Source organism: Hordeum vulgare, chromosome 4H (genome assembly GCF_904849725.1).
Source record: "Hordeum vulgare subsp. vulgare chromosome 4H, MorexV3_pseudomolecules_assembly, whole genome shotgun sequence".
NCBI lineage: Eukaryota > Viridiplantae > Streptophyta > Magnoliopsida > Poales > Poaceae > Hordeum > Hordeum vulgare.
In genome coordinates this window covers 39,756,536-39,828,624 of record NC_058521.1, presented here as the reverse complement: position 1 = coordinate 39,828,624, position 72,089 = coordinate 39,756,536, and positions in this window count along the sequence as shown.

Sequence of the window (72,089 nt, the reverse complement as noted above, 5' to 3'; positions counted from 1 at the left end):
AGGCCTTGGTCCAAATAAGACTGGCATCGTTAACCACGGGGACAGCCACGTCTCCGAGGGCCTCAGGGCAAAATGTGCACGGTTCTTCATTCGGCCAACAACCTCCAAGCAATAACCAAACCAGTGATCCATGGCTTTATGCTAGATCTCAAGTTGAGAAACCTAAGTACAATCCTGGAGGAAAACCTCCTTTGCTTGATGACAATTCCGATTTTGCTTTTTGGAGAGTTGGTATGCAGGATCATCTTAGGTACGCCAATGATGAGATGTTGGACATCCTCGAGCATGGCTACCATCCTGTAGATCCAAGGTGCCTCACTCCCAGAGAAACTTATGACAAGCATCTCAACGACACTGCGATCATGTGCGTAAGAAAAGGAATGAATGACAAGCAACGAAGACCTTACATACACATCACAAGCGCCAAGGAACTGTGGGATAGCATTATAAGGACCAAGACCGGTACCTCCACTCTTCGGCTTGCTCAATATGAAATTGCCAAGGGGCAATTGCAGAACTTCTGTATGGAAAAGGGTGAATCTCCCAAGCAACTAGTAGAACGGCTCATGACTCTCGCCGCAGACATTGAGTCCTGTGACTGTGACAAGACGCAAGATGGTTTCAACCTGACCAAGAGATTTCTTGTGGACAAGTTACTTCGTGCTCTTGCTCCGTACCACCATCAAATGGTATGGGACATAAGGCAGCACCATGGGTTCAAAGAAATGACCCCAGATGACATCATATCCACTTTCCAATTATTTGAAGAGTCAAAGGCAAATGCAACAAAGCACCTTGCCATGCATGGCACTTCTACATCAAAGATCAATCTTGCTTTGAAAGCCAAGCATGAATGTGACGAAGAAGAAAGTGAAGAAGAAGAGGGTGATGAAGAGTGAGAAGATGTTCATGATGCTGACTCTGATGAAAGCCCATCTTATGAGGACATTGCTCTCTTTGTAAAGAAGTTCAGTGCAGGAAAATCAAGGGAAGATTCCCAAAGAAGAAAGTAAGAAAATACTATAACTGTGAGGAAACCAACCACTTCTCCAATGACTGCCCTTATGAGAAGAGAGAAGATAAACCAAGGTTTCCGAAGACCTTTGTAAAGAAGAAATTGCCAAACCCTATGAACTCCAAGTTCAAGAGGAGAGATGGAAGAGCAATGGTTGTAGAAGAAGAATCGGATCCAGAAGACGTTGGTGGGGTTGCCGGAGTAGCTCAGGATACATAAAACACCTTGAGGCTCGTCAAAAAAGTGGCGATGTTGTTCACTACAACTATATGAAAGACTACAAGGGCAACGCCCACAAGTGTTTGATGGCAAAGACTGCCATAGAAGATGAGGAAGACCAAAGCTCCCATGATAAGGTTAAGGTAACTCCACGGTTAAACTCCTTGAGTCTAGCTTCTACCTCATCTGATGAGTACCTTGATGCGGAAGATCACTATGAGGACAATGACATAGATCATCCTATGTTTGCCAAAATAAACAAATTTATGTGCTCTCTTAAAGGAAATAAGCTCACTATGTTTCACATACTTATGGAAATGGTGAGTAAGCACACCAATACCATCAAGGAACTTGAAACCCTCGTCACTAAGGAGAAGGAAAGGAATGAAATCCTTGAGTAGAAAGTCCTGTATGAGGAAGCACACAATGATGCATTATGCTCAAACGTTGGTGAAAACCTTGATAAACATGCTAACGATCTTGCCTCCTTGAAAAAGGATGAATCTGTGTGCAAAGAGTTATTAAATGATAAAAACCGACTTGTGAATTCTCATGCTTCTCTTTCTAAGGACGGTGAGCGCCTATCCTTGTCTCTCAAGGACAAGGAAGAGAAACACACTGTTCTTACAAAGAGCTTTGAGGCACTCAAGGTTACTTATCTTGACACTCTAGCTAAGGCTTACTCCTCACCTATTATTAATGTTGATACCTGCACTGCTAACTCTAGTAGTGAACTGGCATCTATTCTTGAGGAAAACTGTTCGCTAAAGGCACAACTAGATAGAGGTCTCATGACATGTGCACAAGGACAAAAGACTCTCAATGAGATCTTAAGTCAACACAATGAAGTCTTTGCCAAGGAAGGGCTTGGGTTCAATCCAAGCACCGCCAAGAAAAGTGTATCTCCTCTCAAGTGCACCACCCCGCTTAAAGAAATATTTTTACGAGAGGAACACAAGGAGAAAGGTAAGGTTGTGAGTGGGTCGGCCACCAGGGGTTTGCCCACTCTCAACAAGACAACTGAGTTCATGCCTCCATCCTATGTACTTCGCAAATCAAAGGAAGGAGAGGTTTATGCTAAATTCGTTGGTCCCCGTAATGCATTCCGGTTTTATACTATTGGGTCCCTAAGACTCTTGTAACTAATGTGAGAGGCCCCATGACGAAATGGGTACCTCAAACCAAGTCTTAATTCATGTACATGCTGTTTTCTCCGGAGGAGTCAAATGGGTGATCGACAGTGGATGCACCAATCATATAACCGGAGATAGTAACTTGCTATATGACTTCATGCAAGCCATTCGACCATACATGAGCATTGTATTCGGAGGAGGGTCGAAAGGGCAGGTAATTGGGTTGGGCAAGGTGGCAATCACTAATGACATGACTCTTGCAAATGTCATGCTTGTCCAATCTCTTCAATATCATTTGCTTTCAGTTCGCCAATTGGCTTCCGTTGGTTATGACACACTATTTGGACTAACGGATGTGAAAGTCTTTAAGAGAGACACTCTCAAAGTGGCCTTTGTTGGAGAGTTGGATGGCAACCTTTACACGGTTGATTTCTCGAAAGAGAGCACTTTCCATACAACTTGTCTGATGGCCAAGGCTGACATGGGATGGCTGTGGCATCGCCGGCTCGCCCATGTCGGCATGAGAAATCTTCAAAATCTCTTAAAAGGCAGTCACATCCTTGGACTAACTAATGTATCTTTTAAGAAAGATCGTGTGTGCAGTGCATGCATAGCTGGGAAGCAACATCAATCAAAACACCCACCCAAGAATATTGTATCCACCTCAAGGCCTTTAGAGCTCCTTCATGGGCAAGTCTTGGTGGGAAAAAGTATGGACTAGTCATTGTTGATGATTAGTCAAGATACACATGGGTATTCTTTCTCAAGTCCAAGGACGAGACGAAGATCACCTTCATTGAGTTTGCCAAACAAGTCCAGCGCAAGTTGACAAGGCCATCAAGGCAATAAGAAGTGATAATGGCTCCGAGTTCAAGAACTACACCCTAGAAGAATTTCTTAGTGATGAGGGAATTGAACATCAGTACTTCGCACCTTACACCCCTCAGCAAAATGGTGTAGCAGAGAGGAAGAACCGGACACTTGTGGAAATGGCAAGGTCCATGTTAGATGAATACAAGTCACCACATAGTTTTTGGGCTGAGGCTGTCAACACAGCATGCCATGCATCAAACTGGCTTTTCCTTCGACCAATATTGGAAAGGACTCCATATGAGCTCCTAACCGGGAACAAGCCCAATGTCAAGTACTTTCGTGTATTTGGATGCAAGTGCTTCATCCTCAACAAACGGGACCGGTTAGGAAAATTTCAATCCAAAACAACTGAAGGGATTTTTGTTGGCTATGGATCAAACTCTCACGCCTACAGAATCTACAACGAATGCACTGGATGTGTTATAGAAACCTGTGACGTGACGTTTGATGAATTTAACCGCTCCCATGGGGAGGAAGTTGATCTAAGTGATGCAGGTGAAGAAGATTCCTCACAAGATATCCCGAACATGGGTGTAGGTGCACTTCTTCCCATGGAACAAAAACCCCATGATGATGATGAAGATGATGAGAGTATTTCTCATCCTCAAGACAGTTCACTGCCCGTACCTCCACAAGATACTAGCACACTTATCATGCCAGTTGTTCAGGATCAAGTGGGAGAACATGTCTCTCACCCTGACCGCACTCAAGAACAAGTTGACTTTCAAGAGCTAGACCAAAGTATGGATATGGTTGATGATGAACCTCAACAGGTGCAATGCAAAGAGGAATATCTTCCACCGCACATTAATGATCCATATGTTGAGGATGTTGATGATGGAAACAAAGTCGAACCTCGTGAAACCCTGACCTCCATCATGCCACGTGTGGCCGGTCGTGTTGATATTGATCAAATCCTCACCGGCGTGTCGGAAGGTAGAGTGACCCGTAAACAATTAACAAACTTTTGTGCTCACTTTTCGTTTGTCTCTAGTACTGTGCCACACAGGGTTCAGGATACATTGTGTGACAATGACTGGCTCCTTGCTATGCAAGAAGAGTTAAACAGCTTTACACGGAATGAAGTATGGTCATTGGTAGAACGACCAACTGAGGAACACAATGTCATTGGAACTAAATGGATCTTCAAGAACAAGGAATATGAGAATGGGACTGTCCTCCGCAACAAGGCAAGGTTAGTAGCATAGGGGTACTCCCAAGTTGAAGGTTTGGACTTTGGTGAGACTTTCATCCCTGTTGCTCGTCTTGAATCCATTCACATTCTATTGGCCTATGCTGCTTTCAATGGTTATACTTTGCATCAAATGGATGTGAAAAGTGCTTTCCTTAACGGTCCTCTACAAGAAGAGGTATATGTATCACAACCACCTGGGTTTGTTGACCCCCATCACAAAGACCATGTGTACAAACTTCACAAGGCTCTGTATGGCCTCAAACAAGCACCCCGTGCTTGGTACGATCATCTTAAGAAGTTCTTACTCAATGATGGCTTTGTGAGAGGGGTGATCGATCCCATTGTTTTTACTAAGAGGGAAAATGGTGATTTGATCTTATGCCAAATCTATGTAGATGACATCATTTTTTGTTCTCCTAACATCCATTTATGCAAGAAGTTTGCGGCCTCCATGACCAAGAACTTTGAGATGTCACTCAACACGGACTTGAAGTTCTTTCTTGGGTTTCAAATACAACAATTTCAAGAAGGAATTTTCTTGTCTCAAACTAAATACCTCAAGGACATTCTAGAAAAATTTGATATGAGAAATGCTAAACCAATGAAGACACCCATGGCCACATATGTTGTTCTAAATGAAGACACCAACGGTATTCCTTTTGACCCATCTACTTACCGCTCTATGATTGGTTCGTTACTTTATCTTTGTGCATCTAGACCGGACATCATGTTAAGTGTAGGCATATGTGCTAGATTTCAAGCTTCCCCTAGGGAAAGCAATCATACGGCGGTTAAGCATATTCTTAGATACCTTGTTCACACCCCAAAGTTAGGCCTATGGTACCCTAAGGATGCAAAGTTCGATCTTATTGGGTACTCTGATGTGGATTGGGCTGGTGACAAAGTGGGACGGAAATCCACTTCCGGTGCATGTCAGTTTCTTGGACGTTCCTTGGTAAGTTGGTCCTCGAAAAAGCAGAATTGTGTTTTTCTCTCCACGGTCGAGGCCGAATATATTGCAGCCGCAAGCTGTGCGACCCAACTGCTATGGATGAGGCAAACCTTAAAGGATTATGGCATCACGTATCGACACGTGCCTCTTCTCTGTGATAATGAAAGTGCCATCAAGATCTCCGAGAACCCCATTGATCACACTCGCACAAAACATATCGATATTAGGTATCATTTCTTGAGAGACCATGTGCAAAAGGGTGACATTGATATTGCTCATGTGGGTACTGACATGCAGCTCGCTGACATTTTCACCAAGCCACTTTGCGTAGCAAGATTCTGTCAACTTAGGCGTGAACTTGGTATCTTCGAGCTTGATAACATAACTTGAAATCCTTTACACATGCACACACTCACATTATTTTCTTGTCATGATGTCGGCATGCATTTAGGGGGAGTCACTAGCACTCACATCATAATTTTTGTTTTAACCCTATAATATGCATAAATCAACTACCTTCCACAAGTAGTATATATAATTCTTGTAGGCAACACTGTTGGGTGTTCCTTGTGATAAACCATGTCAAATCACCTCATCATCCAGATCCCAGAAATTGCCTCTTCCTACTTCTCTCTCGGTCGTCCGACGAGTCTCGGACGTCCGACGGCTAAACACACTCCGGACGTCCGGCACATGTCGGTCGTCCGACGACTGATGCTCTCCGGACGTCCGACGCCCGTCGGACGTCCGACACATCGGGAGCCTCTATAAATAGAGGGGCGCGGGATGGGCCTTGCCCTAACACCCACGCGCCCCCTTTCTCACAGCCGCCTCCACAGCCCCCACCAGCTGCCTGAGGAGCTCGACCTCGCCGCCACAGGACCCTGCCCCGCGTTCTGGCTGATCTCCTCCATGGGATCCGTCTTCCATTACTCTCCTCTCTCGATCTGCAGGTATCCTCTCGGTCTCTCTCATGATTGTTTCGCCTTTCTCACTAGTTCATGTGTTCGTTCATTGTTTTGACCGTGACCGTTCCCCATTGGGTTTCCAATCGTGTAGGCCTTTTTCCATCATGCCCAAGATTAAGCACACTGCCCGGAAGAACTCTGCTGGCTCATCTGCTCGTGCCCCTCCTGGCACGGGGTCGGATGACTCCGATGTACCACACTGTCCCTTCAAACGGCTCGCCCGGCGTCCTCCTCCATAGCCCCACTCCTCATCTGATGGCTCTGACTTCGAGGATGAGCTTGCAGCTGAGGGCACATGCTGAATATGTTGCCGTTCGGAATACTATGCCGAAGCCGGGGACTCGCAGGCCTTCATATATGCCACCGCCGCCTCCTGAACAACCCGAAGGTGATGCTCGTCGCATCTCCCTTGAACCTCCTCCTGCTTTAGGTCGTGAAGTCAAGGACTTCACCAAGGTTCCTAAGTCTTCCTACTTTACATTCCGCCGCGATGTTAACCAATTTTCTGTTGAACGTGACTCTCTGGACTCACGTTTCCACACACACGTCCAAGCAGACATCTTTTCTACTGTTATCTTTCCTAAGGGTCTCTCAGTAGATCATTATATTGATCTTGAGCATATTCGCACTCACCCGGCGAAATACCCGGGTGCCATTGAGCTCATTGAGTCATCGGGGCTTGCTGCCCCCTTTGCTTTTCGGTGCGATTTTAACAGTGGCGCTATTCATCAATTTTATGCCACGTGTTTCTTTGGCCCAAACAACACTGTTCGCTGGATGACTTCTGATGTTGAGTTCACAACCTCTTATGCTGAGTTTGTTGCCGCACTCAGTTTCCCCGACTCCGGCACCAAAATCCATAAGAATGATCCTAACCATGCACATAAGCCCGTTGAGGCATGTGGCCTTCTCCTCAAACCACTTCGTGAACTTGATGCAGACGAACAGATGAAGGATCTTAACCAAGTATCCATCTGGCGCTCTCCCTTCTTTATCATTTTTCAGTGTCTTATCCGCACCATCTATCCCAAGATGGGTGAGAGGGGAACCTGCAGCGGCTACTGTATTGATATCATGTCACATTTACAAGAGTTCCCCAAGCGCAAGATTAATGTGCCTCACTTTCTCTGGCATGAGATTCGGCTCGCTAGTCTTCAATACAAGCGAGCCTTCCCTCATGCCCCCTTCACCCAGGCCTTTATTCACCATGTTGCTGAATTCACTGTTGCTCCCACTCACACGCATCACAAGTGGGCCATTCCCAATCACATGGCGGATGACTATGCTCCTAAAAAAACCTCATCCACCTCCACTCACCGCACTGCTGCCCGGTCAGCAACCCCTTCATCCAGCTCAGCTCCTCTCGATCACTTTGCCAAATTCATTGGCAAGGCACATTCTGCCATGATGAAGGCTTTCTCTTTCCAGTGCGGTCAAATTCATGACGTGGTTTCTCGCCTCGTCTCCTCCAAGAATGCCCTCAAGGCTCGTCTGAGAGACTCGGGCGCTCTTGATGTGAGTGATGATGAGGATCTTCCTGCTGCTCCTCCTTCTGACTTTGGCTTCCCATCTGGTCCTGAATGGGCTGATTTTCTTGACGAGGCTGGTGGCAGTGGCTTGCCTGAGGATGAGGATGATGGTGCTGATGATCTCTGAGCATGGTTGATGCTTTTGGTGCCTCCCATTTTGGTACTTGATGCCAAAGGGGGAGTAATGTATCCTAGTTTTAGTCTTTGGAGATTTAGTTTTTGAACTCAATTTGCATGTTTGAATAATGTAATGACTGTGATGCACTATGTATGGCTACCTATGAATGTCGTGATTGCTATGATATCATCGTGTGTTATTATGTTTTGCTCTATTACTCCATATGATGATCGGTTGTCATATGATGATCTATTATCTCTACTAAGTTACATGATATCTTCGATACACACATTAAGGGGGAGCTCCGTTATTTTTACTGTGCACATACTAAGGGGGAGCTCCGTACTAAACCTCTCCAAAGCTAAAATGTATGTTAAATATTTTGAGAGCTATGTATATGTTGTCATCAACTACCAAAAAGGGGGAGATTGAAAGTGCAGTCATGCCCTTAATCGAGTTTTGGTGTTAATGACAACACATACATAGGAAACTAATCTTATGTGTTGAGTGTATCTCAGGATGGCAAGTACTCTTAGTAGATCGACAATTATGTGCCAAGGTGGCCTGAGAAGATCGGGACTTATATGTCAAGAAGGCTCGGGATTGAGAAAAGATGATGTAGCCTATCCTTTAAATTTACTATTCTTGAGTATAGGGATCCTGCACTATTAAGAGGGGATCATAGGTTTTGCGATGAACTTGCTCATACTACATCTCTACTTTTCTGCTCATACCACATCTCCACTGCTCTGCTTTTATCTCAAAACAGAACCAATGCCTCGGACATCCGGCTTCCTCCGGACGTCCGAGGGCCGGACGCCTGACCAATTCGGAAATCCGGAACCTTATACCAGAGAAATCCAGAGTCAAATAACTCGGACTTCTGGCTTTCTCCGGACGTCCGAGGGCCGGACGCCCAACCACTTCGGAAATCCAAAACCTTATACCAGAGAAATCCAGAGTCAAATAACTCGGACTTCCGGCTCCCTTCGGATATCCGAGGGCCGGACGCCCGACCACTTCAGAAAACCGGAACCTTGCACCAGAGAAATCCAGAGTCAAATAACTCGGACTTTCGGCCTCCCCCTGTCGTCCGGTCCCTGTTCATCTATACAGTGGTTCCTGATATATATACATCCCTCGGATGGCCGACCCCTGTCAGATGTCCGACCCCTTGTGGGTGTCCGGACATCCGAGAACTGCCGGATGTCCGACCATTGTCAGACTTAAGTGACCCCAACGGTTACTTTAGACTCCGCACTATATATACCCCCTCCCACTTCGTGAGTGGTTGACCAACACAACAAGAACACTTACGAATACACCTTCTTCCTTACTCACTCTTGCCTCCACCCAAACTTAGATCCCAAGAGCATTTGTGAGCCCCTTTGAGTGTTGTCCCAATCAAAAGATAGATCGTCTCCTTCTCCTCCTCCCCACCAAAGCGATTTGTGATTTATGCAAGTTTTGAGCAATCCCCGTGATCTTGTTACTCTTGGAGGTTGGAGACTCCTAGGCGGTAGGAGTCTTCGGAGAGGAATCAAACCATTGTGATTACCCCCCCGAAAAGTTTGTGAGGGTTTGGAAGCCACCTCAAGGCTTACCACTAGTGGTCGAGAAATGCCTTCGTGGTGTTGTCTCAAAGGGAGAATAGGGTTAGCCTTCGTGGCGTTGGTGTGCCTTCGTGGTAACATCCGCCCCTCTAACGGTGACGTAGCTTCCCTCCAAGGAAATGAACACCGGGATACATCCTCGTCTCTCTTGGAGTTTCGGTTATCCTTAACCCTAACTCTCTACTTGTGTTAATCCTTATTACGTACTTGCATTTGGTTATATTTTACCGGTTGCCTTACTTTATTCTAAATAGCTTACTCCTTGTCTTTGCAATTATTAGGCTCACGCTCATATTCCGCATCATTGCCTAAAATTGCTAAGTAACTATTAAAATTTGGAACTGTACCTATTCACCCCCTCTAGGTCCATCTCAATCCTTTTCACCATGGTGGGATGGGCGTCTAGCCCCTATGGGCCTCTGCGCCTGAATTTAGGAGGTGAGAGGAATCCGACCAGGAGGAGGACTCCTCCTAGCGCCTCGACCAAACCCAATTGGAGGAGGAGGACTCCTCCTCTTGGGGCCAACCCTATGTATTTTCTCTAGGGTGCCACCCCTTCCCTCCCTCCTATATATATTGGAGAGGGGAGAAGGCAGCCGCACCCAAGCCACGGCGCAACTCTCTCTCCCTCCTCTAGTTCGTTCCACCCTAGATTGATTCGGTAGCGCACGGTGCATCCCTGCCGGATCACCTCCACTAACACCGCCGCCATGTTGTCATGCTATCAGAGAACTCGTCTACTTCTCTGCCCCCTCTTGCTGGATCGAGAAGGTGGAGACCTTAATCGAGATGTACGTGTGCTGAACGCGGAGGTGCCGTCCGTTCGACATTAGATCGTGATTGGATCGCAGGACGACTTGCGATTTGGATCGTGAAGACGTTCGACTACATCAACCACGTTTCCTAATCCTTCACGCTCAGCGATCTACAAGGGTATGTGGATCCAATCTCCCCTGTCGTAGATGGTCATCACCATGGATAGAACCTATATGCGTGTAGGATTTTTTTTGTTTCCCATGCTATATTCCCCAACACCTCCCTCATCACCCCATTCACAGCCTAGTGCTATGTCACCATGTCGTTCGGCTTGAAGAACGCATGCGCCACCTTCCAGCGCTGCATGTAGAAGTGTCTCCCCCAATTCGGCACGAACGTGCACGTCTATGTCGACGACATCATCGTCAAATCCAAGAAGCACTTCAGCCTCCTCGATGATCTCCGGGAGACCTTCGCCAAACTACACGAGTACAAGGTCCGGATCAACCTAGAGAAGTGCGTCTTCGGTGTGCCAGGCGGCCATCTCGTGGGTTTCTTCGTGTCGGCACGTGGCATCAAAGCTAACTTGGAGAAGATCAAGGATATCGAGTGGATGCACAAGCCGATGAATCTTCGCGGCGTCCAGAAGTTTGCCGGCTGCGTGGCCTCGCTTAGCCAGTTCGTCAGCCGGCTCAGCAAGAAGGCGATGCCCCTCTACCAGCTCATGAAGAAGACGACCAAGTTCGAGTGGTCCGACAAGGCGGACGAGGCCTTCCACGACCTCAAGCACGCCCTCTCAAGCGTGCCCATCTTAGCCGCGCAAACGAAAAAGAGCCCATGCTCGCATACATCGCGGCAACCACGTTAGTAGTCAACATTGTTCTTGTGGTGGAACGGCCTGAGGAGGGAAGGCGCTGCCAGTTCAGTGTCCATTCTACTATTCGAGCAGGGTCCTCTCCGCCTCCAAGCAAAACTACCCCCACTACTAGAAGATGTGCTACGGCATATACTTCGCCGCCAAGAAGTTGAAGCAATACTTCCAGGAGCACACCATCACCATGGTGAGCACGACTCCGCTTCCACAGATCATGGGAAACCGGGACACCATCGGTCGGATTGCCAAGTGGACCATTGCCATGGCCGACCACGACATCCAATACGAGCCGCACACTACCATGAAGTCCCAGACGGTGGCTGACTTCCTTGTTGACTCGGCCGATACCCAGTTCACGTCGCCGCCTCCGGACTCCTCGCATTGGTGGATGCACTTCGATGTCTCCAAGATGCGAACCGGCTTGGGCGCCAGCATCGTCTTGTCGTACCTGAAAGGGGATCAACTCAACTACGCCCTCCAAATCCACTTCACCGCCTCCAACAACATGGACGAGGGTGAGGCGCTCGTCCACGACCTTCGACTCGCCAAGGAAATTGGCGTCCGATGAATCCTCTGCTTCAGTGACTTAGATCACGTGGTGGAGCTGGTCTCTGGTGAATGGGACGACAGGGACGCCAACATGGCCAGATACCGCTTCCTCGTTCAACATATCACTGGCTCCTTCAAGGGTTGTGAGTTCCATCACGTCCCTCGAGCGGAGAAAGAGGCGTCAGATGCGCTGGCGAAAATCGGCTCGACCCGGCAGACACTCCGAGCCGGCGTCTCCCTCGAGCAACTGCACAAGCCGTCGATCAAACCATCTCCGGAGTCGACATCCATCTTCGTGCCCGCGGATCCATCCGGTTTCGCCTCGGGCTCGGGGGCTCCCCTGGCTTCGCCCATGGTGCCTGCTCCGGACGAGCCTGTGGCGGCCGGCTCCGGACACGTAGCCGTCATGACGGTGGAAGACGCGCCCGCCTTTGCCACGGTCCAGGGGCCTGACGGTTTCGCCTCGGGGACTCTGACTCCCCCGGTTCCTCTACTCGAGTCGGCTCTAGCTCCAGTCTCAGGCCCGACTTGGGCTCAACCCATCCTCTCCTACCTCATGCGTGGCGAGCTTCCTCCGGACGAAACCGAAGCCCGGCAGATCCAACGCCGGTCCATCGCCTATGCCATCGTAAATCGTGAGTTGGTTCATCGGAGAGCAATTGGCGTCTTTTAGCGTTGTGTTGAATCAGAGAAAGGACAAGAGATCCTTAGAGACATCCACCAGGCCGAGTGTGGACACCATGCCGCCTCGAGAACCCTGGTGGCCAAGGCCTTTCGTCATGGGTTCTACTAGCCAACGACCCTGGAAGAAGCAAAGCAGCTTGTCGATGAGTGCTAAGGGTGCCAGTGCTTCAGCACACAGAGCCACCTATCGGCTACGGCCCTCAAGACCATCCCTTACTCATGGCATTTCTCCGTCTGGGGTCTTGACATGGTGGGACCATTCAAGACCGCTCGAGGTGGCATGACGCACCTCCTGGTAGCCGTCGACAAGTTCACAAAGTGGATCGAGACCCATGAAGAAGATGGACGATGCCACGACCGTCCGATCCATCAAGGAAATCACCGTTCACTACGGCGTCCCCCACAACATCATGACCGACAACGGCACCAACATCGTCAAAGGCGTGATGGCACTTTTCTGCTCCAAGGAAGACATCCGGCTCGATCTTGCATCAGTGGCCCACCCGCAGTCAAATGTCCATGCGGAAAGAGAAAACGGATAGATCCTGGTCCCGTCGGCTGGCTGCTGGATCTAAGAGGTGTCGGCCTTCTTGTGCAGCCTCCGCACCACGCCCAACCGGTCAACCAGTTTCATTCTGTTCTTCCTCGTGTACGGGTCTGAGGCGGTCATCCCCATGGACATCGAGTTCGACTCGCCTCACGTCACCTTGTACATGGAGACGGACGCAAGAGAAGCAAGAGAAGACGATGTCGACCTGCTCGAGGAGGCACGCAACCTGGCCTTGAGCTCGACGACCATATACCAAGAGAAGCTTCGCCACTACCACAACAAGCGTATCAGGCCCCTTTCCTTCTGCGAAGGTGACTTGGTACTCAGGTGAATCTAATTACCCAGCGGCCAGCACAAGCTATCCTCCCCATGTGAGGGGCTTTTCATCATCAGCAAGACGTTGCACAACAACGCATACTATCTGATAGACACCCAGAAGACGTAGAAGCGCAAGAGAGACGCCTCCGGCGAGGAGTCAGAGTGTCCATGGAACGCAACACTCCTTCGTCCGTTCTACTACTAGGAAAGAAAGAACCAGTGTACGTATGTGCCCCTACCCTTTTGGGCTTAATGAATGCAGCAGGTGCCCAAGCCGACATTTGGGGCATACCTTTTTGATTCCCTCAAAACATGTTGTTTCTTGAGCAAGCTCCCCGGTCCAACTCCTCGGATCCGGTGGCTCGCTGACCGGCCCAAGCCTTCTCTCCATTCGTAGCCGGTCAAGTAGTGTGGGCCGAGAAAAAAACACTTACCACCCTGCCTAGCTATAGACCGGCTCCCCGCTGTCCGGCTAGCGGGACCCTGGGACAGAAAGCTTGCCGCACACAAACTCTAACTACAAAGGAGGAGCCGGCTCTGGCTAGTCCAACCCTCCACGGTTATGTTTAGCCGGCCTCTGCCGCACTCGTCTTAAGTCCACGGGTTCCCACGGCTCCAGAAATCCACGAACAACCCTCCCAAAGGTAGATACCCCGTCCCAGTCATAGACTGGCTCCCGCCTGTCCGGTGCTACCTCTTGAACTTGCGTTGGTTTTCCCTTAAAGAGGAAAGGGTGATGCAATGAAGCAGATAACTATTTCCCTCAGTTTGTTGAGAACCAATGTATCAATCCAGTAGGAGGAAGAAGCAAGGCTCCAATAGTAGTACCTACACAAATAATCAAACACTTGCACCCAATGCTATAAAGGGGTTGTCAATCCCGTCAAAGTTATTTGCAAGGATGAGATCTCGTAGAGATAGATATAAAATATTGCGGAAACAAAAGTAAATAAATTGCAGGAATATATTTTTGGTATTTTTGGTTAGATCTGAAAATATGATATGGAAAATAGACCCAGGGGCCATAGGTTTCACTAGAGGCTTCTCTCATAAAGGAGAATAATATGATGGGTGAACAAATTATTGTCGAGCAATTGAAAGAAAATCGAATAATTATGAAGATATCTAAGGCAATGATTATGCATATAGGCATCACGTCCGTGTCAAGTAGACCGAAACGATTCTGCATCTACTAATATTACTCCACCCATCTAGAGTATTAAGTTCATCAAGAACAAAGTAACGCATTAAGTAGGATGACATGATGTACCCGGATAAACTCAAGCAATATGATGAAAACCCCATCTTTTTATCCTCGATGGCAACAATACAATACGTGCCTCGCTACCCGTACTGTCACTAGGTGAGGACGCCGCAAGATTAAACCCAAAACTAAGCACTTCTCCCATTGCAAAAATTACCAATCTAGTTGGCCAAACCAAACCAATAATTCGAACAGACTTGCAAAGATATGAAATCATGCATATAAGAATTCATAAAAGACTCAAATAGTATAGATAATCTGAACATAAACTCACAATTCATCGGATCTCGACAAACACACCGCAAAAGATTATTACATCGGATAGATCTCCATGAAGATCATGAAGAACATGGTATTGAAGATCAAAGAGAGAGAAGAAGCCATCTAGCTACTATCTATGGACCCATAGGTCTATGGTGAACTACTCACACATGATCCGAGGGGCAATCGAGTTGATGTAGATGCCCTCAGTGATCTATTCCCTCTCTGGCGGATTACCGAGAAAGGCTCCTAGATTGGATCTCTCAGGAACAGAGGCTCCGACGACGTAAAAGTATTTTCCTGTCTCCTTTTTGGCGATACGGGAATATTTGGGAATTTATAGGCCAAGAATTAGGGTTAGGAGACCTGCAGGGGGCCCACAAGCTAGGGGCGCGCCCTGCAGGCTTGTGGCCTCCCGACAAGTGCCTTGCCCCCTACTCCAAGTTTGTTGCATGTCTTCTCGTCCAAGAAAAATCTTTCCGGAGATTTTGTTCCGTTTGGACTGTGTTTAATATTCCTTATCTGCAATATTCAAAAATGTGGAAAAACGAAAACTGGCACTAGGCTCTAGACTAATAGGTTAGTCCCAAAAATAATATAAAAGAACATATAAATGCATATAAAACATCCAAAACATATAATATAATAGCATGGAACAATCAAAAACTATAGATACGTTGGAGACGTATCATCCGGCTGGCGGGGCGGAAGCCAGAGAGGGCAAGGCTTTGGGTAGCCGGAAACCAAAGGAACGGAACACTAAAAACGAGTCGACACGCACAATTTTTTTGAACAAACTTCAAAGCTTGCATATATCACCCAAAAGCATAAAAGGGCCACGGCCATAAGTTCATTACATCACACTCCTAGTGGGTGGAACTACGAAGTAACTAAATGCAGGAAAAGGAAAAACTCTAGCCGGTGCCGGCTCCACCCTTTGCTCAGGCGTCGCCCACAACAATCGAGGCGGACGCCCCGTCATCGACCCCAGCACGTCCCGCGACAGCCGAGGTGGACGCCCCGTCTCCAGCTCCGACGCCTCCCGCATCGTCCATCGCGCCCGTGTCCTCCTCCAGCAAGGGCGTCATCGCTAGAGTCGATACCCTCGAGGTCCGTCTCGTTGGCGCTGCCTTCGGGGTCAATAAGGGCCAGCCAGTACCGGGCCTCTGAAATCGCGCTGTCGTCGGCTCTCTGCTCCGGGACGTACTCGTCCCGTAGGGCAAACAATGCAAGATCACTGACCCGCATGAGCAGCTTGCCCTCGACCCCCGCCAACTCTGCTTCCGTGCCGGCACTTTGAGACGCAAGCAGGCCCAGGTCCAAGTCCGAGTACCATGACTTGGCAACCCGGAGTGCCATATATGCGCCGAGTCATGCTGCCGAGGTGCGTCGGGCGGTCACCCGCGTGCTCCCAGTCTCCATCCACCACGATAGCCGACTCATGGACTCCGGCTCCACCCTACCCAGCCAGAGGGTGCGGACCACGACCAGCCCGGCCTCCTGGAGCCGCTCTAGGGCTTGCTCCAGCTCCTTTAGGCGGGCCTTGGCGGCAATCCCAACCTCATCCATGGTCCACCAGGCAAACGCCACGATGTGGACGCCCGCATGCCGCTGCTCCTCGTGATGGGCCACTACAATCGCCTTCGCTGCACCTTGCATCCCCAGGAAGAGATATCGGGGAGGAAAACAGACGGGCGGTGTAAGAAAAGAAATAAAGTGGGCCAGGCCCAAATTGGCAGAAGAAGAACAAATCAAGAGGATGAAGACTTACTCGAGTGGAGCGTGTCCACCTCATGCGCCTCCTCATCAAGCTCCCGCTCCCTTGTCGCAAACGCCTTGACCTGGTTGGCGAGCTCGGCCTGTGCAACCTGCGCTGTCTCGACTGCCTCCGCCAGCCGGTCTTCCTTGGCCTTCAGGGCCTCGTGGTGAGCTGTCTCCCGCTGCTTCAGCTCCCCGCAGTGAACTGTGTCCAGTCGGTCCAGCTCTGCGGTGGGCTACATCCTGCTACTCCAGGGCCTCCCGGTGAGCCGTGTCTCGCTGCTGCAGCTCTGCGTGGTGGGCCGTCTCATGGTCCTTCTTCTCCGCCTGGAGAAGATACGCCTCCTGGCATAGCCAGACGCACTCCTCCTCCACGGCGTCCTGCTGTTGGCCGGCTTGGGCCAGCCGGCTCCAAAGATCGACAAACTGGCTCTCCGCCTCCTTGTACCGGCCCAGCAACGCATCGTGGGCGGTCACTCGATGGTCATGATAGTCCTGCAAAGAAAAAGAAAGAATTTGCCGCAGGTAAGTCTCGACCCTGCTTATTTCCAGTCGGCCCGACTCTCACGGGCTACACCCAGTGGGTGCGCTGGCGCGCCCCCACATAAAGAAAAAGAAATAACTCGCCGTGAATAAGACTCGACCTATCCGATTCCTAGCCGGCCCGACTCTCGGGGGTTACACCCAGTGGGTGCGCTGGCGTGCCCCCACTAAAGGAAAAAGAAAAATTTTGAAGAAGAAAGAACAAAGGGGCAAAAAGCTTACCCCGACTGACTGTTCGAGGTAGAGCAACTGCTCCCGTATTGCCTTGGCCACCTGCACCACATGGTTGCGACATTCGGCGAACTCCGCGATCAGCGTGGGGACCCTGCTAACTAGTGTGCCGGGGACTCCTCTTCCGTGGTTCCCGCCGGCTGCGACCCAGGTCTCCATCGACCAGTTCCCTGTGCTGGAGCCGGCTTCGGTTGCGACCGGGCCGCGTGCTGACATGACAATGGTATGATGTCTACGCACGCTTCTATTCTTGTAGACTATGTTGGGCCTCCAAGCGCAAAGGTTTGTAGGACAACAACAATTTCCGTCATGTGGATGACCTAAGGTTTATCGAACTGAGGGAAGTAGAGGTTGAAGATGGTCTATCTCAAGCAACCCTGCAATTAAGATACAAGAAGTCTCTTGTGTCCCCAACACACCTAATACAATTGTCAGTTGTATATGTGCACTAGTTCGGTGAAGAGATGTTAAAAGGCAAGTGATATGGATGGTAAAACAAGGTATTGTAAATCTGAAATAAAAATGGCAGCAAGGTAGCAAGTGACAAAAGTGAGCATAAACGGTGTAACAATGGTGAGAAACAAGGCCTAGGCTTCATACTTTCACTAGTGGCAACTCACATGATATTTCCACTAAAACATGCAATGGAGACGTTCTCGGAGGTCATTCCTTTGTGATCAAGAGAGGACGAGAATTATGTGGGGCTACAAAAGCACACCTCAGAGTTTATAGTTCTATCCTTAGATTTCCCAATGTCACTGCGGCCATCCAAAGAGAGTACCACAATCACCACAATGTATCTCAAGGATAGTCAAAGACAAGCACCAAGAGACTATCAATCTTCAGTCAATTCACAAAAGAGGAAATCACTCATGAAAATATTCTTCTAATCCATGTCCAATAGACCACTATCACCATGGTCTGGGGGATTATACTAGATAAGATCAAGTGAGTACATCAATCCAATACATAGAAGAAGGGGAAACATCAGGGGATCACCCAAGATTAACATAGCCCATGATCACATCATGAGAGAGAGAATTAACCACATAGCTACTGTAGAAGACCTCAACCCCGAGGAGGAACTACTCTCGCTTCATGGAGGGAGGAAGCAATGTCGACGGAGATGAATCCGGGGGCACTTCCCCGTCCCGGCACTGTGCCGACATAGGAATTTTGGTCCCCCAAAACTTGTTGGCGATGGCGGCGGAGATCGGAATTGCTTCTGGAGAAAAGGGTTCCGGAATCAGCGTTTCCTCCAAAGGGGTAAAAATAGGATCCAAGGTAGGGCACCAGAGGAGGTGGGCCCCACCTAGGCAACCTGTGGGCACGGTCAGGGGCCAGGCCGCGTAGGGAGGCCGCCTAGGCAAGCCCTGTCTCCCCTCTGGCCCACTTTTGGTGATCTCGAAGCTTCCATCACGCTGATTTTTATATATTTTTCTCGGGATTTTTGAGACTTTGTAAATTGGGGTAAAAGTCCGTGCAAAAAAAGACATTAGCAGACAGAAACTGGCACTGGGTGCACTGAGTTGGTAGGTTAGTCCAAATATGTGTAAAAAGATATAAAAGTGTAGCAACACATATAACAATGTCACCCAAAAGATCATGGAACAAGCAGAAATTATAGATACGTATGGGACGTATCATGGTCCCAGCTCCCAAAGACGTGCCCCTGACTGGCTCCTTCGACGAGTCTGGCTAGCGGGGATCCTTCAGGATGGGGACCTCACCTTTGGAGGCTTCGCCTCCCGCCTTTACGGCCAGATCGCTGGTGGCATCCGCCTTGCTGCTCAGAGCCTCCATCCCTCGAGGCGGGACCTCGACCTCCAACGCAGCTTTGGGCGCCTCCGGTGTAACCTTGGGCCCCTGCTCGGGCCCCTTGGCGGCAACCGCCGCACTCGCATCCGTCCACGCCACCTCGTCGGCCCATGCGTCTGCCTCCCGCTACTGCACGGGGTTGTGCATCCTCTTAGACCGCTTCTCCCTGGCCGACGGCTCCTTTGCGGAGTCATCCATCCGATCCTCTCCGGCCGCCTCCTCCCACGAACGGCACTCCTACTCAATCAGCGCCCTTTGCGCCAATTACATCTTGGCCCACGCGACGCACTCCTTCTCGGTGCCCCCTTCGCCCTTCGTCATCGCCGACCGGGTCGACTTTGCCAAGGTGCCCGGGGCCCTGCTCGTTATCCTCCGATGAGCATGAACTCTCACGAAGAAAAGAAGATAAAGGGGAACGGGCTGGTCCAAGGGCTTACCGGGTGTTGATGGGAACCGACCGCCTGGAAGGCCCTGTCGGGAAGACCTGATGCTTATTCACACCGCCTCCGCAGCCGCCTGCCAGAGGTCCACCGGCTGCTCGCTTAGGAGCCGGTCGAGAACCCATCGGCTGCTTGCCCCGCTTCTTCGTGTCTGCCTCGTCTCCGACGGATCCGCGGCCGGCTCGGCGCACCCGTCTCCTCGGCATGCTGGCGTCGTACTCCGACGCCTCCATATCCTTTGTGGTGGCTACATCGCATGACTTTGGTGACTCGGTATGGTCATCAGACCAACCCAGCAAAACGGACTTCAAAAAACTCACCAGCCGGCTTGGATCCCTTCGACTCCGCTGCGACATCTCCCGACGCCTCGCCTCCAGCGCGGGCCATCTCCCTCGGCTCCACCTCGTCCGCGTCCTGGATCTCCTTGTGGTGTGGCTCCGACACGTCATTCGCTGGCCGGCTATAAATTTGCAACCGAGAGAACAACTATCACCGCAACCGGCATTAGGCACAAGAGCGCGACATGAACAACACAAGAAAGAAAAATCGGTGTGTCGCTTACCATCGGAGCCGGATGCTCCTGATCATAGGGGGCCTTGCCCCAGCGCCATTCCTCTTCGTCCATCTGGGCGGCGGAGATCAAGTTCATCTGCCTCGCCACATGCTGCGACCGCAACTCCTTCATCGATAGCTGGCACGGGTCATGCCGGCCGCTGATACGTCTCCAACCCAGTGACAGAAGGGTTCATACTTGCTATTTTGAGAGAAGCCTCTAGTGAACATTATGGCCCCGAGGGTCTACTCGACACCATATTTTCAGCCTTACACTTTTTACTTCGTTGCACTTTCCGCCTTGAGATCTCACTTTGCAAACAATCTTGAAGGGATTGACAACCCCTTTGAAGCGTTGGGTGCAAGCTTGTTTGCGTTTGCGCAGGTACTCTGGACTTGATGAGACCCTCCTTATGGATCGATACATTGGTTCTCAAACTGAGGGAAATACTTACTGCTCCTGTGCTGCATCACCCTTTCCTCTTCAAGGGAAAAAACCAGCGCAAGTCCAATCTCCGTCAACGTGTCAACTTCTGGCGCTGTTGTTTGAGAAGTAGCCGAAGGATTTCTGGCGCCGTTGCCGGGGAGGAAGATCAAGTCAAGAACTCATCCAAGTAAATGTCGCAAACTCATCTCCTGCATTTACTTTGTTTGCCAGTTGCCTCTCGTTTTCCTCTCCCCCACTTCACCAATTCGCCTTTTTCGTTCGCCTTTTCGTTCGCCCCTTTTTTCGCCCTTTTTCTCGCCTGCTTTTTGTTTGCTTGTGTGCTTGCTTGCTTGCTGAATTCACCATGAACGAAAACACAAAACTTTGTGACTTCTCGAATACTAATAATAATGATTTTATTAGTACTCCGATTGCTCCCGCGACTAGTGCGGAGTCATACGAAATCAATGCCGCTTTGCTAAATCTTGTTATGAAAGAGCAATTCTCTGGCCTTCCTAGTGAAGATGCCGCATCCCATCTCAATACCTTCATTGAGCTTTGCGATATGCAAAAGAGAAAAGATGTGGATAATGACGTGATTAAACTAAAGCTTTTTCCTTTCTCGTTGCGAGATCGCGCAAAAACTTGGTTTTCTTCTTTGCCCAAAAATAGTATCGATTCTTCGGATAAGTGCAAAGATGCTTATATATCCAAGTATTTTCCGCCGGCTAAAATCATCTCTCTCCGTAATGATATCATGAATTTGAAGCAACTTTATCATGAACATGTTGCACAAGCTTGGGAGAGAATGAAGTTAATGATTAGAAATTGTCCCGCTCATGGCTTAAGCCTTTGGATGATTATTCAAATCTTTTACGCTGGCTTGAATTTCGCTTCTAGAAATATCTTGGACTCCGCCTCAGGTGGAACGTTCATGGAAATCACGTTAGGAGAAGCCACAAAGCTCTTAGACAACGTCATGACAAACTACTCTCAATGGCACACTAAAAGGTCACCTACTAGTAACTAGTAAGAAGGTACACGCTATAGAAGAAATTAACTTGTTGAGTGCTAAGATGGATGAGTTAATGAATTTGGTTGCTAGTAGAAGTGCTCCTTTGGATCCTAATTATATGCCTTTGTCTTCTTTGATTGAGAGTAGCAACGCTAGCTTGGACGTTAATTTTGTTGGTAGGAATAACTTTGGCAACAACAATGCTTTTAGAGAAACTATGTTCCTAGGCCTTTTCCTAGTAACTCCTCCAATAATTTCGGCAACTCCTACAACAATAATCATGGAAATTACAATAGATTACCCTCTGATCTAGGGAGTAATATCAAAGATTTCATCAACTCTCAAAAGATTTTCAATGCGTCCATAGAGGAAAAAATACTCAAAATTGACGATTTGGCTAAGAGCGTTGATAAGATTTCTTGTGATGTTGATGCTTCGAAAGTTAGATGTGCTCCTCCCAAAATCAACATGGATGAAACTTTGAAAGCTATGCGTGTTTCTATGATTGAGAGCCAAGAAAGAACTGCCCAAATTCGTGCTAGACATGAATGGATTAAAAGGGCGTTTTCTCGTGATGAGAATCACGAAGATCTTAAAGTGCTTGGTGTGACTCCCATTGAATCTTTGTTTTCTTGTGTCAAACCTAATGATTATGAGGATGGATATGAATCCACTTTGGTTGAAAAGTGCCCCAATGATTCGGAGTCCATCTACCTTGATGCTAAAAGCATTAAAAGTGGAGTAGAAGACGTTAAAACTTTGAGTAGTAATGAAATTACTACCGTGGATTTCAAGGAATTCAATTATGATAGTTGCTCCTTGATTTAATGCATTTCTTTGATACAATCCATTTTGAACTCTCTACACGCTTATAGCCAAAACAAAGCCTTTACCGATCATATCGTCGAAGCTATGATGAAAGCTCTTGAAGAGAAACTTGAATTGGAAGTCTCTATCCCTAGAAAGCTTCATGATGAGTGGGAACCTACATCAAAGTCAAAATAAAAAGTTATGAGTGCAATGCTATGTGTGATTTGGGTACTAGTGTTTCTGCGATTCCAAAGTCTTTATGTGATGTTCTGGGTTTTAATGAGATTGAAGAGTGTTCTCTTAATTTGCATCTTGCTGATTCTACTGTCAAGAAACCCATGGGAAGGATCAATGATGTTCTTATTATTGCAACTAGGAACTATGTACCCGTGGATTTCATTATGCTTGACATTGATTGCAATCTTACATGCCCTATTATTCTTGGTAGACCTTTCCTAAGGACTATTGGTGCTATCATCGATATGAAGGAAGGGAATATTAGATTTCAATTTCCTTTAAGGAAGGGCATGGAACACTTTCCTAGAAATAAAATAAGATTGCCTTATGAATCCATGATGAGGGCCACTTATGGTTTGATCACTAGAGACGACGATACGTGATTCTATCGCTTCTATGCCTAGCTAAGGGCGTTAAAAAATAGCGCTTGTTGGGAGGCAACCCAATGAATTTATATTTTTATTTCTGTTTTGTTGCATCCACACTTTCATAATTCTGTTGTGATTGTGTTTTTTTGTGTGTTTCTTTTTGTGTTTGAGCCAAGCAAAGCCTTTATGATTAGTCTTGGTAATGGTTGTTTGATCCTGCTGGAAAAAGACAGAAACTTTTCGCTCACGTTTCATTTTTATTCAGAAAGATCTTTTGCGTTGATTCTTTTTGCTGCTGATTTATGTGCTTTTTCCCCAGACTGTCGTAAGTTTTCAGATTTTTTGAGGTACCATAAGTATATGAAGTATACAGATTGCTACAGACTGGTCTGTTTTTGACAGATTCTGTTTTTGTTGAGTGGGTTGCTTGTTTTGATGAAACTATGGTTAGTATCAGGGGGTACTAGCCATGGGAAAGTGAGAATACAGTAGCCCATCATCAATATAGATAGAATTCAAGTTTTCTACAGTACCAAAAGAAGTGGTAGTTTGTTTTCTTGTACTAATGCTATCACAAGTTTCTGTTTAAGTTTTTTGTTGTGAAGTTTTCAAGTTTTGGGTGATGTTCTCATGGACAAAGAGATAAGGAGTGGAAAGAGCTCAAGCTTGGGGATGACAAAGGCACCCCAAGCCAAATTCAAGGACACCAAAAAGCCTAAGCTTGGGGATGCCCCGGGAAGGCATCCCCTCTTTCGTGTTCAATCCATCGGTAACATTACTTGGAGCTATATTTTTATTCACCACATGATATGTGTTTTGCTTGGAGTGTCTTGTATCTTTGGAGTCTTTTCTTTTTATTGTGTCACAATCATCCTTGCTGCACACCGTTTTGAGAGAGAGACATGCACTCATCGTGATTTTGCTAGAATGCTCATAGTGCTTCACTTATACCTTTTGAGCTAGATACTTTTGCTCATGTGCTTCACTTATATCTTTTGAGCTAGATACTTTTGCTCATGTGCTTCACTTATATCTTTTGAGCTAGATAATTTTTCTCATGTGCTTCACTTATATCTTTAGAGCACGGCGGTGCGTGATTTGGTAGTTGGCTTATGCTATGAAAGTAGTCCCATGTGCTAGGTACCCAAAGAGGATGCAAAAACCTCAATCTTCATGTGAATTGAGTAGAAAGAGAAGTTTCGATTCCTCTCAATTAGTTTTGAGACATGGATTCGGTAATATTAAGAGTTATGTTAGTAGGGTGTTGTGAATCTAGAAATACTTGTGTTGAAGTTAGTGATTCCCGTAGCATGCACGTATGGTGAACCGCTATGTTAGGAAGTCTGAGCATAATTGATCTATTGATTGTCATCCTTTGTGTTGAGGTTGGGATCACGCGATGGTTTACACCTACCAACCCTTCCCCTCGGAGTATGCGTTTAGCACTTTGTTTCGATTACTAATAAAAACTTTTGCAACAAGTATGTGGGTTCTTTATGACTAATGTGGAGTCCATGGATTATATGCACTTTCACCTTCCACCATTGCTAGCCTCTCTAGTGCCGTGAAATTCTCGCCGGTGTACAAACCCACCAAATTCCTTCCTCAAAACAGCCACCATACCTACCTACTATGGCATTTTCATAGCCATTCCGAGATATATTGCCATGCAACTACCACCGTTCCGTTTCATGACCTGGGCCGTCACTCTCATATTGCCATTGCATGATCACACTAGATCGTTGCACATCCCGGAGGCATTTCCTATGGAGTCATCATCATTGTGATCTTTGAGCTGTGAGTAAATAAAAGTGTGATGATCATCATTATTAGAGCATTGTCCCATGTGAGGAAATAAAAAAAAGAGGCCAAAGATCCCAAAAACAAAAAAAAGAGAAAAGAGAAAATAAAAAAAGAGGCCTAAGAGCCCAAATAAAAAAGAGAGAAAAAGAGAGAAGGGGCAATGCTACTATCTTTTTCCACACTTGTGCTTCATGGTAGCACCATGTTCTTCATGATTGAGAGCTTTTTGATTTGTCACTACCATATGCTAGTGGGAATCTTCACTATATAACTTGGCTTGTATATTCCAATGATGGGCTTCCTCAAAATTGCCCTAGGTCTTCATGAGCAAGCAAGTTGGATGCACACCCACTAGTTTTCCTTTTGAGCTCTCATATACTTATAGCTCTAGTGCATCTCTTGTATGGCAATCCCTACTCATTCACATTGATATCTATTAATGGGCATCTCCATAGCCTATTGATACGCCGAGTCAATGTGACCATCTCCTCCTTTTTGTCTCACAACCACCACCACACTCTATTCCACCTATAGTGCTATATCCATGGCTCGCACTCATGTATTGTGTGATAGTTATAAAAAAGGTTTGAGAAAGTAAGAGTGTGAAAATGATTACTTGGCCAATTCCGGGGTTGTGCATGATTTATATTAGTTCTGTGAGGATGATGGAGCATACCGAGACTATATGATTTTGTAGGGATAACTTTCTTTGGCCTTGTTATTTTGAACGTTCATGATTACTTTGCTAGTTTGCCTGAAGTATTACTGTTCTCATGTCAATATCAAACTATTGTTTTAAATCTTACGGATCTAAACATTCATGCCACGTGAAAGAAGTTGCAAAGGACAACTATGCTAGGTAGCATTCGACATCAAAAATTCATTCTTTATCACTTCCCTACTCGAGGACGAGCAGGAGTTAAGGTTGGGGATGCTTGATACGTCTCCAACGTATCTATAACTTTTGATGGTTTCATGCTATTATCTTGTCAAACTTTGGATGTATTGCATGCCTTTTATTTATTTTTTGGGACTAACTTATTAACTCAGTGCCAAGTGCCAGTTTCTGTTTTTTTCCATGTTTTTGACCCCTTTCAGAGGAGATTTTGAAACGGAGTCCAAACGGAAGAAAATCCCCGAAAAGATTTTTTCTGGAACGGAAGAAGATCGGAGAACTTGGGAACCAAGCCAGAAGAGCCCAGGGTCCCCACAAGCCCCCACCCCGCGTCCAGGGGGGCCGCGCTATACAGGCTTGTGGGCCCCCTGGAGGTCCCCTGACCTAGATCTTGCGCCTATATATTCCCTAATATTCCCAAAAAAATCAAGAGAGCATCGCAATCGCTTTTCCGCCGCCGCAAGCTTCTGTCTCCGCAAGATCCCATCTCGGGCACGTCCTGGTGCCCTGCCGGAGGGGGGATTCGGACACGGAAGGCTTCTCCGTCAACACCATGACCTCTCCGATGATGCGTGAGTAGTTCACCATAGACCTACGGGTCCATAGCTAGTAACTAGATGGCTTCTTCTCTCTCTTGGATCTTCAATACAAAGTTCTCCATGATCTTCATGGAGATCTATCCGATGTAATCTTCTTTTGCGGTGTGTTTGTCGAGATCCAATGAATTGTGGATTTATGATCAGATTATCTATGAATCTTATTTGAGTTTCTTCTGATCTCTCTTATGCATGATTTCATATCCTTGTAATTCTCTTCGAGTTGTGGGTTTTGTCTGGCCAACTAGATCTATGATTCTTGCAATGTGAGAAGTGCTTGGTTTTGGGTTCATACCGTGTGGTGACCTCACCCAGTGACAGAAGGGGTAGCGAGGCACGCATCGTGTTGTTGCCATCAACGGTAAAAAGATGGGGTTTTCATCATTGGTTTGAGATTATCCCTCTACATCATGTCATCTTGCTTAAAGCGTTACTCTGTTCGTCATGAACTCAATACACTAGATGCATGCTGGATAGCGGTCGATGTGTGGAGTAATAGTAGTAGATGCAGAAAGTATTGTTCTACTTGTCTCGGACGTGATGCCTATATGTATGATCATTGCCTTAGATATCGTCATGACTTTGCGCGGTTCTATCAATTGCTCGACAGTAATTTGTTCACCCACCGTAATACTTGCTATTTTGAGAGAAGCCTCTAGTGAACACTATGGCCCCCAGGGTCTACTCCACACCATATTTTCAGCCTTACACTTTTTACTTCGTTGCACTTTCCGCCTTCAGATCTCACTTTGCAAACAATCTTGAAGGGATTGACAACCCCTTTGAAGCGTTGGGTGCAAGCTTGTTTGTGTTTGCGCAGGTACTATGGACTTGACGAGACCCTTCTTCTGGATCGATACCTTGGTTCTCAAACTGAGGGAAATACTTACTGCTCCTGTGCTGCATCACCTTTTCCTCTTCAAGGGAAAAAACCAACGCAAGCCCAATCTCCGTCAACGTGTCAATTTCTGGCCCTATTGTTTGAGAAGTAGCAGCCGCCCATCTCGCCGATGAGGTTCTCGCGGCGTTGCAGTGGCTGGACCCAACGTGCCACCATGGTGGCAAGGAGATCCACGCCCGTGAGGCTTTCCACCCCGGCCATTTGTGTCAGTCGGGCGCAGATCTGATCCACCTCCGCAATCGGATGCGACAACTCAGATTTCCAGTTCATTTTTTCAATCGGCGGTGCATCGAAGAAATCTGGCACGTTGATTTGGTCGACTGCCGGATTAAAGTTCTTCACGTAAAAGAATCCCCGCTACCAGCTCTTCACCGAGTCTTCCAGAGGAAGCTTTGGGAAGCCAGATCTCGTGCGGTGGTAAACGAGCGTCGTTTCGCACAGAGTCATCCTCTTCTCACCGGTGGCCTTGTTCGTCACCGACAACTGCTTGAAGAAGAAGAGCTGGCACAAGAGATCCATGTGCGGCTCAATCCCCAAAAAGCCCTAGCATGGGGTAACGAAGGCTGCCAGTTGCAGGACGGCATTGGCGACGAGATGGTGAGGCTACTAACCATAGTGCGTAAAGAACAGAAAGAATAAGTTGCTCGCCGGCAGCCTAAGCCCTCGGGGGAAGTGCTCGGCAAACACCACCACCTCACCAGCTTGAGGGGCCGGAGAGTTCTCTGCCCCTGGGATGCACGGGGTGACGAGCTTTGCCGGCGGTAGCTTGCGATGATCACGGAGGCACTCAATGTACCCCTCGTCGACGTCGCTATCATCCTAGGTATCCCGGGTTGACAACATGATCGGCGGTGGCTTGGGGCGCGGGGTCAAAGACGAGGAAGGGCAACGAGTCGCTCGGGTGACGATGATGAACGACAGCAACAGGCGCGCTGCTGGCATTTCTCTCTCTCTCTCGATTCGGGAGGGGAGGTGTCGGAGAAGGCATGGGAAGGGGACGGGAGAGAAAATGGCTCCCTCGGCCCCTCCTCCTGTCCATTTAAACCTCGCGCGAGGTAGTGGGGGAGGGAATTGATGTCTACGCACGATTCTATTCTTGTAGACTATGTTGGGCCTCCAAGCGTAGAGGTTTGTAGGACAACAGCAATTTCCCTCAAGTGGATGACCTAAGGTTTATCGAACTCAGGGATGTAGAGGTTGATGATGGTCTCTTGTGTCCCCAACACACCTAATACAATTGTCAATTGTATAGGTGCACTAGTTCGGCAAAGAGATTTAAAAAAGGCAAGTGATATGGATGGTAAAACAAGGTATTATAAATCTGAAATAAAAATGGCAGCAAGCAAACATGAAACAAAACTGAAAGTAAACGGTGTTCAATGGTGGAAAACAAGGCCTAGGCTTCATACTTTCACTAGTGGAAACTCCCGACAACATTAACATACTCTAATCACATGATATTTCCATTAAAACATGCAATGGAGACATACTTGGAGGTCATTCCTTTGTGATCAAGAGAGGGCGAGAATTATGTAGGGCTACAAAAGCACACCTCAGAGTTCGTAGTTCTCATCTATGGATTTTCCAATGTCACCGCGGCCATCCAAAGAGAGTACCACAATCAGCACAACATATCTCAAGGATAGTCAAAGACAAGCACCAAGAGACTCTCGATCTTCAATCAATTCACAAAAGAGGAAATCACTCATGAAAATATTCTTCTAATCCATGTCCAATAGACCGCTGCCACCATGGTCTCGGGGATTATACTAGATAAGATCAAGTAAGTACATCAATCCAATACATAGAAGAAGGGGAAACATCATGAGATCACCCTAGATTAACATAGCATACGATCACAATAAAGATCACATCATGGGAGAGAGAGATGCTCACATAGCTACACGTAGAAGACCTCAGTCCCGAGCGACACAACTCACACATGGCCATGGTGAGCAAGAGGTTGATGGAGAGGTGCAGCGAGAGAGGAGACGGCGGCCACGGCGGCGGCCACGGCGGCGGCCACGACCCTTGGGGGTGGCGGCCCTTGGCCCCCCTTCTTCCTTGGAGATGGTGTTGGTTTGGAGGTGGTTCTCCACCCCAAGGCGGCTGCCTCGGAGGAGGAAATCTCGTAGCTCTTGGTGGCTCTCGAGAAATCAGGTTTTTCCTCTCCTTATATGGGTCGGGACGATCATCCTTGGCCCTCCGATGGATGACCCTTTGATCCAAGGGCTCTTGGACACCTCTAGAACCTTCCTAGCAACCCTCTCAGCCCTAATGAGGTCCCCAAGCCGTGGCTTGGCCGAATCCATCTAATATGGTAAGAGTTGGACTCAATCACGTCACCAATTCCCGTAATCCCGTAATCAGAAATTTGTCCTCCAGTAAAACGGGCTTTCCTCGAGCGTCCAAACCCTAAATGGGCCGAATTTTATGTCTAGAATTATCAGCATAAAATTCCCCACAACGTTCTCATCTATTATTTTTCCATTTGACGTCATCGTCGAGACAGAAACAGACGATCGCTAAAATATGTAGGGGGGCAGATTTCACGGAAGTCAGAGTCCCACTCCAACAAGGTTTCCTCTTCTATTTTTGATAGTTCCTACACATCTGTCACGCCCTCTTTTTGCTACCACTTGTCAGTATTCTAAAATTCTGAGCTTGTTAAAACTTTTTCATAACTAACGTTGTGAGTGCCATGATTCACATTGTATGCTTGTATGCTTGATCATGTGAGGTTTTAAAACCCTAAATTCCTTTGGTATTATACTAATTTCCAAAAAAACCTTTGATAACCAAAGTAAAACAACCTTGAGTTGAACTACATGTCCTTGATGGCAAGCAGTGTTTCTACTCATATTTGGTAATCTGATCTTTGCCTATCTTTATATTTCAAAACCACAAAAAAAAATATTTTTGTGATTATTTTTCTAATTAAATGACGTGTCCATTTTTGAGGCAAGAATTGGTATCCCAACTTGGGAAAATACTTTTCTGCCTTGGAAAAATCTGATTAAATTTAGGGATGATCAGAAGGACATATATTTTTCATACATAGGATTTTAAACCCCATTTTTTATTAAATTTTTTGATTAAAACTGTAAAAGCTATTTTTGTCTATTTTGGCATTTTGAAATATTTCCAAAGGAAATATTCTCAATAAATTCCTAGAAAATTCCAGTGGTATCCCTAAGCATTGTTTGGTGTCCACATAAAGTTTCACCTTGATCAAAGGTGGATAAGGACCCCAAATAACCCAAAAACCTTGTCTGTCCAGAATCAAGTTAGAGCAACTCTACATAGCAAAGTTTGTCCAATGGGGCTAAAACTTTACAGGAGTGCCTAATACCTCAAATGAGGGTTCTACACAAAAAATGGGATTTGTGGGACTTAGTTTGCCCACACTCCCTTTGGAAGGAACATATCTGGTCATATTGGAGTGATTTCAACTTTACAAAGCTAAACTTGTCCTTTGGAGCTCAAATTTGGTGGAACTCCATGGTTTACCACCAAAACCAAACCTGTTAAGTCTTAGTACCAGTGGTGGGATGCAACCCCCTATACCCACTGTCGAACACCTTCTGACAGATAGGAAAAAGCCACCTTAGCCACAGCTAAACCAAACTCCTTTGTTTCAAACTCTTAGATTAAGTAGCCAGCACCAGTATCTAGCCCCAGTTAACTAGCCCCTCATTGGTTCAAAGTGGAAAGGCCAAAACCCCCAATTTAGACCTCAGTTCATGACTGAGAGCACCGGTATTTCTTGCCTCCTTTGACCAGCCAAAGCTCCCACTAAAACCAAACGGCTAGCCACACCCCGAGCAAGTGCCAGGACATGCTGGACACGTCCAAAGTGCCTCAGAGCGCACCAGCATGCCGTGGCATGCCAAAACTGCGCTCTGGGCACGCTACAGGGAGTCACCAAGGTGGGGGCGAAGCCTTCGGCCAGTTCCAGCCTCCCCCGAGACGCCCAACCTTTTCCTCGACAACCCCTCTGTGTCGGACAAGCCTCAGGGCCCGTTCTCTCTCGCGCTAGAGCTCGCGCGACGCGTCCCCGCGCGCTCCAGAACCGGCCAAGGTTGTGTGGCCATGAATGCACGGCTCTCCTCTCTCTCTCTGTGCAGCAGATGGTTCGGGCGGTCCAATATCTTGTCCTGAGACCGTGGTTTCAACCCCAACGTCTCTCTGCACCTCCATGCGCGCCACGGTGAGTCACCGGCGCTCCCGAATCTGCTCTCCGCCGGGGGCCTATAAATAGCACTCCCCCTCGCTCCAGCACCCGTCAGATAGCTACGCCACATCTACTAGCACCTCCCTAGCCACCCCAGCAAACTAGCAGAGCCCCGGTGCTCGAGATCGACCGAGGCCCCTCCGCCTCGGAGCTCCGGTCAATCTCCGGCTACACGACGGCTCCTCGCCCCTCAACCCACCAAACTGACCCCCTTGATCCGAGGAAGCTTTCCCCTAACTCGCCCGAGCTTTTCCGTGTCTCTAGCCACTCCCTCGACCACATCCCGAAACTCCTCCGCCATGGCCATCTCGTCGCCGGCGAACCCCTGCCTCCCCGTCATTGTTTCGACCACCAGCAGGTAGGCGACGGTCAGGCCAACCCATTCCCGTGTTCATTGGAGCATGAGCGCATCGGCAACCTCGTCAGCGTCCTCCTCCTCTCTGGCCAGAGGTAGGAGACGACCCCGACAGGTGTGCCCCACCTGTCGGTGCCCCAGCCTCCACCCCCGCGCTGGCCTCGGCCACTGACCGCAGGGCCCCGCGCGTCAGGTTCAAACCTGACGGCGCGTGCGCCTGGGCAGGCCTTCGGCTGGCCATGGGCCAGCCCAGCTCTGGGCCGAGCCAGGCCAGGAGCTGGTCTGTTAGCTTTTTATTTTTAAACCTGAATTTCTAAGAATTTTATAAAAACATTTAACGAGTGTAAAAATATAATTCTTCCACTGATATTTTTCTAAAAATGTGTAGTATTTAATGATATGCCTAGATGAATTTTTCCAGCAACTATTCTATTTTTATAACATTAAAAAATGGCTAAAATGGAATAGTTTTGCTTCTGCATGGTTGTTTGCAAAATTATATCTTCAAAGAAAACTAGTGCAAATATTTTTTAAATGATATCTTAGATTTATCAGAAATAGGGAACATTTTTAAAATAACTTTCTGGACTGTTTCTGTGTGAGCTACTTCTTATTTATTGTCTTATCGATGATAGAAAACTCGTGTGACGAGGGAATCGGAGCGAAAGACCTCGAAGACCCCAGATACTTAGCTGACCAAGGCAAGCAGCCCTTTGACCATGACTGGGCATATGTTACTTTGCATGTTAAAATAGCAAGTATTCCCGTTGCATATGATCATAAGTGCCGGTAATCATCTGATATGATTTTACCGAAGGCTCCCCCGGAGCACATGCATTGAGCTTGACCCTATCCCTTGAGGGTCATGCTAATACCATGTTGACAAGTAAAGATAGATGTAGATTCATCATGAGCATGTTGTTGTCACAAAGCAAGAGTTTATGAAAACCCCGTTAGGTGCCACTAATGCCCGAGGGTGATGATGAGTTAGGTGGTCACTTTTGGTGAAGTGATGCACCCGGTATTTGTGTGAGTAAGGTTTCGGAAATGGGATTAGATTTATGATGTGTCGACCGTCCCAACCTTACCAGTACGGCCACGTTACCCCTTATGGGACGGGGCTATGTTAATTACTCTGGTCGGTTCTAGGAAAGAGCCACATTACTAGTGGCGGGAGTGATATGTGGTCACTCTCGTGATGGGGTCGTGCCGGGTAGGACGACTATGCCATTTTTATGAGTTCCATCCACACCGTTGGTCCCCGCATGGTTGGTACTGTCCAGAGTTGGAGCTCGTAAGACATACAACATGTGGGCTGGGTACCAATCGAGTGGATCTCTTTGTCTAGTATCGTCAGGGCAAAGGCATTGATCGGGTTCTTACCTCGGGTATGTGATATACCGCGAGTCGTGGATGACACAGAAGTTTACCGGATCTCGTGGGTCCAGCGTACTACCTCTGCAGAGTGTAAACTATTCGAATAGCCGTGTCCACGTTCAAGGACAGTTGGGTAATCCTGCTTAAACTACGTCCTGATATTTCCGCATAAACCAAGTGTGTGTGTGTGTGGTGATAAGAAAAGTGTTGCTATGATAGCAATGTATGACCAAGTTCGGTGACTTGGCATACAGGGTGAATCCGGATGGTTCAGCCCTCAACAGATATATTGATATATGTAACCCGTTCTTCAAGAGTAATTCTTTAAGTTGATGCATATTCACGATCATTCCACCCAGATGAGTTACACTAAAGATGCATGATATTGTTATCCTTCACTTTCATTGTTCATATCATGGGTTGTTTGCGAGTACATTCAAAGTACTCATTGGCTTGCCACTGGTTATGTTATTGACCAGACATGGAAGGACTGGAGTTTGGAGATGAGTATGTCTTCGACGACACCCCTGCGAACTAGGACGCTTCCGTGTCAGAATGCCTGTCGGTGTAGGCTTGATGGCATGGGCACCCGCTTAGCCGTGTGTTTTCCGCTACTAGTGTATTCGTGTGAAATGGCCTTAGGCCCTGTCTTGTGAACTTGACCCTTCGGTCACGTGTTGTAATAATCGGTACTTGGATGTAAGACTCTTTATTCAGTATCTGTGTTCGATGAGCATTGATCTCTGGGATCACTTAGCACGGCGATTCTCGACTAGCAAGTCGGGGTCCCCACAGAGCTGGTATCAGAGCCATCCTGACTATAGGAAGCCTTAGGTAGCATGGGCAATAGCCGAGACAATTAGTGCGCATAGAATGACCCGAGAACCGCACCCACCATATATTTCTAACGCTCTCCTCTACACCTTGTAGATGGTTGCCGTACCCGAGACGCTTCTGGAAACATGCTTTCCTCTGCTTTTGAGTGATAGCCTCGAGAAGTGTCAAGTGTGTCGCACGCCCATTTTTCTCTACCACGAACACTGGGTCAGAAACGACACCAAGGAGTATCACATGGACGTGATAGTGAAGGCTAATGACTCCCCAACTAGTTGGTTCTTCGAAGGGCCACAAATGGAGGATCTGATGTTGGCCGTGGAGATTGCAGCACGAGAGGCACTCGTGTGACTCCACGACATCCTTCCTGAGATGGCGGACGAGCCCGCTACTCGTCACCTACCTTTTGTTAAGGATAAGGTAGACGGGAGTTGGACACTCAACCCCTCATCCGAGGACGGAATGCCATTAAGGTTTCACACCTACTTCAGTCTCTCCTGAGACACCTTGACGCATCTCTTGATCAAGGAGTCGACTAGGATCCGCCAAGAATTGCACCAAGTTAAGGACCTACTTCGTATGGAGAAGATGAAGAACCGTAAGGTGAAGAAAGAAGGAGCACCTATGATACCACCTGGCTTTGCTTTCCGAGGAGGAATACCCCCGCTTTAGGCTGTTCCTCTTCAGAGTCGACGTTTAACCGCAGAAGAATACAGCGAGCTTTTTGCTACCTCACCAACCAAGAGACGTCGAGATGGTCTACTTCCTTCCCCTACTCCTTCGAGGAAGGGAAGCACTAATGAAGATGAAGATAGAGATGAAGATGAAGACAAAGATCCCATAGAGCCGACTTATGAGACCGTGCAGTCGATCGCTTAGCAGCGTAGGATGTACCGAACGTAGGAGTTCTTGTATCAGGATTTTATGACCCGGATGTTGTGTGAACCTGTTGGATGCAAGTCGCATTCTGCCTTGAGCAGCTTGTGAGTGACTGCATCACTTGTTTTAAATTTAATGCAGTAGTTCTTTTCAAAAACCTTTGTCATAAAACCATGCACACTAGCACACACCAGACCCCCTCTTTACTAGAACGTCATCCCTTTCAAGTGCAACCAGTTCGACAAAGAAATTGACCTGTCTACTCCCCTGACAGGATGGTGAATGCAACTCGCAACAACACTTTCGGCAACCCCGGCTCTGCCTCTTCAGGACAGCAGCAGAGAACCAGAGGGGAAGCTCATTCTGGAGATCACCATATGCAGCAAGACAATGTTCCTCCTCCACTGCCTCCCCCTGAAAGCTTGACCATGGCTTAGTTCTTTCAAGCTCTTCAGGAGGAGCGTCAAGCCAACAATGCCGCTATCCGGCAGCTGGCTCAAACTTTGGTGAACCACCCGCCGCAGAACGGGAATGGCAACGGTCGCTCAACTCTCTCTGAGTTTATGCGGACTACGTCACCCATATTCACAGAGACGATTGAACCCTTGGATGCCGATGACGTGATCCACACTATTGAAGACCTTCTCGCACTGGTCAAGTGCACTGACGACAACGAGAAAGTCCTCTATGCAACCCACTGTCTCGGAGGCACGGCCAGAGTCTCGTGGAATGGATTTCAGATCATGCGAGCCGGGCAAGTCATCACTTGGGCCGTGTTCAAGGATGGATTCCGCGCCCCTCACATTCCTCTGGGAATGATGACCATTAAGAAGCGGGAATTCCAAGCCTTAAGGCAAGGCAGTGGATCAGTCAAGGAGTATTAGCAGAAGTTCAACCTCCTATCAAGATCTGCACCTGAAGATGTCAGCACTGAGGCTGCTAAAGTGGAGCGCTTTATGGAAGGACTGCAGCAGTCACTCTAATACCAGTTGGTTGTTTGTGAATGTCAGACCTTCAGTGACCTGGTTAATAAGGCTCTTATGTTGGAAGACAAGCATCGTGCAATGGACGACACCCGTAAGCGCAAGCTAATTGGTAGTGGAGGACCGATTAACTCGAAACCAGGACCATGGCAGTCAGCCCCAGCAAAACCCAACTATCAGCAGCAGCAGTAAAAGCATCCAACATTTCGCCAGAATTACCAACCTCAGCAAGTCAGCGTCAAGCTAGCAAGCACGCCGCCGAACAACGGTGGGAGCAAGACCAACCTTCCAGCGCAAGTTACCTATTTCGGGTGTGGACAACCAGAGCACTATTCCAGGCAGTGCCCCAATAAGAAACCCGATGCTCCGTGCCCTAGTGCGCCAAATCCAGACTAAGGAGCACCAGGCAGGAACCAGGCTCCCCGCAATCAGCAGTATCACAACAAGGGGCAGATTAATCATATTTCCGCAGAAGAGGCACAGGAAGACCCGGACTGCATTCTGGGTACGTTTCTCGTCAACTCTACCCTAGCAACAGTATTGTTTGATTGTGGTGCTTCACATTCCTTTATTACGCAAAAGTTTGCGGAAAAGTGTGGATTAGAACCTACCTTGCTTCGTGGGCATATGGCAATTCAGACCCCGGGATCAGTTTCGAGGACCAACCTAGGGTGTAGAAAGGTTGGGATAGTTTTCAATGGGACGAGCTTCTCAGCGGATCTCATTGTGCTTAAGTCGCAAGGCCTAGAAGTAATCCTCGGTATGGACTGGTTGGCCAAGCACCAGAGTATCTTGGACTGTGCTAACGGGGCCATTACCATGACAAGTGACCAAGGGGTCAAAGTCAAGTATGTCTCTGAGCCAGTACCCTCTCGAGTGCCACAAGTTAACATCCTATCATAGGAAGGACTCGACCGAGTGCCAATAGTCTATGAGTACCCGGATATCTTTCCTGACGAGCTACCATGGATGCCTCCTGACCGAGACATCAAGTTCATCATCGAACTCATGCCCGGATCAAGGCCTATCTATAACAAGCCTTACAGGATGGGATCCGAAGAGCTAGCGGAGTTGAAGAAGCAACTGGATGAGCAACTCAGGAAAGGGTTTATTCGTCCAAGTGCGTCACCTTGGGGATCGCCTATTCTCTTCGTGTCCAAGAAGGATGGGACAATTCGACTTTACGTCGATTACCGTTCACTCAATGAGTTCACGATTAAGAACAAGTATCCACTCCCCAAGATTGAAGACTTTCTCAACCAGCTGAATGGAGCAAAGGTATTCTCCAAGATCGACCTCCGATCTGGATATTACCAACTAAAGATTCGACCCGAAGACATTCCGAAGACAACATTTGTGACCCGGTACGATCTGTACAAATGCACTGTCATGTCCTTCGGATTGACGAATACCCCAGCTTACTTCATGTACCTCATGAATAATGTCTTCATGGAATACATGGACAAGTTTGTCGTCGTATTCATTGACGACATATTAATCTTTTCCAAGTTTGAGGAAGAGCATGAGCAACACTTGAGGTTAGTATTGGAAAAGCTTCGAGAACACCAACTGTATGCCAAGTTCAGCAAATGCTAGTTTTGGCTGAATGAAGTTGGATTCCTAGGTCATACCATGACAGCAAGTGGATTGGCAGTTGATCCCTCTAAGATTACCACTATAACCAATTGGGAATCACCAATTGACGTGAAGGAAGTCAGGAGCTTCCTCGGACTCGCAGGATACTACCGCAAGTTCGTAGAAGGATTCTCCCGCATCGCGCGACCTATGACTCAGCTCTTGAAGAAAGACAAGAAGTTCGAATGGACGCCGGAGTGTGAGGCAAGCTTCCAAGAGTTGAAGAAGAGGCTAACACCGCCCCGGTATTGGCCACTCCAGATATCAGCAAGGAGTTCGTGATATATTGCGATGCCTCCAGAACCGGGCTAGGTGGGGTTCTAATGAAGGATGGCAGGGTCATGGCATACTTGTCACGGCAACTGCGCCCGGATGAGGAAAATTATGCCACCCATGATCTCGAGTTGGCAGCAGTAGTGCATGCCCTGAAGAAATGGCGACATTACCTTCTAGGGAAGCGATGTGAAATATACACTGACCACAAGAGTCTAAAGTATATTTTCACCCAAAGGGAATTGAATATGAGGCAACGGAGATGGTTGGAGTTAATCAAAGACTACGACCACAACATTCAATATCACCCCGGTAAGGCAAATGTAGTGGCCGACGCCTTGAGTCGGAAGACAGCACCTTAAACGTCATGCTTAAGGAAAGGCAGCCCGCCTTATACGAAGAATTGGAGAACTTTGGATTGGAACTGGTGGAACCAGGATTCCTAGATAATCTCGAAGTCAAACCAACGCTGGAAGACGACATCAAGGAGGCCCAGGAGGGTCACAAGAGCATCGAAGGTATCAAGTAGAATATTCCAGAAGGCAAGGCCCCAGGATTCTTGGAGGATGATCAAGGAGTGGTGTGGTTTGGGAAACGTTTATGCGTACCCAACAAGGCCGAGCTCAAGGAACTCATCCTATGGGAAGCTCATGATACACCCTACTCCATTCACCCCGGTGGTACCAAGATGTATCAAGATCTCCGAGAAATATTCTGGTGGCACGGCATGAAGAGGGAAATTGTGTCATATGTGGGCAAGTGCGTTGTGTGTCAGCAAGTTAAGGCTGAGCATCAACGACCCGCAGGACTGCTACAACCTCTCGAAGTGGGTTGTTGTCGACCATTTGACCAAAGTGGCCCATTTCATCCCTGTCAACACCACTTATGACGGGAACAAGTTGGCTAGTCTCTATATCGAGCACATAGTAAGCCTTCATGTAGTTCCCAAGGAGATTGTATCTGACCGAGGAACGCAGTTCACCTCAAGGTTTTGGAGGAAACTTCAGGAAGCCCTCGGTACCAAGCTCTCTTTCAGCACCGCCTTCCACCGCAGACGGGAGGACAAACGGAAAGGGTGAATCAGATACTCGAAGATATGCTCCGCGCATGCGTCCTACCGCACGGAGCCAAATGGGAAGATTGTCTGCCATTCGCTGAGTTTTCGTACAACAACAGCTACCAGTCTAGTCTCCAGATGGCCCCGTTCCAAGTGATGTACGGACGGAAATGCCGCACCCCGCTCAACTAGTCAGAAACCAAAGACGGGCTGATTTTCGGACCCGAAGTTTTGCACCGGGCAGAAGAGAAGGTGCAACTAGTCCAAGAAAATCTGAAAGCAGCCAAGTGGCGACAAAAGAATTATGCGGACTCTCCCCGCAGGATGTGGAGTTCCTTCTCGGAGATTTGGTGTACCTCCGTGTCACGCCTCTCAAGGGAACCAAGTGTTTCCACGTTAAGGGGAAACTCGCTCCAAGGTTCATTGGGCCATTCAAGATCACGGCAAGGCGTGGAGAGGTCGCTTATCAGTTAGAGTTACCTCCTGAACTTTCGGTTGTGCACAACGTTTTCCACATGTCACAGCTTCGGAAGTGTCTCCAGACGCCAAGTCGTTCCGATCCTTACAAGGACATTGATCACCGAGCCATTGACCTTCCGTCTGATCTCACCTACCGCGAGAGGCCAATCCGCATTCTGGATGAAGCAGAGGGATGCACCCGAAGCCGCACCATCAAGTACTTCAAAGTTCAATGGAGCAACCACACCGAAGCCGAAGCTACCTGGGAGCGTGAAGACTATCTCCGATCTGAGTTTCCAGACCTTTTTAGCACCTAGCTTAGGAATCTCGGGCATGAGATTCTTGTAAGGGGGATAGGTCTGTCACACCCTGTTTTTGCTACCACTTGTCAGTGTTGTAAAATTCTGAGCTTGTCAATTTTTTTTCAAAACTAATGTTGTGAGTGCCATGATTGACATTGTATGCTTGTATGCTTGATCATGTGAGGTTTTAAAACCCTAAATTCCTTTGGTATTATACTGATTTCCAAAAAAACCTTTGATAACCAAAGTAAAACCACCTTGAGTTGCACTACATGTCCTTGATGGCAAGGAGTGTTTCTACTCATATTTGGTAATCTGATCTTTGCCTATCTTTATATTTCAAAACCACAAAATAATTATTTTTGTGATTATTTTTCTAATTAAATAACCTATCCATTTCTGAGGCCAGAATTGGTATCCCAACTAGGGAAAAATACTTTGCTGCCTTGAAAAAATCTGATTAAATTTAGGGATGATCAGAAGGACATATATTTTCCATACATAGGATTTTAAACCCCATTTATTACTTTTTTTTATTAAAACTGTAAAAGCTATTTCTGTCTATTTTGGCATTTTGAAATATTTCCAAAGGAAATATTCTCAATAAATTCCTAGAAAATTCCAGTGGTATCCCTAAGCCTTGTTTGGTGTCCACATAAAGTTTGACCTTGATCAAAGGTGGATAAGGACCCCAAATAACCCAAAAACCCTGTCTATCTAGAATCAAGTTAGAGCAACTCTACATAGCAAAGTTTGTCCAATGGGGCTAAAACTTTGCAGGAGTGCCTAATACCTCAAATGAGGGTTCTATACCAAAAATGGGATTTGTGGGACTTAGTTTGCCCACACTCCCTTTGGAAGGAACAGATCTGGTCATATTAGAGTGATTTCAAGTTTACAAAGCTAACTTGTCCTTTGGAGCTCAAATTTGGTGGAACTCCATGGTTTACCACCAAAACCAAACCTGTTAAGTCTCAGTACCAGTGGTGGGATGCAACCCCCTGTACCCACTGTCGAACACCTTCTGACAGATAGGAAAAAAGCCACCTTAGCCACAGGTAAACCAAACTCCTTTGCTTCAAAATCTTAGATTAAGTAGCCAGCACCAGTATCTAACCCCAGTCAACTAGCTCCTCACTGGTTCAAAGTGGAAAGGCCAAAAACCCCAATTTAGACCTCAGTTCATGACTGACAGCACCAGTATTTCTTGCCTCCTTTGACCAGCCGTAGCTCCCACTAAAACCAAACGGCTAGCCACACCCCCACCAAGTGCCAGGACATGCTGGACACGTCCAAAGTTCCTCAGACCGCACCAGCATGCCGTGGCATGCCAGAACTGCGGTTTGGGCGCGCTACAGGGAGTCACCGAGGTGGGGGCGACGCCCTCGGCCAGTTCCAGCCTCCCAGAGATGTCCAACCTCTTCCTCGACAACCCCTCTGCGTCGGGCAAGCCTCAGGGCCCCTCCTCTCTCGCGCTAGAGCTTGCGCGACGCGTGCCCGCGCGCTCCAGAACCGGCCAAGGTTGCGCGGCCGCGAATGCACGACTCTCCTCTCTCTCTCTCTCTCTGCAGAAGATGGTTCGGGCGGTCCAATACCACGTCCAGAGACCGTGGTTTCAACTCCAACGACTCTCTACAACCTCATGTGCGCCACGGTGAGTCACCAACGCTCCCGAATCTGTTCACCGTCGCGGGCCTATAAATAGCCCTCCCCCTCGCTCCATCACCCCTCAGATAGCTTCGCCACATCCACTAGCACCTCCCTAGCCACCCCAGCAAACCAACAGAGCCCCGGTGCTCGAGATCGACCGAGGCCCCTCCGCCTCGGAGCTCCGGTCGATCTCCGACTACACGACGGCTCCTGCGCCCCTCGACCCACCAAATTGACCCCCTTGATCCGAGGAAGCTTTCCCCTAACTCACCGAGCTTTTCCGTGTCTCTATCCACTCCCTCGACCACCTCCCGAAATTCCTCCGCCACGGCCTCCTCGTCGCCGGCGAACCCCTGCCTCCTCATCATTGTTTTGACCACCAACAGGTAGGCGACGGTCAGGCCAACCCATTCCCGTGTTCATTGGAGCAAGAGCGCGTCGGCAACCTCGTCGGCGTCCTCCTCCTCCTCTCTGGCTGGTGGTAGGAGACGACCCCGACAGGTGCGCCCCACCTGTCCGTGGCCCCCCTGCGCAGGCCTCGGCCACTGACCGCAGGGCCCCGCGCGTCAGGTTCAAACCTGGCGGCACGCGCGCCTGGGCAAGCCGTCGGCTGGCCATGGGCCAGCCCAGCTCTGGGCCGAGCCAGGCCAGGAGCTCGTCTGTTTTCTTTTTATTTTTAAACCTGGATTTCTAAGAATTTTATAAAAACATTTAACCAGTTTAAAAATATAATTCTTCAACTGATATTTTTCTAAAAATATGTAGTATTTAATGATATGCCTAGATGAATTTTTCCAGCAACTATTCTATTTTTATAACATTAAAAAGGGCTAAAATGGAATAGTTTTGCTTCTGCTTGGTTCTTTTCAAAATTATATCTTCAAAGAAAACTAGTGCAAATATTTTTTAAATGATATCTTAGATTTATCAGAAATAGGGAACATTTTTAAAATAACTTTGTGGACTGTTTCTGTGTGAGCTACTTCTTGTTTATTGTTTTATCGACGATAGAAAACCCGTGTGACGAGGGAATCGGAGCGGAAGACCTCGAAGACCCCGGATACTTAGCTGACCAAAGGCAAGCAGCCCTTTGACCATGACTGAGCATATGTTACTTTGCATGTTAGAATAGCAAGTATTCCTGTTGCATATGATCATAAGTGCCGGTAATCATCTGATATGATTTTACCGAAGGCTCCCCCGGAGCACATGCATTGAGCTTGACCCTATCCCTTGAGGGTCATGCTAATACCATGTTGACAAGTAAAGATAGATGTAGATTCATCACGAGCATGTTGTTGTCACAAAGCAAGAGTTTATGAAAACCCCGTCGGGTGCCACTAATGCCCGAGGGTGATTATGAGTTAGGTGGTCACTTTTGGTGAAGTGATGCACCCAGTATTTGTGTGAGTAAGGTTTCGGAAATGGGATTAGATTTATGGTGTGTCGACCGTCCCAACCTTACCAGTACGACCACGTTACCCCTTATGGGACGGGGCTATGTTATTTACTCTGGTCGGTGCTAGCAAAGAGCCACATTACTAGTGGCGGGAGTGATATGTGGTCACTCTCGTGATGGGGTCGTGCCAGGTAGGACGACTATGCCATTTTTATGAGTTCCATCCACACCGGGTGGATTTCTTTGTCTAGTATCATCAGGGGAAAGGCATTGATCGGGTACTTACCTCGGGTATGTGATATACCGCGAGTCGTGGATGACACAGAACTTTCCCGGATCTCGTGGGTCCAGCGTACTACCTCTGCAGAGTGTAATCTATTCGAATAGTTGTGTCCATAGTCAAGGATAGTTGGGTAATCTGCTTAAATTACGTCCTGATATTTCCGCATAAACCAAGTGTGTGTTTGTGTGGTGATAAGAAAAGTGTTGCTATGATAGCAATGTATGACCAAGTTCGGTGACTTGGCATACAGGGTGAATCCGGATGGTTCAACCCTCAACAGATATATTGATATCTGTAGCCTGTTCTTCAAGAGTAATTCTTTAAGTTGATGCATATTCACGATCATTCCACCCATATGAGTTACACTAAAGATGCATGATATTGTTATCCTTCACTTTCATTGTTCATATCATGGGTTGTTTGCGAGTACATTCAAAGTACTCATTGGCTTGCCACTGGTTATGTTATTGACCAGACATGGAAGGACCGGAGTTTGGAGATGAGTATGTCTTCGGAGACACCCCTACGAACTAGGATGCTTCCGAGTCAGAATGCATGTCGGTGTAGGCTTGGTGGCATGGGCTCCCGCTTAGCCCTATGTTTTCTGTTACTAGTGTATTCGTGTGAAATGGCCTTAGGCCTTGTCTTGTGAACTTGACCCTTCGGTCACGTGTTGTAATAATCGGTACTTGGATGTAAGACTCTTTATTCAGTATCTGTGTTCGGTGAGCATTGATCTCTGGGATCACTGAGCACGGCGATTCTCGACTAGCAAGTCGGGGTCCCCACAACATCAAAGTGTAAAACAAGAACATTGTGAACTTCTGCAACTATTAGTAGGTTAGTCCAAATAAATCACAAACTTAATATAAAAACAATTATCAAAAGCATAAAAGAAGCATGAAACCATAAAAAATTATAGATACGTTTTGGACGTATCAACATCCCCAAGCTTAGTTCCTACTCGTCCTCGAGTAGGTGGAACGATAAAAACAAAATAATTTTGGAGGTGACATGCTACGAACATAATCTTGATCATCATATTTGTAAAAACATTTGTAAGTTGAGATCATAGCACTCTAAACATAGGCATGATAGATATAATTCTAACAATGAAACTTAGCAACCATGTTGCAACATGAAAAGTAACACAAACAAAGGATGATGAATAATAATGCACTTGAAAGTTATACGTTTGTTTCGAGCATAAAGAAAACATAGAAAAGTGGTATTTCGCTTGTCCTTAAGAGTGGGGAAAACATAAATGCCAGGACACCTTCGAAGTTCAAGTGCTGACTAGATACAAATAATTTGAGAACAAGTAATAACATAATCATGAATCAATCAATAATAAATTTTGCTACTATGCACATTATACTCAGAATGACAACTATGCTCTCTTAATTGGTGCATAAAGTTAAAATATGAAGACTCAACATAAAAGTAAAATAAAGGCCCTTCGCAGAGGGAAGCAGGGATTACTCATGTGTTAGAGCTTTTAGAAAATTTTGAAATAAATAACATTGTAAAACAAGCTTTTGGGAGGTGCATAATTCGTCAATGAATGCTAGTAGATAGCCCAATACTTCTCATGCTGGACAAGTTTTGAGGAACAACTCCCAAAGTGGGGAAGATCACATCCCCTTAGTCTCCTTTGTTTATCACTATTTTGATTTCTCATGAACAAAGCATGAATGAGGTTTTGTTTATTGCTATTATCTTTTATGAGCTGGGAGCACTCATGCCAGCCCCTCCTTGTATTAGGGGTTCGTATATTAGACATGCAAACCCAAGATAAAGCTTCTCTGATATGATAAGATCATGAATTATCTACTACTTTCTCATGAGCTAAAACAGAGGGACAAAACAGGAATAATTTTGAAAGTTTTAAAGGTAGCACATGAAAAATTTACTTGGACTGGTGGTTAAATACCACATGTAGGTAGGTATGGTGGACACATTTGGAAAACTTTGTTTTTTTGGGAGTTGGATGCACGTGTAGAGCTCATACTAAGTACAGGTGGAGGCTAGCAAGAGACTGGGAGCGACCAACTAAGAGAGCAATAATGGCCATAATCATGCATAGCGACAAAACATTATTAATCAAAGCATAAATAATATTACAAGTCAAAAACTAAATGTTCATAGAAACTAGAGGTGACTGGTTTGTAGTCATAACATGATGTGAGCATGTGCCAAGTCAACCCAAATGAAGCAGTAAAGGAGAATACCACAATATTATGCTTCGATATGATAAAAACAACACATGATTCTTTCAATGGCACATTAAGCACTCTCAGCTATTTGAGACAAGTCATGCTACATCAATAACTACTAAGCATATAATTAAGATAATACCTAACATGACATGTTAAAGTCTAAGCCACAGTTTAAACAAGCTTCCTATTGCACCACTATAAGCATGAAATATTTTACTCTTCTCCAACACCAATCAACTTTCTTGAAACAACTCTCATAGATAATATTAATTAAATACCAGAGATATAATCATATATAACTGAAGCAAACTAACAAGCTATAAATAAAATATGAGTGGAAAACAAGAGCTAAGCGCAGTACTAGCAAAAACTGAACATTCACAGAACAATAAGAGTGAAAACCAGAGTGTTCTAAGCAATTAAAATGGAGCGTGTTTCTCTCCCAAATAAGAATGATAGGATGTAACTTATTTATGACCAGCAAGCAAAACTAAAACAAACTAAAAAGTAAAGAGCGGGACGCTCCAAGAATAGCACATAACATATGAAGTGATAAAAAATATAGCATGGAGATGGACGAACTGATGATTGTTGATAGAGAAGGGGATGCACGGGGGATCCCCAAGCTTAGACGCTTGAGTCTCCTTGAATATTTCTTGGGGGTGCATGGGGGCATCCCCAAGCTTGAGTTCTTAACACTCCTGGATCTTCTTTCATCATCTTCCATCGCATACTTGAAAACTCCCTTCATACGAAACTCATCATAAGCTGATTAGAGTGGTTAGTACCCATGATAAAATAATTCATTATCTATTGGAAATAAATATTTTCATGAAAAGCTATTGTTTATCATGATTGCCAAAAGGTTTTTTGCAAAGTAAAAGTAAGCTTGAGATTCACAAAATGATGAAAACGCAAAACGTGGTAGAATCTGTGAAAAATAGAACAACAGGTAGTAAATAATTTTTTCGGGGCACTTCTGCAACTCAAATAAAAAACTCAGACCAGATGCCAGAAATACAATTATATAGACCAGGCTGTAAAACAAATTCAGATCAAAAAGATGATCTGGTGATTTGTGGCGAATTTTTCCGTCAAGCACACAAAATCTGTTTGTGGACAACATGTCACATCTTTTGAACTTTCTTGCAATCGGAGGCTAAAACTTGGCACAAAGCTTGAAAATAAAGATACAATGATGTTTATACAATAGTAACAAGCATTAAGACCACTAAAAACTGAAAGTAAAAACACAGAGTAAAGATAACAAGGGTTGTCTCCCTAGAGCTCTTTCTTTATAGCCATAAAGATAGGCTTAAGATTTTGTCACGGCCCTAGATTATAGCTTGTAGTTAGTTGCATTAGTGAGCATTCATGCATGCATTCAAATCCATTTAATTTAAATGGGGGTGATCTACAAATGTTGGATGATCAAACTCTAGCACCAAATAAAATTAAAATAGGTTCAACAAGGATTATTTTCAATGAACCCACATGGTCTTAAAAAATGTTCACCCTTTTTGGTAAATGTTGGAAACAACATACCAGAGGTGATAAACCTTTTAACAACTCTTTTGTCATTTTAATTTAATCATAAATGCATCTGAAAATAATAAATAAATTACTATAAATATTTTTAGTCTTTTCAAAAATGATGAATCTTTTTGTGGAGCCAGGAAATAACCCAAAACAAACCCGAAAAGTGATTTCAATAATTTTGACTTAGGTCTGAAGCCAAAATAAAATAAAATAAATGTTTAAAATATCAAACAGAAAGAATAAGGAAAAAAGAGTGGGAAGCTTACCTAGCGCCAGGGGCAGGCCCAACCCACTAGGGGCTCCCGAGTCATCTTCCTCCTCCTGCGAGTAGGCAGAGGGGAAGATGAGCACGGGGCTGGGCACGCCACCTCCTGCTTCGCCGTGGCGTTTCTCTTCACCTCCACCGCGCCAGCAACCCCCTCCTCTTCCTTATCACCTCCTCCTCTCTCCATTTTCTCTTCTCCGTGGTTCTCCTCTGCTCTCCTCTCCTGCCGCCATTGCTGAGCTCGAGTTCGAGCTCGGGCTCGCCACCGTGGCCTTCGTCCACCCCTCGCCTCGCTGACCATCTCCTTAGCTCCGCCTCAAAGAACAGCTCCTCACCGCCAAGTCAATTGAGCCGGGAGCCCCTGCATCGCCCTCACCGTCGCCGTTTCCTCCTCCGACCATCGGAATCCGCCGCCGTCGATTTGGTCTGCCCCGGGCCTCTCCGACCTCCCCGATGTTAAAAATGGAACCGCAGTGAGCCCCTAATGTTTTCCCCTCTCTTGCCCGCGTGAATAACCCTCCGGAGCCACCTCCCTGTCGATGCCGAACTCCGGCCGCCGCTAGAGCTTGTTGCCGGCACCTTCTCCGGTCAACCTAGACCTTCCTGCTTCCCCTCCCAGATCGGCCACTCCACCAGCTTCGCATAGCCCTCAACCGCCCTGTAGCCTCGGTTAGGCCAACTCCGGCGAGCCCTCCGCCGCGGGCTTGGTCGCCCGCGACCACCCTCTGGTGGCCGTCGACGTGGCCGGCCATTAGGGCCTAATCCCCCTCCCCACAGACGCTGACAAAGGGCCCCACGTTTGAGTCAAACCCCATTAGGGTGGGTCAACGCGGGATTAAGCCCTCGGTCACTGAGAAGTGGACCCCACTCGTCGGGTTTGACCTGACACAGGTGCTGCTGACTGATGACATCAGTCTGACGTCATTATGATGCAATAATGCAATTTATGATTTTAAATAATTCAGGAATAATAGAAAAACTTCAAAAATTCATAGAAAATAAAATATAAACCATATGAAAATAATTTATATATGAAAAATGATGAGAAAAATTCAAGGAATCTGATTATGGCATTTTCATGCATGTTTGACAAAGTTAACATCACCAAGTAGGTAAAATGATGATTAGGGTAAATTTAATAAATAGTTTGGAGATGGAATTTGGTATACATTTGAATTCCACTTCAATTAATAAGACCAAACATTGAGCTAGGAAAACTCAGTACCTCAATATGCCATCTCCATGCATGATAAAACAAGTTATGCCTGAGCATCAGGTCGAATCAATTAAAAGGGTATCTTAAAAATACCTTGCTTAAAATGATATTTGAATTCTAATTCAAACCAGCTTCAACTTAAGAAATGGTAGCTATATTAGCCCTGCCACTTCTCATTTTCATGTTATGATCATGCATCATAGTGTTGCATTTCCATGAAGTAATTATTGTTCTTTCTTGTTTGCCGGTGTTGTTCCCTCTTGGTAGACGATGATTCCAACGATGTGATCATTGACATTGATGAAGACTCATTGATATCTTCAGTCGTGTCAGGCAAGCAACACCCCCTTGAGCATACTGATATAAACCCACTCTCTCACTCCTTCTCTCTTTTATTGCATTAGGACAAACACGATTCAACTGTTACATGTTCTCGGTAGTTGAACCCATTCCTGTGCATGACCTGATTTTCTCACAGTAAATAGTTGAAACCACTTAGCATGAGTAGCAACTGCTTGAGCCCTGTTGTGCTTACTCATCCATGCTTGTTTACTGTGCCTGCTATGCTTAGAGTTGTGTCGGGTCTGATCCATCTGGGTGATGAATCGTAATAGTTGTGTTCATGTTCTACCGTGTGCGAGTAAAGGTGTGAGTCCGATTTGGTAAAGGTAGCAATGAGAGGCCATGTAGGAGTACATGGTGGGTTGCCTCATTGGGACCGTCCTTAAGAAATGAGTTCTGTGTATGTTATCCAAGACAAGATACTACCATGCATTGGGCCCTGAAATATGACACCGCTCGGCTTATTAATCGCCTAGATCTCTGTCCAGGAGTTGCAATTAGTTTCTGGTGTTTGTAGGAAAAGTGTTGGTGGTCGTGTTTAGCTTTGCCCGACGGGGTAGGCTTCAGTGCGGTAGACCAATGTCACCCGGATGGTGGGCTTGGGAACCCCGTGCCCATCGTTTGGGGCCGTAGAGGAAACCTCGGCCAGACTTCCTTGCGGGTTCAGTCTCAAATAGGCGATAAAAATGGACTAGGGTCTTGTGTGGTTAACGGTCGTGGCCGACACCCACGCCAGTGCTTCCGTTTGAAGGTTGCCGAGATGCATGACGTGCATATGGTGCTAAGTGGTGAGAGCATGTGTGAAGAAGTATACCCCTGCAGGGTGAACCAATCTGTTCGAGTAGCCACGTCCTCGGATATGGACTACTTGGAAACACTACGTGGCACATAGACAATTTAAATGGATACTCTAAAACATGCAAGATAAGTGTGAGTGCTATGGATGGCCTTCTCGTAGGGATACGAGAGTGGATCCATGGTGGTGTATTGATTGGTGAATATGTGGACTCGTGTGCGCTATCCACCTCAAAGAAAGAACTTGTAGTCGTAGTACAGGCAAGCCAGGAGTCAAAGCTGGCTTGCTGCAATCAAACCCCACAATCCTTTCGTTGATACTGATGCATATGTAGATAGTTTTGATGTATGTCTTGCTAAGTACCTTTGTACTCATGGTTGCTTTATTTATGTTTTTGCAGAGAAGATTTTAGTCTCATTAAAGGTTCCTACGCAATGTGTTCGATGTTGACCGGAATAGCTTGGGAATCCCAGACAGAGCTCTGGTTCCTTTGATAGGGTTGTTGTAGCTTTTTAGGCTCTTCCACACACTTTTAGTAGATGTCTGTACCCAGACATGTTGTGCTTCCTTTTGATGTTTGTATGACTTGAGTGATGGGTCATGAGACCCCTATTTGTAATATCATACTATATTGATTCTTATGAGTCTTTAATAAAAGCTTGAGTCATAGAGTTATGTTGTGATGCCATGTTGTATCTACACATATCGTGCATATTGTGTGTATGTTATGAAATGCATTATATGTGTGGGATTCGACACCTAGTTGTGTGCGTTTAGTAGTACTCTTTACGGGGAAATGCCTCTTTCTGCTTCCACCGAGCTTTGGTAGCTTTGCTACTGCTCCGGACACATTGATTGACCAGCATGTATCCTTCTTTGCTGTTGTGTCTGTCCCTTCAGGAAAATGTCACCTGGTGTAATGGAGTCCTTGTAGCTTGCTACGACTCGTCTACACACGCTGATGACCGACACCTGCTTTGCTGGGTTATGTATGCCTGTCCCTGTATGGATGTACCACTTGGGTTTATAACTAGTCTCGGGTTCTTGTCGTTTGAATGCTAGCGACACATTCATATACGTGAGCCAAAAGACGCAAACGGTCCTGGGCAAGGTAAGGTGGCCGCCGTTGAGTTTACCGTGCGTGAGGCTACAAAGTGATGTGATGTGTTACAGGCTGGGTTCTTATTATTCCGGATCGAGGTCCCGACAGCTTTGGTATCAGAGCTTGACTGCCTGTAGGATAACCAAGCCAAACTGGTCGATGTTGAGTCTAGCAACTGTTTAGTTATATAAGGGAATTGTTTGTGGAAGGGAACGTCAGGCTCTTTTACTCCTTTCCTTGTGTCATTCTTATTCTCAGTCATCCTCTTCTTATTTCTACGGGGTTTAAGAATTAGGCTTTCTCATCTATTCATTAGGATGAGAAGTTACTATGTTCGAGGTCTATAGGGAAGTTGTTGTCCTCAAGGATCAGTGTCTCCATAAGACTTCAATTGTTATGTTGTCAGTTTCTTGCTAGTTGCCTCATATTTCATGCCCGTGCAACCGTTATGCTATCCGAGTTTTTCAAGGTTTCTAAATAATCTAATGCAATTGCAAATCCTCTCATCTCGAGTTAATGTCTTTTGGCCAGACTAAGTACACTAATCATTGTGTTGAGGTACTCTATTACCTCGACGGTTTGTTGAAGTACTAGGAAAAGATATTACCTCGAAATCCACCCGATAGTCTAGATGTGTTCTATGTTCCTAGTGTGATAATTCTGGCCATCATTTTCGAAAACATCCCGTAATGTTATTTAGCTAGTAGATATTCTATTTTGGGTTCTTGAACCGAAGGATCATTCTGCTCACTTCTGTTGATAGTGTTGCTAGTTCCTTTAGAATGATAAGTAACCTTGTTTTAGTTCCCAAGGTTCATGGTATAGCATTCTTCCAACACCATGGACCATCTCTAGCAGAAGTTCTTCATGAAGTAAAGATCATAACAAGAGTGCTCGTGATGAGTTCTCAACTCCATATTGTGATTCTGCCAACCCCGCCCTTCTGCATGGGTTGTCTGGAAGAATTATGTTGAACTCGTTCAACATGCTAATCTATGCATCCACAACTCAGAAAAATCATGTGCTCTTGAGTTGGTCCTAACTAGTTGTAGTTGTGCATTTGTGTCATTGATGTTTTTTTGTTCTGGTAGTCTATCGAGCCATTCTATTTCAGAATGACTAGGAGAAGCAAACTCCAGTACCACATCCATTTCTTGGATTGGGTCAAAGTAGTTGTATTCCGCAGATCAAAATGCCAATCCAGCTTTTGCTCTGTTCTATCTTGGAGTATTACCTTCTTATGTCAAGAATGTCATGAGAATTGCACCATCTCTTATGAACTCTTGATACAGTGGTACTTCTCGCTATCATTGTTCATTCCTCGGTTTCCATTTTGGTTGTAACCGGAATATCGACAAGTGAACCATGATGTGTGAAGTCAATACTCGTAGCAATGCCATTTCTTAGAAATTTAATGGACACTTATTTCACTCTTATGGTGATGGTGATTGAATCGTCATCCTAAGATTGACCGTGCCACCTAGTCCAGTTTTCATGGTGCACTTTTCGATCGATGGGTTAGGTTTGTGTCAATTCTTCGCTCTTTGATCATATCATCTTGCCCTAAAAAGCGAGATTGTTCCCGAGCTTAATAATATATCAGTGGTTCGTGATTTTCCGAATATCTTCTCGGAAGTATACCAGGTTTTTCCTGACTGTTATGATAGAGCTCGTGACCAAGTTGGTTTCCCTATAAGCCATCTTCTCCAAGAATCCGTGTTGGATACCCCCGAGCTAGTTGGTTAAGCTAAACAACAACTTGGAGAGTTGGAAGATAAAAGCTTCGCCTAATCTTAGTTCATTTTAAAGGGATATCTTTCTTGTTGTATGAGTCTTGAAGAAATATTATATTGTCATCATTTTATTCATGTGATCAATTGTTGCATATATTATCTTGTCCAATTTTGATTTGAGTATGATCTATTGTCAAATCAAACTCACAACCAAAGATTTTTGTAACGGTGTCTTACTCGTGGATTTCCTTGAGTATACACCATTATATTGTTTGATCTGACCAATGCTATTATCTTGCTCACATAGTGGTGGAAATCCATTTATATTGGTATCACGATGAATTGTTATTTAGCCCATCGGCAACATTTTCATTTGTTCCATGATTTATGTTGGACATTAAGCTAGTGTTGGAAACCTGGTAGACATTGTCTTCGTGTCTCGAGCACGAGGTATATGTTAGGTGTAATAAGTGACTTCCTCTAATTCATGTGCATTTGATGCAAATTGTCACCGTGAATTCGAGAAAAGTTAATTTGTTTTCTTCGGAATCATCCCAAGTCAGTCACGCACGTGCGAAGTAATCTATGGTTTGATAGACTGATCATCTCCACTCCATATATAATTCCCAGCACACCAAGCCACTAATTGATTTGTTCAAGGAAAACAAGTTAAGTGTTATCCCCGAAGGGCCCAGATGGACTTGCACATGGCTTCGTCATCCGCAATGATGATTCACACCGAGAACTCGGCAGTGTTTCGTTGTAAGACTTTTCATCTTCTCATCATTGTCTTGGACAGTGTGTTCACGTGGGTCTTGCAATCCATCTAATGTTGGAGTTGTCTTCCGTAGTTCATTTCCCAAGAATCTCGCAACGTTATCTCATCGATTTGTGTTGCAAACTTTCTTTTCGGACATGCTGAGTCTGAAACATCATGTCACCAACCAGAGCTGAATCTCACGCAGTTATAATGGTTGGAACTTTTCCCATGAATTATATTATTGGTCTCTCTGTAACCCGGTAAGGTGACGTCATGGCTAACACACCTAATCGGAATACTTAATATTATGATATCTTGCATCAGCAACCTTAGCCATCTCCCCGTGAGGTTTTTGTATGACTTATTTTAGAAGTTGCTCCTCATGGACCCCCTTTGAGCTCGAAGTCCGACCTATCCTTGATGTGCTAGATATCAAGCATGACCTATAATTGTTTTGTGATAGTACATCAAGGAGAACATTAGAAGCGGAGTGCTAAATGTCCCTCGGTCGATTAACCCAATTTCATTCCCTTGGCATAGCTAAGGTGAAATCAGAGAAAGTGTTGTTTTTCTCTGCATCTGCATTTTCCAGTATTATTCATCATGGTAGTATGATGTGTCACCAAGATCTTGGCATGGATATTGGTAAAACTTTGATGAATATGGAAATCCTCAAGTTCTTGAGAGCACGCTTAGACACAAGGTTATCTCCTCAGTATCAATTGGAGTGTGCCTTCCATTTGCCGAGTTGTCCTATAACTCTAGTTCTTTTCAAACTGAGTATGCCATTCTTTCAAATTCCTTCAAACAATCATTTGTGAATTGACTTAACCTGCTATGAAGAGTTTAAATGATCTTTGGATCAAAAGTAATTCTTTTTGCCACTTAAGGAAATAACTCTCTGAGTCACCCTCCTAAGGTGCCCCGTTATGGTATAAAGGGAAACATAATCCTTGCTACTTTGAAACCTCGTTACCATCTATTTTAAACGTGGATTTGTTGCCTACCAATTGAACCCCTATCATATGCCTCATTTCCTCGTTTCTATCATGTGTGTTTGGTGTCTCAGCTCAAGGGACGTTCCTACGTCTCATTCTATGAGTTGATCTTGAGTTGCTCGATCTTTGAGGAGATCAAATCTTGTAGAGTCTTCCTGTTCTTGTCATCGTGTTAGATGAAGACCTTAAGGACAAGGATGCCAAGATCAACCTGATGCAATGAATCAACATCTTCAAGAAGGGCAATTGGATCGTGAAGATTATGATAGTTTAGTGTCCCCTCTTCCTCTTCCCGACTATGCCTGAATCTCGGGACGAGATTCTTGTTTAGTGGGGGTGAGTTGTCACAACCCTAGATTATAGCTTGTAGTTAGTTGCATCAGTGAGCATTCATGCATGCATTCAAATCCATTTAACTGAAATGGGGATGATCTAAAAATGGGGGATGATCAAACCCTAGCACCAAATAAAATTCAAATAGGTTCAACAAGGATTATTTTCAATGAACCCAAATGGTCCTAATAAATGTTCACCCTTTTTGGTAAATGTTGGAAACAACATACCAGAGGTAAAATCTGCAGGCACTGAAAGTGTCGGTAACAAGTGATTGTGTGGTGAGATGATTCGTAGCAAGCAACAAGTAACAAAAGTAGCAACGGTGCAGCAAAGTGGCCCAATCCCGTTTGTAGCAAGGGACAAACCTGGACAAAGTCTTATAGGAGGAAAAACGCTCCCGAGGACACACCGGAATTTCTGGCATGCTAGTTTTCATCATGTTCATATGATTCGCGTTCGTTACTTTGATAGTTTGATATGTGGGTGGACCAGCGGTTGGGTACTGCCCTTACTTGGACAAGCATCCCACTTATGATTAACCCCTCTCGTAAGCATCCGCAACTACGAAAGAAGAGTTAAGACGAAGTCTAACCATAGCATTAATCTAGTGGATCCAAATCAGCCCCTTGCGAAGTAACGCATAAACTAGGGTTTAAGATTCTGTCACTCTAGCAACCCATCATCTACTTACTACTTCCCAATGCCTTCCTCTAGGCCCAAGTAATGGTGAAGTGTTATATGGTCGACGTTCACATAACACCACTAGAGGAAAAAGAACATACAACATATCAAAATACCGAACGAATACCAAATTCACATGACTACTATTAGCATGACTTATCCCATATCCTCAGGAACAAAAGTAACTACTCACAAAGCATAATCATATTCATGACCAAAGAGGTAATGAGTAGCATCAAGGATCTGAACATAAACTCTTCCACCAAGTAATCCAACTAGCATCAACTACAAAGAGTAATCAACACTACTAGCAACCTTACAAGTACCAATCGGTGTCACGAGACAATGGTTGGTCACAAGAGATGAACTAGAGTTTGGAGATGAGATGGTGCTGATGAGGATGTTGATGGTGACGAGTCCCCTCCAATGAGAGGAGGGTTGGTGATGACGATGGCGACGATTTCCCCCTCCGGGAGGGAAGTTTCCTCGGCAGGATCGTCCTACCGGAGCTCTAGATTGGTTCTGCTCAAGTTCCGCCTCGTGGCGGTGGCGAATCCATGAAAAAGCTCCTTCTTGATTTTTTTCTGGGCGAAACCCTTCAAATAGCAGAAGAGGGGGGCCAGTGGGCAAGCAGGCTGCCCAGAAGCACTCATGGCGTGGCCTGGGGGGTGGCCGCGCCGTGGAGGCTTGTGGCCACCTGCACGCGCCCCTCTGGTACTTCTTCGGCCCAGTATTTTTTATAAATGCAGAAAAAATCCTCGTTGATTTTTACGGCGTTTGAAATTGCGCAGAATAGGTATCTCAACTTTGCTCCACTTTTAGGCGAGAATTCCAGTTGCCGGCATTCTCCCTCTTCATGTAAACCTTGCAAAATAAGAGAGAAAAGGCATAAGTATTGTACCGTGAAGTGAAATAACAGCCCAAGAAGCGATAAATATCATCATGAAAACATGATGCAAAATGGACATATCAGCCACCTCCTGCTTCGCCGTGGCGTTTCCCCTCGCCTCCACCACGCCAGCAACCCACTCCTCTTCCTTATCTCCTCCTCCTCTCTCCATTTCCTCTTCTCCCTGGTTCTCTGCTGCTGTCCTCTCCTGCCGCCATTGCGGAGCTCGAGTTCGAGCTCGCTGATACGTCTCCAACGTATCTATAATTTTTGATGGTTTCATGCTATTATCTTGTCAAACTTTTGATGTTTTGTATGCTTTATAGATCTTTTTTGGGACTAACTTATTAACTTGGTGCCAAGTGCCAATTCCTGTTTTTTCCGTGTTTTTGACCCTTTTCAGAGGAGGATTTTAAACGGAGTCCAAACGGAATAAAACTTCCAAAAAGATTTTTTCCGGAACAAAAGATACGTGTCAAACTTGAGAACCAAGGCAGGGACCAGCAGGGGACCCCACAAGCCCCCTAGGCGCAGCCAGGGGGGCCCGCGCCTCCCACGCTTGTGAGCTCCCTAGGCCTCCCCTGCCCTAGCTCCTTCGCCTATGAATTCCCTAAAATCCCAGAAAAAATCAGGAGATCCACGAAAATACTTTTCCGCCGCCGCAAGCTTCTGTCTCCGCAAGATCCCATGTTGGGCACGTTCTGGTGCCCTGCCAGAGGGGAGATTCGGATACAGAGAGTTTCTTCATCAACACCATGACCTCTCCGATGATGCGTGAGTAGTTCACCATAGACCTACAGGTCCATAGCTAGTAGCTGGAAGGCTTCTTCTCTCTCTTGGATCTTCAATACAAAGTTCTCCATGATCTTCATGGAGATCTATCCGATGTAATCTTCTTTGTGGTGTGTTTGTCGAGATCCGATGAATTGTGGATTTATGATCAGATTATCTATGAATCTTAGTTGAGTTTCTTCTGATCTCTCTTATGCATGATTTCATATCCTTGTAATTCTCTTTGAGTTGTGGGTTTTGTTTGGCCAACTTGATCTATGATTCTTGCAATGGGAGAAGTGCTTGGTTTTGGGTTCATACCGTGCGGTGACCTCACCCAGTGACAGAAGGGGTAGCGAGGCAAGCATTGTGTTGTTGCCATCAAGGGTAAGAAGATGGTCTACTTCACACCATATTTTCAGCCTTACTCTTTTACTTTGTTGCACTTTCCGCCTTCAGATCTCACTTTGCAATCAATCTTGAAGGGATTGACAACCCCTTTATAGCGTTGGGTGCAAGCTCTTTTGTGTTTGTGCAGGTACTCTCGACTTGACGAGATTCTCCTACTGGATTGATACCTTGGTTCTCAAACTGAGGGAAATACTTATTGCTCATGTGCTGCATCACCCTTTCCTCTTCAAGGGAAAAACCAACACAAGCCAAGTCTCCGTCAACGTGTCTATTTCTGGTGCTGTTGTTTGAGAAGTAGCAGAAGGATTTCTGGCGCCGTTGCCGGCGAGGATCAAGTCAAGAACTCATCCAAGTAAGTGTCGCAAACTCATCTCTTGCATTTACTTTTTTGCCTCTCGTTTTCCTCTCCCCCACTTGTGAAAAACAAAAATTTACAAAAATATTTGCCTTTTTCTTCGTTTGCCTATTTCATTTGCCCTTTTCTCTCGCTTGCTTTCTACCCGCTTGTCTGCCTGCTAAGACCTGTATGGCCCAACCAAGGGATTTTGATGCTTACTTTGCGAGGTTGGAAGAGATTGAAACTAGTGTTAAAGTCTTCTTGTCTACGCAGTTTGATTACAACAGTTACTTTCGTAGGGAACTGATGGAGCAAAATTCTTTTTTGGCTTTTATGAATAAAGAAGTTGATGATATGGCCAAAGAATTCCTTGCGCTAAATTCTCAGTTTGCTCGTCTTGAAAAATTGGTAGGCTAGATTTCCGACAAACATGCTACTTTAGTCAATAAAATGGCTGCTAAACCTGAAATTTGCAGTGAGAATCACAAAGATCTTAAAGTGCTTGGTGTGACTCCCATTGAATCTTTGTTTTCTAGTGTCAAACCTAATGATGATGGGGCTGGATATGAATCCACTTTAGTTGAAAAACGCCCCAATGATTCGGAGTCCATCTATCTTGATGCTAAAAGCAATGAAAGTGGAGTGGAAGATATTAAAACTTTGAGTAGTAATGAAATTACTACTTTGGATTTCAAGGAATTCAATTATGATAGTTGCTCCTTGATTGAATGCATTTCCTTGATGCAATCCATGCTAAACTCTCCACATGCTTATAGCCAAAACAAGGCCTTTACCGATCATATCGTCAAAGCTATGATAAAATCTCTTGAAGAGAAACTTGAATTGGAAGTTTCTATCCCTATAAAGCTTCATGATGAGTGGGAACCTACTATCAAAATCAAAATAAAAAACTATGAAATGCAATGCTTAGTGTGATTTGGGTGCTAGTGTTTCCTTGATTCCAAAGTCTTTATGTGATGTTGTGGGTTTTAATGAGATTGAGGAGTGTTCTCTTAATTTGCATCTTGCGGATTCTACTATCAAGAAACCCATGGGAAGGATCAATGACGTTCTTATTATAGCAAATATGAACTATGTACCCGTGGATTTCATTGTGCTTGACATTGATTGCAATCCTACATGCCCTATCATTCTTGGTAGACCTTTCCTAAGGACTATCGGTGCTATCATCGATATGAAGGAAGGGAATATTAGATTTCAATTTCCTTTAAAGAAGGGCATGGAGCATTTTCCTAGAAATAAAATAAGATTGCCTTATGAATCCATGATGAGGGCTACTTATGGTTTGAGCACCAAAGACGACGATACGTGATTCTATTGCTTTATGCCTAGCTAATGGCGTTAAACAATAGCGCTTGTTGGGAGGCAACCCAATGAATTTATCTTTTTTCTTTCTGTTTTGTTGCATCGACACTATCATAATTCTGTTATGATTGTGTATTTTGTGTTTGTTTTTGTGTTTGAGCCAAGCAAAACCTTTATGACTAGTCTTGGTGATGGTTGTTTGATCCTGGTGGAAAAAGACAGAAACGTTTCGCTCACGAGAGTATTTTTCATTTTTATTCCGAAAGAGCTTTTGAGTTGATTCTTTTTTCTGCTGGTTGATATGACTTTTTCCGAGGCATTCATAAGTTTTCAGAATTGTTTAGGTACCATAAGTATACGAAGTATATAAATTGCTATAGACTTGTCTGTTTTTGACAGATTCTGTTTTTGTTGAGTTGGTTGCTTGTTTTGATGAAACTATGGATAGTATCGGGGGGTACTAGCCTTGGAAAACTGAGAATACAGTAATATAACACCAATATGAATATAAATAAAGTTTTCTACAATACCTAAAGAGGTGATAGTTTGTTTTCCTTTGCTAATGATATCACGAGTTTTTGTTTAAGTTTTGTGTTGTGAAGTTTTCAAGTTTTGGGTGATGTTCTCATGGACAAAGGGATAAAGAGTGGAAAGAGCTCAAGCTTGGGGATGACCAAGGCATCCCAAGACAAATTCAAGGACACCAAAAAGCCTAAGCTTGGGGATGCCCCGGGAATGCATCCCCTCTTTCGTCTTCAATCCATCGGTAACATTACTTGGAGATATATTTTTATTCACCACATGATATGTGTTTTGCTTGGAGCGTCTTGTATCGTAGGAGTCTTTTCTTTTTGTTGTGTCACAATCATCCTTGCTGCACACCTTTTGAGAGAGACATGCACTCATCATGAATTTGCTAGAATGCTCATTGTGCTTCACTTGTATGTTTTGAGCTAGATAATTTTGCTCTATGTGCTTCATTTAGATCTTTTAGAGCAGGGCGGTGCGTGACTTGGTAGTTGGTTTGTGCTATGAAAGTAGTCCCAAAGGTGATAGGTACACAAAGAGGATACAAAAACCTCCATCTTCATGTACATTGACTAGAAAGAGAAGTTTGATTCCTCTCAATTAGTTTTGAGACGTGGATTTGGTAATATTAAGAGTTATGTTAGTAGGGTGTTGTGAATCGAGAAATAATTGTGTTGAAGTTAGTGATTCCCGTAACATGCACGTATGGTGAACCGCTATGTTAGGAAGTCGGAGCATAATCGATATATTGATTGTCATCCTTTGTGTTGCAGTCGGGATCGCGCGATGGTTAACACCTACCAACCCTTCCCCTAGGAGTATGCGTTTAGCACTTTGTTTCGATTACTAATAAAAAATTTCACAATAAGTATGTGAGTTCTTCATGACTAATGTGAGTCCATGGTATAGATGCACTTTCACCTTCCACCATTGCTATCCTCTCTAGTACCGCACAATTCTCGCCGCTGCACAAACCCACCATATGCCTTCCTCAAAACAGCCACCATACCTACCTACTATGGCATTTTCATAGCCATTCCGAGATATATTGCCATACAGCTCCCACCGTTCCTTTTCATGACTTGTGCCGCCACTCTCATATTGCCTTTGCATGATCATATCCCGGTACACTGCCGGAGGCATTTCCTATAGAGTCATCATCGTCCAAAGCTTTGAGCTGTGAGTAAATAAAAGTCTGATGATCATCATTATTAGAGCATTGTCCCATGTGAGGAAATAGAAAAAAAGAGCCCAAAGAACCCAAATAAAGAAAGAGAGGCCAAAGAGCCCAAATAAAAAAAAGAGAAAAAGAGAGAAGGCACAATGCTACTATCTTCTTCCACACTTGTGCTTCATAATAGCACCATGTTCTTCATGATTGAGAGCCTCTTATTTTGTCACCACCATATACTAGTGGTAATCTTTATTTTATTATTTGGCTTGTATATTCCAATGATGGGCTTCCTCAAAATTGCCCTAGGTCTTCGTGAGCAAGCAAGTTGGATGCACACCCACTAGTTCTTCTTTGAGCTTTCACACACTTATAGCTCTAGTGCATCCTTTGTATGGAAATCCCTACTCATTCACATTGATATCTATTAATGGGCATCTCCATAACCCTTTGATACGCTGAGTCAATGTGACCATCTCCTCCTTTTTTGTCTCACAACCACCACCACACTCTATTCCACCTATAGTGCTATATCCATGGCTCACACTCATGTATTGGGTGATAGTTGAAAAAGGTTTGAGAAAGTAAGAGTGCTAAAACAATTACTTGGCAAATACCGGGGTTGTGCATGATTTACATTAGTTGTGTGAGGATGATGGAGCATAGCCAGACTATATGATTTTGTAGGGATAACTTTCTTTGGCCTTGGTATTTCGAAAGTTCATTATTACCTTGCTAGTTTGCTTGAAGTATTATTGTTTTCGTGTCAATAGCAAACTATTGTTTTGAATCTTACGGATCTAAACATTCATGTCACATGAAAGAAGTTACAAAGCACAACTATGCTAGGTAGCTTCCACATCAAAAATTCAGTCTTTATCACGTGCCTACTCGAGGACGAGCAGGAGTTAAGCTTGGGGATGCTTGATACGTCTCCAACCTATCTATATTTTTTGATGGTTTCATGCTATTATCTTGCCAAACTTTAAATGTTTTGTATGCCATTTATATCTTTTTTGGGACTAACTTATTAACTCAGTGCCAAGTGCCAGTTCCTGTTTTTCCGTGTTTTTGACCCTTTTTAGAGGAGGATTTTAAACGGAGTCCGAACGGAATGAAACTTCCGAAAAGTATTTTCCGGAACAGAAGATACGCGTCAAACTTGAGAACCAAGGTAGGGGCCAGCAGGGGACCCCACAAGCCCCCTAGGCACGGCTAGGGGGGCGCGCCTCCCAGGCTTGTGGGCTCCCTGGGCCTCCCCTGCCCTAGCTCCTTCGCCTATAAATTCCCTAAAATCCCAGAAAAAATTAGGAGATCCACGAAAATACTTTTCCGCCGCCGCAAGCTTCTGTCTGTGCAAGATCCCATCTGGGGCACGTTCTGGTGCCCTGCCGGAGGGGAGATTCGGATACGGAGGGCTTCTTCATCAACACCATGACCTCTCCGATGATGCGTGAGTAGTTCACCATAGACCTACGGGTCCATAGCTAGTAGCTAGATGGCTTCTTCTCTCTCTTGGATCTTCAATACAAAGTTCTCCATGATCTTCATGGAGATCTATCCGATGTAATCTTCTTAGCGGTGTGTTTGCCGAGATCCGATGAATTGTGGATTTATGATCAGATTATCTATGAATCTTATTTGAGTTCTTCTGATCTCTCTTATGCATGATTTCATATCCTTGTAATTCTCTTCGAGTTGTGGGTTTTGTTTGGCCAACTTGATCTATGATTCTTGCAATGGGAGAAGTGCTTGGTCTTGGGTTCATACCGTGCGGTGACCTCACCCAGTGACAGAAGGGGTAGTGAGGCACGCATCATGTTGTAGCCATCAAGGGTAAGAAGATGGGTTTTCACCATTTGTTTGAGTTTATCCCTCTACATCATGTCATCTTGCTTAAGGCGTTTTTATGTTCGTCATGAACTCAATACACTAGATGCATGCTCGATAGCGGTCGATGTGTGGAGTAATAGTAGTAGATGCAGAAGGTATCGGTCTACTTGTCTCAGACGTGATGCCTATATGTATGATCATTGCCTTAGATATCGTCATGACTTTGCGCGGTTCTATCAATTGCTCGACAGTAATTTGTTCACCCGCCGTAATATTTGCTATTTTGAGAGAAGCCCCTAGTGAACACTATGGCCCCCAGGTCTACTTCACACAATATTTTCATCCTTACTCTTTTACTTCGTTGCACTTTCCGCCTTCAGATCTCACTTTGCAATCAATCTTGAAGGGATTGACAACCCCTTTATAGCGTTGGGTGCAAGCTCTTTTGTGTTTGTCCAGGTACTCTCGACTTGACGAGATTCTCCTACTGGATTGATACCTTGGTTCTCAAACTGAGGGAAATACTTACTGCTCCTATGCTGCATCACCCTTTCCTCTTCAAGGGAAAAACCAACGCAAGCCAAGTCTCCGTCAACGTGTCAATTTCTAGCGTTGTTGTTTGAGAAGTAGCAGTCGCCACCATGGCCTTCGTCCACCCCTCGCCTCGCTGACCTTCTCCTTAGCTCCGCCTCGAAGAGCAGCTCCTCACCACCAAGTCGATCGAGCCAGGAGCTCCTGCATCGCCCTCACCACCGCCGTTTCCTCCTTCGACCAACGGAATCCGCCGTCGCCGATTCGGTCTGCCCCGGGCCTCTCCGACCTCCCTGATGCTAAAACCAGAACCACAGTGAGCCCCTGATCTTTTCCCCTCTCCCGCTCGCATGAATAACCCTCCAGAGCCACCTCCTCGTCGATGCCGAACTCCGGCCGCCGCTAGAGCTCGTCGCCGGCACCTTCTCTGGTCACCCTAGATCCTCCTACTACCCTTGCCAGATCGGCTGCTCCACCAGCTTCGCATAGCCCTCAACCACACTCGAAATGGTGCCCTGTAGCCTCGGTTAGGCCAACTCCAGCGAGCCCTCCGCCGCGGGCTTGGTCGCCTTCGACCACCCTCCGGTGGGCGTCGACGTGGCTGGCCATTAGGGCCTAACCCCCCTCCCTAGAGACGCTGACAAAGGGTCCCGCGTGTGAGTCAAACCCCATTAGGGTGGGTCAACGCGGGATTAAGCCCTGGGTCACTGATCAGTGGACCCCACTGGTCAGGTTTGACCTGACCCAGGTGCGGTTAACTGATGGCATCAGTCTGACGTCACTGTGATGCAATAATGCAATTTATGATTTTAAATAATTCCACAATAATAGCAAAACTTCAAAAATTTATAGAAAATAAAATATAAACGAGATGAAAATAATTTATATATGAAAAACGATCAGAAAAATTCAAGGAATCTGATTATGAAATTTTCATGCATGTTTGAGAAAGTTAACATCACCAAGTAGGTAAAATGATGATTAGGTTAAATTTAATAAATAGTTTGGAGATGGAATTTGGTATACATTTGAATTCCACTTCAATTAATAAGACCAAACATTGAGCTAGGAAAACTCGGTACCTCAATATGCCATCTCCATCCATGATAAAACAAGTTATGCGTGAGCATCATGTCGAATCAATTAAAAGGTTATCTGGAAAATACCTTGCTTAAAACAATATTTGAATTCTAATTCAAACCAGCTTCAAGTTAAGAAATGGTAGCTATATTAGCCCTGCCACTTCTCATTTTCATGTCATGATCATGCATCATAGTGTTGCATTTCCGTGAAGTAATTATTGTTCTTTCTTGTTTGCCGGTGTTGTTCCCTCTCGGTAGACGATGATTCCGACAATGTGATCGTTGACATTGATGAAGACTCATTGATATCCTCAAATGTGTCAAGCAAGCAACACCCCCTTGAGCATATTGATATAAACCCACTCTCTCGCTCCTGCTCTCTTTTATTGCATTAGGACAAACACGATTCAACTGTTACATGTTCTCGGTAATTGAACCCATTCCTCTGCATGACCTGATTTTGTCACAGTAAATAGTTGAAACCACTTAGCATGAGTAGCAACTGCTTGAGCCGTGTTGTGCTTACTCATCCATCCTTGTTAACTGTGCCTGCTATGCTTAGAGTTGTGTCGGGTCTGATCCATCTGGGTGATGAATCGTAATGGTTGTGTTCATGTTCTACCGTGTGAGAGTAAATGTGTGAATCCAATTTGGTAACGGTAGCGATGAGAGGCCATGTAGGAGTACATGGTGGGTTGTCTCATTGGGACCGTCCTTAAGAACTGAGTTCTGTGTATATTATCCAAGACAAGATACTACCATGCATTGGGCCGTGAAATATGACCCCGCTCGGCTTATTAATCGCCTAGATCTCTCTCTATAGGAGTTGCAATTAGTTTTTGGTGTTTGTAGGAAAAGTGTTGGCGGACGTGTTTAGCTCTGCCCGACGGGGTAGGCTTCAGTGCGGTAGTTACACAGTGGCATGGTGTACCGAGTGTCACCCGGATGGTGGGCTTGGGAACCCTGCACACATCGTTTGGGGCCGTAGAGGAAACCTTGGCCGCACTTCCTTGCTAGTTCAGTATCAAATAGGCGATAAACCTGGACTAGGGTCTTGTGTGGTTAACGGTCGTGGCCGACACCCACGCCAGTGTTTCCGCTTGAAGGTTGCCGAGATGCATGACGTGCATATGATGCTAAGTGGTGAGAGCATGTGTGAAGAAGTATACCCCTGCAGGGTAAATCAATATGTTCAAATAGCCGCGTCCTCGGATATGGACTACTTGGAAACACTACGTGGTACATAGACAATTTAAATGGATACTCTACAACATGCAAGATAAGTGTGAGTGCTATGAATGGCCTTCTCATAGGGAGACGAGAGTGGATCCATGGTGGTGTATTGATTGGTGAATATGTGGACTCGTGTGCGCTATCCCACCTCAAAGAAAGAACTTGTAGTCGTAGTACAGGTTAGCCAAGAGTGAAAGCTGGCTTGCTATAATCAAACCCCACAATCGTTTCATTGATACTGATGCATATGTAGATAGTTCTGATGTAAGTCTTGCTGAATACCTTTGTACTCACGGTTGCTTTATTTATGTTTTTGCACAGAAGATTTTAGTCTCATTAAAGGTTCCTACTCAATGTGTTCGATGTTGACCGGAATAGCTTGGGAATCCCAGACAGAGGTCTGGTCCCTTTGGTAGGGTCGTTGTAGCTTTTCACGCTCTTCCAGCGACTTTTTGTATATGTCTGTACCCACACATGTTGTGTTCCGCTTGATGTTTGTATGACTTGAGTGACGGGTCACGAGACCCCTGTTTGTAATAGCATACTATATTGACTCTTATGAGTCTTCAATAAAAGGTTGAGTCATTGAGTTATGTTGTGATGCCATCTTGTATCTACACATATCGTGCATATTGTGTGTATGTTATGAAATGCATTATATGTGTGGGATTCGACACCTAGTTGTGTGCCTTTAGTAGTACTCTTTACGGTGAAATGCCTCTTTGTGCTTCCACCGAGCTTTGGTAGCTTTGCTACTGCTCCGGACACATTGATTGACCGACATATATCCTTCTTTGCTGCTGTGTCTATCCCTTAGGGGAAATGTCACGCGATGTAATGGAGTCCTTGTAGCTTGCTACGACTCGTCTACACATGATGATGACAGACACCTGCTTTGCTGGGTTATGTATGTCTGTCCCTATACGGATGTACCACTTGGGTTTATAAATAGTCATGTTGACCCGGGTTCTTGTCGTTTGAATGCTAGCGACACATTCATATACATGAGCCAAAAGACACAAACGGTCCCAACCAAGGTAAGGTGGCCGCCGTGGAGTTTACCATGCGTGAGGCCGCAAAGTGATGTGATGTGTTACATGCTGGGTTCTTATGATTCAGGATCGGGGTCTTGACAGATTTTAATGATGCTTTCGTAGGAATAAGAGTTGTAGAACAAAAGAGGGCATCAAGAAGCAAATACCAAACACATTTAAGTCTAACATGCTTCCTTTGCATAGGAATATTGTAATAGAATAATTCATTGAAGCACAAAGCAATAAGCATAGGAAGGCAAAACAAGTGCAACTTCAAAACCTTCGACATAAAGAGAGGGAACTTGATATTATTGAAATATCTATAAGCATATGTTCCCTTCTCATAATAATTTCCACTGGGATCATGAATAAACTAAACAATATAAGTATCGCATAAAGCATTGTTACCATGATCCACATGCAAAAAGGTACTCTTACTCTCCACATAAGCATAATCTTTCTCATTGGTAATAGTGGGAGTAGGACTATCATTATCATCATAGCAAATTTTCTGCTCAAAAGTTGGGGGACTAAAAATATCATGTTCATCAAACTCGTCATCCCCAAGCTTAGAGCTTTCCATGTCATTTTTAGTCCCCAAGCTTGGGGATGACGGGTTTGATGAACATGATATTTTTAGTCCCCCAACTTTTGAGGAGCAAATTTGCTTTGATGATTACCATGATGATAATGATTGCTTTACTCTCACTATTCCCAATAAGAAAGATTTTTCTTATAAGAAGAGTAATGATACTTTTATGCTTTTGGATCATGGAAATAATACCTTATGTGATACTTATATTGTTGAGTTTATTCATGACCCCCCTTAAAATTATTATGAGAAGGGAACATATGCTTATAGATATTTCAATAATATCAAGTTTCCTCTCTTTATGTTGAAGGTTTTGAAGCTACACTTGTTTGCCTTCCTATGCTTATTGCTTTGTGCTTCAATGAATTATTCTATTGCAATATTCCTATGCATAGGAAGCATGTTAGACTTAAATGTGTTTGGTATTTGCTTCTTGATGCTCTCTTTTGTTCTACAACTCTTATTCCTACGAGAGCATCATTAAAATCTTAAGCCTATCTTTATGGCTATAAAGAAAAAGCTCTAGGGAGACAACCCTTGATATCTTTACTTTGAGTTTTTTACTTTCAGTTTTTAGTGGTATTGTGTGTGTTACTAATGTAGCAACATCATTGTATCGTTATTTTTAAGCTTTGTGCCAAGTTTTATCCTTCGATTGCAAGAAAGTTCAAAAGTTGTGACATGCTGTCCAAAAACAGATTATGTCTGCTTGACAGAAAACTTCGCCAAAAGTCACCACATCATCTTTTGTATCTGAATTTTTTTGAAATCATGCTCTATATAAGTTTCTTTCTGCCGTCTGTTGTGAGTTTTTTTATTTGAGTTGCAGAAGTGCCTCGAAAAAAATTATTTACTACCTATTGTTCTATTTTTCATAGATTCGGCCACGTTTTGCGTTTTCATCGTTTTGCAAATCTTAAGCTTTCTATTCCTTTGAAAAATCTTTTGGCAATCATGAGAAACAGTAGATTTTTCATGAAAATCTTTATTTACTGTAGGTATTAAATTATTTTATCATGGTCACTAACAACTCTAATCAGCTTATGATGAGTTTCATATGAAGGGAGTTTTCAAGTATGCGACGGAAGATGATGAAAGAAGATTTAGGAGTGTCAAGCGCTCAAGCTTGGGGAAGCCCGCATGCACTCCGAAGAAATATTTAAGGAGACTCAAGCGTCTAAGCTTGGGGATGCCCCCGTGCATCTCCATGTTGTATTTTTATCACTTCATATGTTATGTGCTATACTTGGAGCGTCCCACTTTTTACTTTTTAGTTTGTTTTAGTTTTGCTTGTTGTTCATAACAAGTTGGAACCTAGCCTTTCTTGTTTGGGAGATAAACACTCTCCACTCCACCCTACAACACAACATAGGTTTTCATGTGTAATGCCCCAAGTGTAGAACCTACCCTTTTTGGACCTACTTCATGTGGGACCACATTGTGAGAGATTATGATGTTAAGTTGGTACCATGATTGCATGTGTGTTTCTTGTTTTTCCTTCTCTTGCATGCATGCATAGCACATCATATCATTACAGGTGTTAGGTGTTGGTGCATGTGGTCATATGATTTCATGTGGTGCTTTTAATCTTGTGGTCATGTATATTGTGCTTTCATGTGTTGATGCATAGGTATTGTTGTGGTGCGAAGCAATGAGGGTGTGGTGCTTGGCATCAAATACAAACCCCCTTGTGTAGTTCCAAACCTTTTTATTTGTTCTTTTTCCCAAGTTCAAATCCTTTTGCTCCTATGTTGTTATAAAAATGTTGCACCTTTAGAGCATTTTAGCTGGTATATGGGTATGTAGCAGAGGGGTTTTTAAACTTATTTTGTTTGGGGTTTTTCCTTTATTTTCAGTTTATTTTAATCTGTTTGTCAATTAATTTTAGTTGCAAAAATATCATTTTGGTATTTTAGAAATTTGGGCATAAATCCCTTGTGCCCAGGAGTATTTGTTTTTATTTTTTTCTAAGGCCTTAGTTATTCTTGGTGTAATTTTTGCTGAGATGGCGTTTATATGTATATATGGGAGAGGGCCAGGTTTCTTTTATTTTCTCCCTGGCATTGAGGCCCATTTCCTCCCTGGCCCAGGTCCCTCGCGCCAGCAACCCACTCGCCGTCCCTCTTCCTCCTCCCGTCGACATCACGCTGTACGATCAGCCCTCCACCACTGATCTCCCTTCCCGTTGATCTGGTGGTTCCAAGCTCGCCTCCCGAGACGATATAAGGAGTCCCCGGTCTTCCTCCTCCTCCGTAGGGTTCCTTCTTCCCCTCCAGTGCGCCGCCACCTTCCCCATCTCTCTTCCTCCCTGCAGGTAAGGCCTGTAGTCTAGCAGCAGAGAGAGAGAGGGTGGAGCTCGGCGCGTCTACCCCGCGTACGTCGCCGTCCGGCGAGTCCGCCATGTCCAGGGGCTCGGGGGTGCACCCCGCGCTCCATTCCCGCCGTCGCTGAGGACGAGGGGCGTCCTCAGCAACGAGCACGAGCCCGTCTACGGCTCGGCCCCGGTGGTCTCTCCGTCCTGCTTCGGTTCGACAGGGCAGGGACTTCTCCGAGCGCCTTCTTCCTCTCCGGTCTTCCTCCTTCTCCGATCGGTTCCTCCTTCCGTTCCCAAGGTGAGCAGATCACCTCCCCTTCCTTCCTCCTCCTCGGTTCCGTCTTGGATCCGCCGTAGTGGTGCGCCGTGCTTCTCTGTCAGGTAGCCGGTAGCAGTGCAGGTGGTGTTCGTAGCAGGGTTTCTTTCCAGCGTAGCAGTAGATCAGCAGCAGGTCGAGTAGGAGCCGTGGTGATTTCGGTGTCGCAGGTAGCAGGGCTCCCTCCCCGCGTAGCTGCCGGCTAGTAGCAGCGTGCAACAACAGCAGGTTCAGGTCCGGCCGGCGAGCTGTGTTGCCGGGCGTCCCTGACCCGAGCAGTACAGTGGTGTGTGTTGTGCCTTGTTGTTTTCGTGGTGTAGCTAGGTGGAGAGGGCTAGCTCCGGGTAGCAGCCGGCAGTAGCGTAGAGGAGGTGTGCGAGGTGCCTCAGTGACGCAGAAGAGAGCCACGACGCCTTCTGTGTCGCCGGCGAGCAGCAGCTCACGCGCAGACGCAGAGCAAGTCTGATGGGAGTGTTAGCTTACCTGTTTCAGTTTCCCCCCTCTATCAGTATCCGTTTCGTAGCCCAGTGGTGTGTGTGTGTGTGGTGCCTGTAGGAGGGCGTGGGTTCGAGTCCCCCCTCGGCACTTTCTTTTTCTGGTTGATTTGTTTGCGGGTTAGGAACTGTAGGGAGACCTTACCCTGTTTCAGTTTCCTCCCTCGTCAACAGCCGTAGCAGCAGCGCAGTGGAGTTGTGTGTGGGTGTGGAACCAGGGGCTCTGGGGTTCGAATCCCAGAGAGACCCAATTCTTTTTCCTGTTGCTTTCTTGCTGTTTTTTTGTTGTTTTCCGTTGCCTTGTGTGCTACTCCATGCCTAGTCCAATGGGGTTCCAATGCCCTATTTTTTTAAACCTCCCTGTTGCTTGATGGAGGTGTGAGAGAGGGCATGTATGTAGGGTTTGTGTGATGGTAGTAGTGGTGTGGATCTAGGTGCTTGCGAGTTGGTGCTTGAGGTTGAGTATGTGTTCAAGTGTGTGTGTAACCCTACACACATGCTTGTGCAATTGCACAAGCCGTGAAGTTTAAGCTTTGGTGGTAGTAGATTGTGATGTGTGTGTATTAGCTTGTGGTTGCACTAGTATAGAGATTATGTGAGTGTGTTTTCCTTATGCTTGGAGTTGGGTTCTTGCTCCATGTGATGCTAGTGTGTTTGATGTGTGTGTGAGCCTCACACATGCCAAGGCATGATGTGCATTGATGTGCACATGAGTAAGCTTGGGTGTGATGGTGTTGGAATCATGATGGGAGTGTAGCTATTGTATGTTCTAACTAGATTGAGCAGGTCTAGCTTTATGTTATGCTTGACATATGTGTGTGTGTGGGCCTTCCCACCTTTGCTAGTTGAGCACCTCCTCATGTTTAATATGAGAGAGGGCATGTTGTGTGTGGGGATGGCTTGTGATAAGTATTGGTGTTGGTGATGTGCATGACACAAACATGGGGTTCAAACCCCCATGTCACTTTGTCATGGTGCACATGAACTCATCCTATGTAGTTCTTATCTTAGATGGGTACCTTATGGACTTGCATATCCAGTTTTGTTGCAAGTTCGAACTTTGATTGCATGGAATAGGTGGAGCCCAAGGTCATGAGTTTATGAGTGATAGTAGTAGGGGTTTTGCTCTATACCATAGTGGTGTCAATTACCTCTTGGTGTTGTGTGTGTGCAAACTATGCCTAGACAAAGTGGGCATGTGGCTGAAAAATTCCAAATTAGTGAACTCTGAAATTTCACTAAGTCTGGGATTCTGGAAACATTTTCATCCCCTATAGATGAGGATGTGCTGGTCATTCTGTTGAGAACTAGCCTTGGTTCAGTGCTAGGATTTTGAACCTGACATGTTTGTAAAGCTCCCTGTCAAATTTCAAGTCATTTGAAGTCCAGTAGGTTGTGTTTTGATTGCTGTCAAAAGCTTCAGAACAGAGACAGAAACTCAGGTGCAGGAATTTTCACTAAGTCCCTGAGATCTGATGGTTTTGGGAAAGTTTGTGGCCTTGTATCTTCTAGAGTTTAATCCCTTTTGCTGTCATTCTTGCTGTTGTTTGTAGTGTTCTTGGTTGGCAACAGCCACATATATAATTTGTCATGTTTGAAGACCTGTAGCTATGTTGCATGTAGCTCCCGAATAGCTAAGATGCAGATTATGGCAGATTGAGTAGTTTTGTCATTTTGAGCAAAGTATGTGCTTAATTGATGCTGTGGTGTTCTACCTTGCTCCAATTCATTCATGTTGGGTTGTTACATGTCTTGGCAACCTGGGAATACCAGATTTGTGCTGTTGAATCTTTCACGTAGAGCTTCATATCTTGTTCCGTTGTTTCCCGTTGATCCGTAGCTCCATTTGCAATGTTCTTTATATGGTTTTGCACCGTTTTCATGAGCCGCATCTGTTCATGTCATACTCATGCATGTCAAAATAGCTTAGTGTTCAGTTCTGTCCAGAAACTTGCAGTAGCTTATGTTGCTTGTGCTAGTGATAGAAATAGTGGTGCATGCTCATTTTTTCATCTCATGCATCATGTGATTGTTGCATCTTGTGGTGCTGGTGTTCATTGGCTGTTATTCTTATGTTGGGTAGCACCGGGATCGGAGAACGAATAGGTGGAGTCAGGAGAGTACGTGCAGGACGATCCAGAACCATTCCAAGCTGAGGATATCAGAGGCAAGATGATATGACCTTGATTCCATCTCTAGACTTGTTACGCAAGTTTCGTTTCCATGTCATATTGCTCACTGCCTACCACTGAAAT